Here is a 72,089-nt window from a genome sequence, read left to right on the forward strand (position 1 = left end):
CAGCTCTTTTTACAATGATCAGAATATTAACCAGATCGATGTGCCAATAGAGATGGTAGATAGATATCGCTTGTCATAAGTCTGTTAAGAATAAAAACAGCTGTCTTATTTATTGTGATTTATATTTGAACATGTTAGCCCACTCACATCTGAACATTTACATTGATTAGAATTCAAACAAGGTGTTAAGATTCTGAGACTGGGTGTTTAGAACTTGTTACATTCAAAGCAGAAAAAGATGATTAATAATCATAACATTGTATGCTTATAATGGACATGTTACATGCTCAATTACCAATAATTAGAAGTTTTAGGGTTCACTTATGACAATCAAGTTGGACCATGGATGGCAAAGTATGACCAATGTTAGATACAATTTTTCATTTTATCATTTGTAGTTTTTTGTTGAACTTCATGTTCATAATTATGTTTTATACTTAGCATTTGTCGAGAAATAATTAGCATACAACACCAATAATTGCTGCAAAGTTAAGTGAAATGTGGCATACATTGTTTTGGTAAATTCACACTGGAATACAAAAGTTACCATGACTCATGATAGGTAGGTGAAAGCCATCAGAACTGGCCTTGAGTATTTTTAGAATTCTTCTTACTGCTCTCATGTTTAGTCTTTTTTTCCCCTCTTAGATCAACAACACACTTCATTATCGTTCCACTGTATCCACTGCAGTGCCCATATCTTTGGAAGTCCCAGAAGAATATTCCTTTACTTAACATTTTCAAGTTCTTGATATTAAATTCACTGCACTGAAGGTATTAAGACAAGTTTAGAATCTGACTGCATCTGAAGGCTTTGTTGAATTTATCCAACACAGCATTTTTTTTACTGTTTTTTCCAAGCCTTCGCACATTCATATTTCTCCATAATTGGGAACCGATTTCTCAGTCAATATTTTTAAATCTCCAAATCTAGATTATACTCCCATTACATCGCTGAAATTTTTGTATGATGTTTACCAATTATATTCCACTTGCTAAATCTGTTGATGACTTTTTAGTACTGCTTGTTACTATTGACTACTTTCCTACCTGCCATTGACCTTTCTTTAATCTCTGTTTTCTTGTCTGTAAAGGATTGTTGCTAGTTTTAAAATAGTGTATAAGCATATTATACTTTTGGCTTCTAGGTTATATAGTTGTAGCACTCATGGAAATGTATTTAATTTTTTTTACATGGAGGATGCATTACAAATTTTATATATGGTATGAGGTAGGATCAAAATTTTTAAAATTACAGCTACCATAATATTAGATGTCACCCACTAAGCCAAGCATGGGAAGGAGAGATGGGGATGGAATGGTGTGGGTATTGGGTAGGAGCTAACTGGGCAATGTGTGTATGTATGTCTACACAAGTTTTTTATCCCATTATGATGTATGAATACAGTGCATCAATAAAAAAATTTTTAAATTTTAAAAATAAAAAATAAATAAAATTACAGCTACCATATTGTTCCACTACTTTGTGTTGAAAAATTATCCTTTCACCCACTGAATTGCTTTGGCATCTTTGTGAAAAATTAATTGACCATATAAATATGCTCTTTAGTTTTATTTATTTTTATTTTTATTTTATTTATTTATTTATTTTGGTGATACTGGGGTTCCTGGAAACCCTTCTACCTCTGGGCTACACTCTCAGACCTATTTTTATACTTTTTTATTTGGAAACAGGGTCTCTTAAGCCAGTGCGGCTGGCTTCGATCCTGCGCGATCCTCCTGTTTCCACCTCCAAGCGCGGGGTTTACAAGAGTGCGCCACCACGCCTGGCAAATATGCTCTTTATTACTGAATTATTTGTTTAGTTTTATTGGTCTACATGTCCAATTTGACATCAGTATTATGCAGTTTATTATTTTTGCCTATAACAAGTCTAAAAACTAGGTAGTATAAATATATGTTCATGTTTTTAAAAATATTTTTGGCTCTAATATTTTCTTCATATTTCCCTAAGACTTTTGAAACAATGTGTACATTTTAATGAAAATTCTGCTGAAATTTCAGTTGATATTATACTGAATCAGTTCATAGATCAATTTGAGCAGAATTAACATTTTACTAAAAGTATTTCTTTCCATAAATATAATATTCCAACCCATTTGTTTCATTCTAAGTCCCTCAACAGTGTTTTCCAGTTTTGAGGTGCAGTTCTTTTATATAGTTTGTTTATCTTATGCCTGGACATTTTATGGATTTCGCTAATATTGCAAATGGTATTTTATAATTTTGAATTTCCATTTGTTTTTGATAGCATATGCTCATATAAGTTATTTTATATGTTTTATATACTGTAAGTCTTGATAAATCACTTATTAATTCTTGTAATTCTCTTTGCTGATTCTCTAAAAATATGGTTCAATTATTTGTGAATAAAATTTAAGTCCTCTTTTATATATCTATATGTATTTTGTTTTTTGTGCCCTATTTTCTTTATTAGGACTCTTAGTACAATGTTAAATAGAAGGGGTGAGAATGGACATCATTTGTTCCTGATCTTAGTAGAAAACATTTAGTTTTTTTTAACCACAAAGTACATATGGACTGTAATATTTTATTTATTTAATTTTAGATGGTCTTTATCCAGTTAAATAATTTTCCTCTAGTTCTAGTTTACTTAAGGCATTAAAGGTTCAGTACTACACAATTAATTTCCCACATTTTAAAAAGGGGATTGACTATCTTCTTTTTTAAAAGACATTTTTATTGGTGTGTTGTGTAATTTCTATATTACCTCTGTCAAAAACAATCTCATTGGCTCTAGCATCAAAGCATGTTTTATTTTACTGTGGGTAAAAAACATACCTGTTTTTTCTGTCTAATAAAAAGAAATGATGAGAATTTTTACAAGCCCCATAGATTTGGGTTTCAAATATTACTTGTCTATATGCAGATCAGAATCTGGACTTACTCGTATACATGTAAACAAGGTTCTTCTTCTTTGTACTCTCTCTCTGGAAATGAAATAGAAATTGTTTTGCTATTAAATAATATTTCAGATGGCCAGTACATCCAAACAAAATAACAAACCTTGATAATATATTATCCTGCTTTCTCTGGATCTTATGAAAATAGGGCCTTTTCATTCCATTGCTATCTTTTCTATCTTTGGATACACCTCTGAAGAGAGTACAAAAGGCAGAAGGGGAAATACATGCCAGAAGAATAGAACTCTCTGTACAGAAATTAAACATGAGACAGTCTTCAAAGGAACGGCATGCGAGGCAGTTTTGGGTGACTTTACCCCAAACAAATGACAGTAAGGTAGAAATGTAAGTCACCAATAACATTTGGTGTTAGAAATGCCACATAAATGTAAAGTGTTGAAATGTCTTGAACTATATGATAGATTTATATTTGTCCAATATTTTTGAATGATACTGTAAGAGAACAGGAAGATATTTAGAGCTGTAGACTCAGTTAATTTTGAATTTTGGCTTCCCCACTTTACGATTGAGTTGTCTCACAAATGACCCATGTTCTCAGAAATACAATTTCCTCATAGGTAAAACAGATAGAAAAATACCTTACCTTCTCTATAAAGCCACTGTACAGAATCTATAAAGTAATAAGTACTCAGCAATCTGGACATGGTGACAAATGCCTGTGATCCTAGTACTCGGGAGGCTGAGACAGGAGGATTGCAGGTTTGTGGCTAGCCTCAGCAACTTAGCAAGGCCCTCTGCAACTCAGTGAGACCTTCATTCAAATTTGAAAATAAATTGAGGATGGGGTATGGCCCAGAGGCAGAATACCCCTGGGTTGAATCCCCAGTTCCACAATAAAATTAAATAATTAAAATCCAACATACTTTACTGGTAAATAAATGATTGTGAAGATTAGAATAACAAAAATTATAATGCACTGCAGCATAGATATATTAGTTGAATATGAGCAAAATACTTAGAAATTATTAACTGAAATGATTTAATATATGGCAAAACATATATACATATATATTTACGTTTGTACATATATACATATATGCAAAGAACGAAGAAAAACTTTTGGTAGCAATAAGTAACATGTTTTAACATACTTATATATGTTTTAAAATTAGTGTAATATTTGAATCTGTTTCTGCATTATACATTCCAGAAGGATAAGCAATATTCCTAGCACTGTATATTCAGAAAAACACATCTGCATGTACTTTGAGAATCCATCAGGGTGCTAGCCTCCCTGTAGTATAATCCTGTGAGTATAACATAGCCTGGAAATCTTTCAGGAATAGCGTCATAACACATCCCATGATTTCATGGATTGCATGGCTGGCATTGTTCCCAGCAGGGCAGAATAGATACACATATACTAAAATGGCTGTCGAAACAGGTTAAGATGAATCATCTGAAAATATTTTAAGAGTAGGATTAGTGAGGACAGCTTACCAATTTTTATTTAAGTATCTTATTACATCACTTGATATTAGACTGCCTGTTTAGGAACATGCCACCTGCACATTCCATTTCTTTATTAAATCAAAAAAAGTTTAGCTTTGGGATAGATGACAACAAGCTATGAGGGATGCAAAGAAATCTAGAAACTTGTAAAGAGTACATTTTAAATGAGATGACTTAAATTATCCAGAGAATAATTTTTATCATCAGTAAATATACTTTTCACCCTTTCCTCTTGAATCACATAAATTTAATAAAGAGAGTTTAAAAATGTGTGCTGGTCTGCATTTTATTATGTAATAACGTTTTCGTGGTACCGCTTTTCTGTTTCTCACTTCATCAGAACTGTTTTTCATTTGGTTGGACCTCCTCAGCTGTGACGGTGTTGGGAAAAAAAAGCATCTGTAGTTGTGCAATCATCCACTGAAAACTGCTCTGTCTCCATGTGACTATATGTCTCTTTGAGACCAAATGGGAGATACTTAATGTTAATAAATATGAAGTTTCTGCATAAATAAAGACCAGGCCCTGAAATATACAGACTTGATTAATTGTTTTTTCTGTGCCAAGCCAAATGGACTCATAAAACAAGCGATAAACCTGTGAATTGTACACTTAGTTACAAATGCATTCTGCATAAATATGGTTTCTATTTGTAAATACAAATATTATAGTGCTATGGGAATCAACCTTAATCCATTAGAGAAAATACAAATATATGATGCTTATGCATAAAACACTATTGTACCAAAGTACTGCAAAAACATAATAAGCTTGCCTTTGTTTTAGATGCCAAAAATGTGGTTCAAAGCCCTGGGCATGTGTCTGACTCACCTTCTTTCTAGCCTTCTTCTGCCTCCCCACATCAAATCTTTAATATCCAGTCTGACCAAGTAGGTACTTTACATGGTGACTTTATTATAACCACTGTGCATTTACATGCATTTTAAATACAGACTTCTATTAATTTAGAAACCAAAGACTTCCAGAAAGAAGTATCTGTGTTAGCTGTTATTTCCTATTACTATAATGTTAAGTTTGTTGTTTGAGTTATTTGTACAAATATACTTTCATTGCTAATTTCCTCGTTTCTATAAGATAATCATAACTGACCATAACAAGCCATGCTTGACCACACTGACCAATAGTTGCCCTGCATGGGATTTTGATATCACAAATTTACCATTTCAACTTTAGGTTAAAAACAATGGAGAACTCAAGCTAGGAAGAGGCAAAACCCTGTTTAAATACATAACTTTGGCAATTGTCTAGGATGGTGAAAAGAATTACAAAACAATTTGATACGTGCTATTTCTTTTACGGTGCTGGGGATGGAACCCAGGGGCATTCTACCTCTGAGCTACACCCCCAGCCCTGTTTTGTATTCTTTATTTTGAAACAGGGTCTTACTGAGTTGCAAAGGGCCTCACTAAGTAGCTGAGACTGTCCTCAAACCATGATCCTCTTGTCTCAGCTTCCCGAATCAGAAATTACAGGTGTGTGCCACCATGACCGCTGATACATGCTTCTTTGATAACAGAGTTCAAAGTTACTTCTGCATATTGCACTTTACAAAAAGAATATATAAACCACGATAGCTGATAATTCTTCCTACTTAACCAGAAAATCTCCTTTATAATGATAAGATTCTGGTAAACTGCTTCTTTTGAAATTAAACTAATTAAAATTAATATCTAATAAGATAATACCTTTTAATATTTTCAGTCTATATGAAAAAGTATTTTGAAATAGTCACTGATAGTTACCATTAAATATAATTTTTAAATTAAATAATCCACTAAGAAATATGAGACCCATTTTAAGAGGCCCCATGTGTCTTATGAAGTTTTGATAGACATTAAATTGTTCAATTGAGCCAGGCATGGTGGTGCATGCTTGAAATCCCAGCATTTGGGAGGCTGAGACAGGAAGATCATGGTTTTCAGTTAGCCTCAGCTACTTAGTGAGGCTCTTTGCAACTCAGTGAGACATTTTTTCAAAGTAAAGAATAAAAATAGGGCTGCGGTGTAGCTCGGAGGTAGAATGCCCCTGGGTTCTATCCCTAGCACCGCAATAAAGAAAGAAAGAGAGAGAGAAGAGAGAGAGAGAGAGAGAGAGAGAGAGAGAGAGAGAGAGAGAGAGAGAGAAATTGCTCAACTGGCAGTTACCCTCTATCTAGTCTAAAATAAAAATTTATTATATTTGACTATTTCTTTCAACCTGAATCCAGCGTCTATGTCCTTCTAACATATAAGTATAGATATATAAATACTCAAAAGTAGGATGATGTGCAGTCACATGCACCAATGCAAAATTTTATACCTAACTGGAAATTGAATTATATAAAATATAGCATTCAGAAGATATCAAATATACTCCCTAAATTGGCTATAGAATAAAAATCCAAACATATTATTCTTCTTCCTAATATGGCTCTTATCTATACATTTTTCATTTACCATTGATCATATGTGAAACTAAATTACCAGTTACCAACTCCATCTTGCTTTCTCATAAATGTACACTTTTCTACTTGATGTTTTCTCTACCAATAATGCCTGACTCTACTGAGATTACCTGGAAGCTCTAATCTATTCTTAGCCTCTTCTGTGAGGCTTTCTCCAATTTCCCAATCCTATTTCCACTTAGGTAAATTTAGATCTTTATTCTTTAATTCTATTACATCTTACATAAACACACACACACACACACACACACACACACACACACACAAACATATACACATGCTTCCATGAGAACCATGATAATATTTTAATCTATGTTCTTAGCTTTCTTGGTTTTCTTTTTTACTTGACCATAGACTACTTAAAAATATGGAACATATATTTTCATTTTAAAACTTTGTATATTTTGTAATTGAAAATATTGTTCTCATTAACTGTTAATTAATTTGAACTTGTTATATTGACCTTTATTCTCTCCAAAAGATCTACAAAAAACAGGACCATAAATCATTTAGTTGTCACAAAAATCACAAAATTGAAACGATATGCTTATTTTCCCCATGATACTATTTTTGCCATTGCTACTATCAATTCATTCTCTTGAATGATGTAGTGAAGCGTTTTATTTTTGTCTGCCTTCAGAATTATTGAAGCTACTTATAGTATTAATGGTATTATAGTTGCCATTAAAGTTTACTTTTTGTTTAAGTTTTAAAATTTTTTGGATCCCAAATACTATATGTATTTTTGAGAATTAAATAAGAGGCCATTCATTTTTTGAGTGAAAATGATAAAAAGTAACTCTCTAACATATGTAAAACATAAGATTACAGGAAAGATGGTGGAATGGACCACATAAAGAAAGATACTAGAAACCATGGCAGGCTTATGAATGTCAGACTCTACTTCTAATTTCTTTTTTTCCCCCCTAAGAGCCAGGAACATGGTTTCTGGAAGTTCTGGCAGTTTCCTCTGCTCAGGGAGGAATGAGAGTGTTATATCATTTTTATTTTGTTTGATTTTGTGGTACTGGGGATGGAACTCAGGGGCTTTCTACCTCTGAGCTATACTTGCAGACCTATTTTATATTTTATTTGGAAACAGGGTCTCACTAAGTTGTTGAAAGCCTCACTTAAGTAGCTAAGGCTAGCTTTGAACTTGCACAGTCTCCCTGTCTCAGCCTCCCAAGTACTGGTATTACATGCATGTGCCACCACGCCCAGCTTTCATTTTAGTAAAAAAAAAATTAAAAAATAAAAATAAAAATAAAATTCTAGGGAGCCAGGTATGGTGGCACATGCGTGTAATTCCAGCATTCGGGAGGTTGAGACAGGAGGATTGAGGTTCCCGGACAACCTCAGCTACTTAGGTCCTTTGCAACTCAGTGAGGCCCTGTTTCAAAATAAAGAATAAAAATAGGGTTTGGGGTATACCTCAGAAGTAGAATTCCTCTAGGTTCCATCCCCAGTACTGAAAAAACAAATCCTAGGAAAGAACCTTGCTTGATTCACCTTTAGTCATTTACTCAACTCTGGACAAATACTTATAGCAAGAAGTGATGTAAACCCAGATTGGTCCAACCTATGAATACACCTGTGGTTAGGATGTCAGGCTGTTTTTCAGAGCAGGATGACAAGGATACCCAACAAAAAAATGTCAACAATCATTACAAAGAAAAGCTAATTATTCTATTAATGCTGTATATCCCTTTCTCTAATGTTATAGAGAATATACAAAGATGATTTATATCAGTTGTTAAATATTTGTAATGCTATTGTTTAAAGATGGGCATATTTTCTCTGTATAGCATTTAAATATATTCTCTGGTTAGAGGTTATTATGAACTACCTCAAACTCTCCTTTTTTGAGGAGAGGGTCCTGGAGATGGAACCCAGGGCCATTCTGCCTCTAAGCTATATTCTCATTCCTATTTTAATTTTTTTATTTTGAAACAGGGTCTCTTAAGCTTCTGAAAACCTCATTAAATTGCTGAAGCTGGCCTTGGACCTGTAATACTTCTGTCTCAGTCCCAAGTCTTGAGATTACAAGTATTTGCCACAATGCCTTGCTTACCACAAACACTATTAGGATAACTATCAAAATGAAAATTTAATTGATATATTTAGACTGTAATGGGTTATAAAATTCTAAAGTAAGATACCAGACCAAGATGAAAAGTTTTTAAAGAAAATGTTTACAAATAGGCTTCTTGACTCTAAAACCTCTCTCATTTTGGAATAGAAATAGTGAATGCTGAAAAGCATGGAGAAAATTTTGTAAAGTTTTTTTTTAAAATAAAAAACCTACTTGTTAGCACCTCTTCATTTCAAATTAAGACAGAGTTTCTCTACCAGGATAATTCAGAGAGGCTGCGCCAAAGCCCCACTTATAGGGGCTGTGGTATATAGAAGATGAGATAGCGGAGAGTTGTGATGGGCATGGAATGAAGTTCCTCAATTCTGGTTGTCTTGCTGCCCTAGCTGTGAGCTCTGGGATGCCCGAGTGTGTATTGCATATCATATGTGGAGAGAGAGAGAGAGAGGGAGAGAGAGAGAGAGAGAGAGAGAGAGAGAGAGAGAGAGAGAGAGAGAGAGAGAGAGAGAGAGAGAGAGATTTGGCATAGATGTCTTATTAGCTACTGTGCAAGTCAATCCAAGGGAGGGTAAACAAACCTCAGGAGGAAAGTTTAGGGGTAGATCACCATATCTTTTGTGGCAGAGGAAGAAGAAAGAAACCACTGAAATGTGGTAAATTCAAGGGTACTGCAGGTCATGTACACTCTGAATGTCAGGGAAATAGGGTAGGGCATTTCTTTAAAATATTTATATGGTTAAAATATATATACATATACATTCATTCCTCAGAAGAGAAAGTATTGACTTACAACATTTGCCAGTCCTTGAAAAACAGGAAGCAACTTCAGACAGGGCCTCCCCTCTCTTTCTTCCTCTCATGTCGTCTCTAAGGGGAAGATTCACAACTGCTCCTGAAAAGATGAAAGGTGCACGGAAGATCTAAGAGGAAGAGAGAGACAGAGCATATAAAAAGGTCCCTTTTCTTTTTTTCCTTTCACTTACTTCTTATCTATGGCAGCGAGTTCTTAGGGAGCAGCACTAATTTCAGAGTTGGATCCTTTGACAATTACAGTCACTGACATTCAGAACTTTGAAAGCTTGAGTAATCATAGTGCTTTTATTATTTAAGGGGAAGAATGAGAACTAGGTATGGCAGCACACACCTGCAATCTCAGCTACTTGGAGGGCTGAGACAGGAGAAGTGCAAGTTCAAGGCCAGTCTGGGCAACTTCTCTGTGGATTGTAGCTCAGGTAGAATGTGCCTGGGCTCAATCACCAGCACCAAAAAATAAATAATAAAAGTGAGAAGAATTGTCATGGAGCTACCTGTGCTTTATGAAATAAGGGAAAATCTCAAAGGAAACAAAAGAAAGAACTCATACTGCTGAATAAATTTTAAAGGGAAAGTATGTGAAAGAAAAAAAGAGAATGTGTACTTTATGACTTCTGAGAAATCTGTTTCTCTTCTTTCTTTCTTTCTTTCTTTCTTTCTTTCTTTCTTTCTCTCTTTCTCTTTCTTTCTTTCTTTCTTTCTTTCTTTCTTTCTTTCTTTCTTTCTTTCTTTCTTTCTTTCTTTCTTTCTTTCTCTCATTTGCCTGTCTCAGAATCATTGAGAGTTCTTGGAGTATATCTAACTAGCATTTTTTTTTGGCCAAATGCTAGGAGATTTTGTCCTATTTTATCAGTCTGCGACAGAAATTTTTGTGTACTCTCTGATTTGTGTCTATGTACATCAATGTGTGTATATTTTATATTCTTTATTGTTTAATTGATCTGGTGCCTCAATATAATATCAATTATAGAAACAGCTTTATTGAACTTAAAAATTATTAGAGTCAGACTCATATTATAAAAGCAATAGAGAAAAGTCAACCACTAATTGGAACTTGCAAAATATATTTTTACAGATTAAAATGAAAAACAAAATGTCATTTAAATGTTTTAATTGGTTTCAGTTTTACAACTGCAAACCAGATGGTTTCTTTTCAAGTAGTTTACAATGCCTTTGCCGAATAACTGAATTACCAAAGCAGCTGTGATTATTAACATTTACCTAAACAGAAAAACATGTCTGCTATTTGTTTGCTCGAGTACCTGCTTTGCAGAAGTTTGGCAAAGAAATAAAAACTCTGATTGTTCTAGATAGCATAGTATTTTAATAAAATAGGGAGCTAAGTAAATATGAGACACATTAATCTATATCCTAAAGTGAATACTGACTTTGAAATTTTAGTTATTTCAGGTGTTAGAATCAAGCAATTTCTTTAGATTCCCTAAATCTTCTTTGTTTACAATAGTATACTTATATTTTTAATGTGAAGATACTGCTTTTAGGCCTCCTTAAACACTTGTTATTAATTATTTTAAACCTATGATTGGAATGTTATATTTTGGAGACGGTTCTTCTAGAAATTTGTTTCTGATGTGAGATGAGGTTTCTACTCTTTCTCCTCTTTGGCAAAGGTAAGTTTCTACATACTAACAGTAATGGGAGTATTGGATATAAATTTAGTTCTTGTTAGAGGCCCTTAAAAAAGGAAATATTTAAGGGGGAATGGTGGTAAGGAGTGCTATTACAGGTCTTCAAAACATACAAAAAATTTTTTTCACTACTGAGATTCTATAGCTCTTCATATTTTGTGGTTCTTGTTTCCATCTTTATATTCTGTTTATGGTTTTAAGAATCAGGGGCAGCTAGAGCTGTATCACTTACCTTTCTCTCCCTTACCAGGGGCACATACTGCTCTGAGGTTGGTATGTACCCTTCCAGTATGAGCTTATTATATATGTAAAACTACAGTGCTATTTTCCATTGGAAATTTTCACATACAAAGTCCATGTTATCTTACTTTGTACAAGTTTCAACAAATTTTCATTTTACCCAACATTATTTTTTGAGATTTATTCACGTTAAGGCTGTTTGACAGCTAAACAACATTATTCCAATGCATAAGAAAACCTGTTGATAGATTATTATATTTTTTATAATCTCTCCTTTTTCAATTTTATTTGATAGTTTTTATGTCACTATTCTAGGCTTAGGATTTTGTCTTATTTATTCTGTCTGAGATATACTATTTCTGGAAGTGAGATTTAATTCTGGAAAATTCTAGTCATATGTTTTTTAATATTTCTTGCCTTTCATTCTGTTTATTCTCTTCTGGAAGTTGTATTATTGTTTAAAATTTTTACTTAATCTTTTATATCACTTTATAATATTTTCAAATTTTTTTGGTGGTACTGGGGTTCCTGGAAGCCCTTCTACCTCCGGGCTACACTCCCAGACCTATTTTTACATTTTTATTTGGAAACAGGGTCTCCTAAGCCAGCGCGCGGCTGGCTTGGAACCTGCGCCATCCTCCTGTCTCTGCCTCCCAAGCGCGGGGATTACAAGCGTGCGCCACCAAGCCCGGCAATATTTTCAATTTTTAATTCACTATTTTTCTATTCTGTGGGCTTTAATATCTTGTATAACTAATTTAAATGCTTTTTAAATTTATTGATCTTTCACTTGGAGTTTAAAGATATGGTTGGCTTTATTTTTTGCAGTGAAGTGTTACTTTCTCATTTTTAAAAACTTAAACATTTATTTTGCATTCTATATTCAACCATTTCTTTATCTGATGTTCTTGTGGGTCTATTTCAAATGTCTATTATGTCTCTTGTAATTGCTTCTGATAATTTTTTATATTTTTTCTAATTTGCAATTTTTTATGTAAAGAGGAATATACATAAAGAGACTATGATCATCTTGGATTTGGGAGTATATTATAAAGATACCATTATCATAATCTGTTCTTCAGTCAAATGTGAAATTTTCCTCTTTTAGAAATGTATCTTCAGAATAAAACTGAAAGATGTAAAAAAAATGCATATTTAGTGGACATGCTGGCAGGGGGAGTACAGGTCCCAGAATAGCAATTTTGTGAGACCCTCAACACTTTATTTGAGACTCAGTTTCAAAACAAAACAAAAAAATAGGGCTGGGCTGTAGCTGAGACATAGAATGTCCCTGGGTTCAATCCTCAGTACTACAAATCTCTCCAAAGCCAAAAAACATATACCTCATATCTTTATCTTTGGATGCATGATTGTGATTAATAAATTAATCATAAAATTTAATGATGATTCTTGGTTGGAAAATATCTTAAAAAGCATAATAGCGCTGGGCGTTGTGGCGCACACTTGTAATCCCCACGCTTGGGAGGCGGAAACAGGAGGATTGTGAGGGTTCGAAGCCAGCCTTGCTGCCTTAAGAGACCCTGTTTCCAAATAAAAGTATAAAATAGGTCTGGGAGGGTAGCCTGGAGGTAGAAGGGTTCCATCCCCAGTACCACCAAAAAAAAAAAAAAAAAAAAAAGCATAATATCAAATCATAATGACAATACTTGACAAAAATAGATAATTGCATGTGATAGTTTTATAATACCCAATGATTGTTTCCTTCCAAAATAGGCAAGAGGTTTCTATCTGGGAAATATAAACTATAGTTTTAGTATTAAATATTTTTATTCTGACCTTTTTATATCATAGTTCATTTTTAGAGATCAAGGGACCAACCCAGGGCATATAGGTAATAAGTGATAGAACTATACTCAGGCCCCAAAAAAATCCATCTTAGTTTTTATTCATAGTGACTTCCAGTAAAACCTCCCGTGGCAGAGCGAGCCTGCTCACTATTCCATATCTCTTGGTTTTCAGCCAGGAACACATGTGCTGATGCGGTGTGTGCCAATTCCTAAAACTGACCTTACAAAGAGGCATGTGCTTCCCTTCCGCTTTCTCTGTGGGCTTGCTGGAACACAGATGTGTTTACAGATCAAGTTTAAGGATGTGCCTGTGTTAAAAAATTAGCTTTTAATAAGAATTAAGACAATTTATTGTTGCTAGGATTACAATATTAAAAATTAAGTTAAAGAAAAATTTTAAATATAAGCAACTTGACTAGGTTTGATCAAAACATTCACCAGTGTCTTTTTCCCCTTTTATTATGAGTTTCTTTTCCATTTGAGGACAATTACCACATTAAATAAGCAGGAAACTAGAGAGAAAATAATTGCTTTAAAATTAACACTTTTTATAATATTTTTTCATTCATATTTTGTGATTTGTCTTTTAGCCATTTCTTCTACTCATTATTTTACATTTACTATACTAATTTTTTGCATATTACCATAAATATTTTCATTTACCATACTAATCTACATTTTTACATATTCCTATCTGATGAGTGAAATTATTATTATAAGTGAGTACATGGCACTCCACAGAGAGATTATATTTTTCATCTGAATTAGTTTTTGATATTCCCAAAGTTTGGCTGTGATAAATCTTGTGTGACTTTTAAAAAGCTACTTCTGAATTTCTTCTTCCTTTGTAAAATGGAAATAAAAAGTGCTCAATCTCTACGGTTATACAGAAGGAAAGAAATGCTTGTGTTTGTGCATGCAAATGTGATGTGTGTCTGTATGAGGTGCGTCCATATGTGCACATTCCTGGGTGCACACATGTATTTGGAAATAAGAACAGCTCTTGGAACATTGCCAACACTCCCAAAATATCTAGTTTTTTTTGTTGTTGTTGTTGTTTTGTGGTACTGAGGATGGAACCCAAGGGCTTTCTACCTCCGGGCTATACTCCCAGACCTATTTTCTATTTTATTTGGAAACAGGGTCTCACTAAGTTGCTGAGAGCCTCACTAAGTAGCTGAGGCTGGCTTCGAACCTGTGCAATCCTCCTGTCTCAGCCTCCCAAGTGTGGGCATTACAAGGGTGTGCCATCACGCCTGGCTAATATCTAGTTATTTTTAATGACAATTTTTCTAAAAACCTGACTTTATCAAGTGAGCCAAACTTAATGCTTTGGAAGCACAAATTAACTTGATTTTTTCCCTCCTTTCTTTTTTAAAGTGTGTTATGTGGATAAGCACTTTTTTCTGTCTTAGATGTCAGTCTCAGGATTTTATGATCTCTCTTATGTAGTAAACAAAAGGGCCCTCTATTCTATGGTAAAACGTCTAGTTCAGTCTAGTAATTGTGTCATTTCAGTTCAGAATTGAAAAGTAAATTAAAACTGCAAATTCTCAATTGAAACTTCTTTCTCCCTATCCTTGCACTTGACTCATCCTGGGAAGCCTAGAGTAGGAGAATGAAGGTAGGTTTTCCCTTCACTGTATCTTATTTTTTTCTCCTCTCATATTTTCTAATCAAAGTTGCTGAATAATAATATAAATTTCAGAAACTTCCCCATTTGTTTAAAAATTCTGATTTTTTCCTCAAAAATATTGTATTTTAAAAATATAAGAAAATGTTTTACTTTGCAAAAAAATCGTTAGTTTCCTCTTCTTTCTTGATAATTTCCAATTGTATTATTCTGTTTTCTTATGGAATACTCAAGGATTTGCTCATAGAAAGCAATATCAAATTTAAAACTCCCTAGAGTCACTAAAATTTTGGTTATTTTGCTTCTTTTTTAATAATTCATGATGATTTGTTATAGGCCCCTCATCAACAGGGTAAAATCTAACAACTTCAGCATTTTATTATTCTTTTGCGCAATTTTATTTCACATACTATTTTAGCACCATTTGTTCTTTGTCTAAACTGATGTTGAGATGTTACAGAAAAATTGCTAGCAGTGTAGTTTTTACTCTGTTATTGTTTTTATTTCTACTTCATACTGTTAGCATTGTCCACTTCTTTTGGATTACTATGTCCTATTTCAAAGGCATCTTTTAGTTTAAAAAATACATAAAAAGTCTAAGGTTTTTGGCATTCTTAACAAGAATTTGTTTCAAAACCATTATCTCTCATCAACACTGGAAAACAGATTTGTGTCCCTGTAATCACTTCATGTTCACTCTGAAAAAATGGGATGGGAGGGGAAGGTGATAAGAAGAGCTACACTTGGCTGAGATAAAAGACTTGAATTATGAATATTAACTAAGAGGCCACACAAGTAAGGTAGAATTTTCCAAAGTTTCTGGGGGTAATGTTCTTATAAACAATTGGACGGCAAAAATGAAAGAGAATAGGTTCCAAAATTTTGTGTGAAAATTTGTATCTCATAAATGATGAATAAAACCATAACAGAGACATTATAAAGTTATAAAATATTTTGGCAATTGGGCTGTATTCGTAAAACCATTATAACCAATATAATTTTTACTCCCTAATAGAACAAGGTTTCAATAACTTTGCAAAATACAAGATTCTCAAAGTATTAATTATTATCCCTTTTTATAATGTTTTGCTAACAAGTACAAAAAAACAAGTTAGAAACAATCTTCCAAGCTACTAATTATGTTTAAAATGATTCAAAAATTTTAATTAACAGGAACATATTACCTAGTAACATATTCCATATATGAGTATTATTATAACAATTAAAGAAAAGCAAAATCAAATTATTTTCCACAATTGCATCAAATACCAGAGTGTATTACTAATATTCTGTTCTTAATGTACATAATTTTCTTATGGAAATTTTTATTTAATTTCTAATATTTTTTGTGGTACTGAGAAAGGAACCCAGAGGCATTCTACCTCTAAGCTACACCCCAGCTCTATTTTTTTTTTATTTTGAAACAAGGTCTCACTGAGTTGCAAAGGACATTTTTAAGTAGCTGAGGCTAGCCATAAACGACTATCCTCCTGTCTCAGCCTCCCAAATGCTGGGATTACAAGTGTGTGCCACCACACCCAGCTTATATATTTTTTTCTTTTTATTGGTGCATTATAGTCATACATCCTGAGTACAAGATGAGAGAGGTATACATACATGCATACATCACTTATTCAGTCCTTATTCAATTCTCACCCTATTACCTCCCCTTCCTACTTCTCATGTTTGGCTTACTGATTGACTTTGATATGTTTGTGAATGTACATCATGTTCATTAGGGAATTTCCCTTATTTACCCTCCCATCCTCCTCAGTTGAGTTGCCTTTGCTCAACTATAGTTTCTCCTTCTTCATCTAGAGTTCCTCCTGTGACCCACTTTCTCCCTTGCTTCTGCATATTAGGGAGAACATCCAATTTTTTATTTTTTGTGAGTGACTAATATCACTTAGCATAATGTTCTCCAGTTCCATTTATTTCTCTGTAAATAATATAATTGTGTTCCTCTTTGTTGCTGTGTAATATTCCAATGTGTACATAATCCATAGTTTTGTAATCCATTCATCTGTTGATGGACATCTGGGCTGGTTCCATAGTTTGGAAATTGGTAATTGTGCACCTATGAATATAGATACACATGTATTAGTTTGGTAGTTTGGTTTCCATTCTTTTGGGTAGGTACTCAGAAGTGGATTGCTGGATCATATGATAGGTTCATTCCCATTCTTCTGAGGATCCTCCATACTGTTTTCTAAAGTGGTTGCATAATTTGCAATCCCACCAACAATGTATTAGAGTTCCCACTTCTTCAAATCCTCACCAGCATTTGATGTTGTTTGTTTTTTGAATGATTGCCATTCTAGTTGGAGCTAGGTGAAATCTCAGGGCAGTTTTGATTTGCATCTCTCTGATTACAAATTATGTCGAACATTTCATGCATTTATTGGCCATTTGAATTTCTTTTTTGTGAAGTGTCTATTTAGTTCCCTTGCCCATTTTTTGATCGGGTTATTTGTTTTCTTAGTGGTGAGTTTTTTTTAGTTCTTTGTGTATTCTAGATATTAGTCCTGTATCGGAGGGGTAGGTGGCAAAAGTCTTCTCCCATTCTGTTGGCTCTCGGTTGAAGTTCTTGATAGTTTGCTTTATAGAAGCTCTTTAGTTTAATGCCATCCCATGTAGTGATCTGCTTTTTAGTTTCTTGTGCCTTTGTTGAGAAAGTTTTTATCTGTGCCTATGTGTTGCAGTGTTGGGCCTATGCCCTCTTCAGTAAATATTGTAAACTACATACATCAGTTAGCAAAACTGTAAAATATATCATAACTTTTAAAATTATGCTTTTTTCAGAGAATGTGGACATCATTGGAAATAATTTAAAAATATATACATATTTTATGGAACCAACCCAGGTCTCCATCAACAGATGAATGGATTGCAAAACTCTAGGTAATACACACTTGATTAATGAGGGTTCCCTTTCCCCTCCCAACAATGATTGTCCCGGGTAACCATGCCATATTCATAAGAATACTGAGCATACTTCATGTGGATGCGGACCCTCATTAATCAAGATCAGTCTTCCTCCTCCCCTATCTTTCCATTCAAGCTTTGCTGGTATTTCCCCTCCATTACCTGGAGTACCACTGGTATCCTCTGCGTTCCCTAGTTTGGGCATATTAGAGGAAACATATGTACCTTCTCCTTCTGTGCTTGGCTAATCTCACTTAACATAATGCTCTACAGGACTTTCCATCTTCTTGCAAATGATATTATTTTGTTCTTCTTTATGGCTGAGTAGAATTCCATTGTGTGTATTACCTAGAGTTTTGCAATCCATTCATCTGTTGATGGAGACCTGGGTTGGTTCCATAAAATATGGACATATTTTTAAATTATTTCCAATGATGTCCACATTCTCTGAAAAAAGCATAATTTTAAAAGTTATGATATATTTTATATTTTTGCTAACCGATATATGTAGTTTACAATATTTACTGAAGAGGGCATAGGCCCAACACTGCAACACATAGGCACAGATAAAAACTTATCTTATGATCATTGTCTATTTAGTTTTGTATACATGTATTTTTTCTGTCACTTGGCATTAATGTGGATTTCTTACTAGGATCTCAGCTTTCACAAACATTATTTTATAGTCATAATGATAGCTAACATAGAGTTCTTTTTTTCAAATATTTCATTAGCTTTAAATCTCTGTGCATAACATGTAATTTGTATTTTGGATAATTTCCTTAGGTTGTATTCTGAAAAACAAATGTGATACTATTAAAACATAATTTAAGCCAGGTGTGGTGGTGAAGGCTTGTAATTCCAGCATTTGGGAGGCTGAGACGGGAGAATCATGGTTCCTGAACAGCCTCAGCTACTTAGTGAGGCCCTTTGAACTCAGTGAGACCTTGTTTCAAAACAAAGAATAAAATATAGGGATAGAGGTGTAGCTCAAAGGTAGAATGCTCCTGGGTTCCATCCCCAGTACCACAAACAAATAATAATAATAATAATAATAATAATAATAATAATAATAAAAAATGATAATAATAATTTAGTAGACAGAGTACAATAAAACATAAATTCCAATAGTTTAATGTACATGTAATTGTTTCTTATATATCCCTAAAGTAGTGTGAGAGGAGAAAAAGAGATCTTTCAAGAATTGTCCTTGAACAAATTTACTTTTTCATTTTCACAGTAAGTAGCACAGTCAAAGCTACCTTTTCCTTTACAAATCAGGGCAAACCTTGTACTAAAGGAAGAAATGAACTGGATAAAGGGAAATATTTGTCCTTCTCGTATCAGTGCCACTCCCATCCAGACGCTTTCCTTTTTCTCTGGACTGCCTTTCCCTTCCTTGGCTTTGAGGTTGAGGATTGTTAAGCACATCACTCACTTCCAATTCTAGTGGGAGCTTCTAGTTGTGCAGGCAAAACTAGGCTCAAAATCTTGTGATTTTTGAGCTTTTTAATTAAAGGAACTTGAATTAGGCAAAATGATGAATGAAAAGGAGAGTATATTGAAAATTTAGATAGTCATGCATAATCCCAATGTTTTAATCTGGAACTCCCTAACAAATTGGGGTGGAAGTCTATAAATAATATAGTTTTTAAAGGAAAGTATATAGATGTTTCTCTTACTTAAAATCAGCATAACATATTTGAAACTTAAAATATTTGAGTTAATGCATTCAAATTTTCACTTAAATCTGGACATTTCATTTTGTGTACAATAGAAATTAGATCATTCATTTCAGCTCTACCAATATTGTAGTTTTGCTAAAATATAATGCATTTTATTGCATAGGTAAATAAAATTATTATTTTTATGCCTATTTATAATATAGTTAGGTACATAAAATTATAAAATCCATAAGTCTAGTTTTCATTATAAAAAGGTATTAAAAATTCAAGCCAATTCAAAGTAGTCTTTGAATCCTGCTTCCTGCCCTCTATTCACCTGCAAAATTTTAGAGAGTATTTGTTGGGATCACCTATTAATTTGCTGGAGCTGCCTGGTTCAATGTAACAATGTAACAACTACTAGCTACATGTACTATTTAATGTAGGTGTGAATTAATTATACTTAAATATAATTAGTATCGTTAGTCATACTAGCCATATTTCTTCTTTTTTTCTTTTTGTAGTATTAGGGATTGAACCCAGGGGCATTTTACCTCCGAGCTCTATTTTTGTATTTTGTGTTTTTTGAAACAGGGACTCACTGAGTTGCGAGGGGCCTTGCTAAGTAGCTGAGGCTGTCCATGAACCAACCTGATCCTCTGGTCTCCGCCTCCCCAATGCTGGGATTGCAGGTGTGGGCCACCTCTACCAGCATACTAGCCATGTTTCAAATGTTCCACCCACTACATATTGCTACTGTATTAAAGAAAGCAGATCTCTTATCATTGAAGAAACTTCCATGGAACAAGACTGCTCTGGAATCAAGTGCTGGAAGAGAGCATTTGGTAAGTTGAATCTTGCCCCACCAGGATATCCATCCATGTCCTTCTCACTCTTCAGAACCTGAAGTGATACTTTCCCTTGCAAAAGGTTTAAATTAAGGATCTCGAGATGGGAATATCCTGTGGAATTGAGTGTGCAAGTTTGAAATATAGGGGAGAAAATCAGCAGGAGATGTAAGCAGCGTTTTAAAAGCCATGCTGTGGAAGATCACGTACAGAATAAAAGTAGATATAGAACAAATGTGAGGACTGAAACCTGGGGTACTTTAAAATTTGAGATGAAGGAGACAAGGAAGATCTATGAAAGGAGACCAATGGGCTTTCTTTTCAGATAGGAAAACCCTAAGAGAATTATGTCCAATTAAGGAAAATATTTTCTTAGAGGAAAGGATCATAAAACCTATCAAATATTCCTGGTTGCTCAACTGAAGCCTAAAACTTGATCATTGGATTTAAAAGTGTTGAATCAGACATTTTGTTCAAAACAGTTTTGGTGAAGAGAGATGTACAAAAGTCTGACTGCAATGGCTTAAAGAAAGGAGAGAATAGTAATTAGTGACCCCAAATTCTGTAAAAGGGCAAGAGCTGAAAAATTGTCACATGGGGGTTTTCAAAAGACTGGCGATATTGCATGTGGTATGTGTGCTAATGGAAAACAATCCAGTAAGGCAGGAAAATTCATGAAGCAGCAGGTAGAAGAGAAGTGTTAGAGAAATAACCTTAAAAAGGGGAGAGGGCAGTAATCCAGGGCACAAGTGGAGTGGTTAGCATTCATTCATGGAAGTAAATGGAGATTAGGCAGGTAGAAGTGGCTGTGACAACATGAAGATACTCACTAGGAGTTGTTTGATTTTGTCAGTGAAACAATGTCATTATCTAAGAATGGAGTAAGGTAGGAAGTGCAGGGAGGTTTGAAGAGGAAAGGCATGCCATAGTGATTTAAGAGGATGGATGAATAAAATGCCTTAAAAATTGTGGCAGTACTTAGCCCACTTGAGTGGTCAGGAATTCAAATTGAAATGAGATACAGAACTGTGTATGTGGTTTTCTTATGCCAATATTAGTTCATAGATACACGCTTAGAAGTGACTGAGACTTTAACATGGGCAGGGCTGGCGTTTGGCAGGTAAATCTGAGGAAATGTGAATGGCTAGAGTGCTGAGGAGAAACGCAAGGACGCACTCTGATGATGTACAGCCAACTAAAGGAGGGAAGAGAGGCAGAGCGTGGGGCTGGGACTCCGCGGGAACGGAGAGCAGAGAGGGCAGCGATCCTGGCCGCAGCTAAGCATCGTTGCAGTTGGGACACTGAAGGGAGAAGTTAAAAAGCTAAGAGATGGGATTGAAGAGTGAGACAAGTGCACTGAGAATAAAGTATTTGGTCACAATAAGGACTAGTGTTATGACCCTAGGCATGAGTAGCCTCCCTGGCAAGCAGGCACTTCTGGAACTGAGAGGCCAGAGAAGCAGATCACCTGCGTACATATGTAGATCACAATAATTACTATAGCACTAGTGTTAGAAATAATTACAATCATGTGGGAGGTCATGATTATATCATGAATATCAACACCGCCTGAGTACTTGTTAGAAATGCTAAAGTACAATCAGATGTTGAGAATCTGAATATCTGGTGTTAGGGCACCTTGCAGTGTTGCAACAAGCCTCCCTAGATACTTCTGATGCAGAATGAAGTTTGAGAAATACTTTTCTGGTAGTACTGAAGATGGAAGAAGTTAAATGCTCGAAAAGTAGCAAAGACTTCAGTGAATTAATATGTAGACTACACCTGAAAAGTTGTTAAGAGCAGCATTTATAAAGAAAAGCTAGAAACATCAAACTAGCCAAGGTGAAATGAAATTATGTAAAAGTGCAAATACCTGTCAATTTCAGAAAACCAGTCCTTGCTAGTAAGGCATTGGCACTTAAGAAATCCTGATAAGAATAGCAAACTTTTTTCTATTCATCTACTTTTTTAGTCCATTGACATTTAGCCTCAATATTAGAGGGCCTGAAGAACCAGGGTAGCTGCCTTGGCATAAGAACTAATCAAAATTTCTCTGCGGAGTTCAAGGAGAAATAACAGTTCCACAACTCAGTACTGATACAGACTGGAATTAAAAGACATCTTTGCCCTCTAACACTTCCCCGAGCGCCCGGGCCCCGCCCAGCGGGGCGTTTCCCCCAATAGTCAGGCGCTTCCGGTGGCCGCGTGTGACGTCACTGCCGAGCGCCGGCGCGCTCCGTGGGCGGCAGATTCAAAAGTTCCCGACAGTTTCGGGGATTGAAGCTTGAGAGGGCTCGAGTCCCGGGGTTCCTGCGCGCCTTTCTGATCCAGAGGCCCTCGGAAGCGGAGCGAGAGGATGGCGTCCTCGACCACAGTCTCCCAGAAGAAGCAGATAAAGCGGAAGGCTCCTCGCGGCTTCCTGAGGCGCGTCTTCAAGCAACAGAAGCCCCATCTTCGTCTGGATACCCGGGGAGATTTGCTGGTGAGTTTCCGACCTGCTCGTTTGGGAGTGGGCAGGGAGGTCCAGGAAAACCTCCCCAGCCTTTATTTCTTCACCCTCAGGCTCCTTTAAGGCATTTCCAGCAATGGCGAGGTAGCTTTGCCCCCAGCCTGATGTCAGTTCTTATTCCTGGCGCTTAGTTTTACCGGGACCTGGTGAAAGGTCGAGATGTAGAGCTTTGTAAAGGAAGGCTGTTAACATCAGCTCAAGGAGAACAATAAAGTAAAATTCCTGCTTCTGGCACTTATATATTTTGTATTGTGGTAGTGGGAATTGAACCTAGGGACAGTCTACCTCCAAGTTACATCTTTAGCCCTTTTTATTTTTTGTTTTGAAACGAGGTCTCCTTCGGTTGCTGACAGCCTCGCTGTTTCTCTGGAGCTGTCTGTCCTTGAACCTGAGGTCCTCCTGTCTCAGCCGACCAAGTACTGGGATTATAGGCGTGCACCACCATGCCCGGCTTGCTGTTTATGGCTTTTAAACATAGATTTTTCAAGAATATAATCTGGCATTCTGGTTAGTTTGCTTGTGAAGGGTATGCAAGATAAAACTTTTTTTTTTTTTTTTGTCGTTTTTCTGGGTAGTGGGCCCAGGGTCATCCTACCTTGCAGCTACACTCTCAGTCCTTTCTTTTTAAAATTTGAAACAATCTCACTGAGTTCCCGAGGTTGGCACTGAACTGTAGTCTTTCTGTTTCAGCCTCCCAAGTACTGGGATTAGAGGTGTGCAAACACCACTCTGGTTTAAAATACACCCATTTAAAAATGAATTTGAGAAGTCAGGCTGGGTCATTTTTATGTAACTATCTTAAAAGGTATTGTTAAGATGCTCCCTTTTTGTTAACCAAACTTCCCCCCGCCTTTTTACCTTGTTAGCCAAACTGTTTCCTTTACATTAAGCAGTTTCCTTAAGAATTCTGGTCCAAAAGTGTACTCATCTGTGAATTTATTTTCCTAGACAAATAATAGAACATCTGTTCAGTTTTTAAGCCAAACCACTAAATCCTGTTTGACTCAGGCCACCTGAAGCATGATACTTTCCTAATAACTGTAACCAAACCAGTATATAATAATGTTTCTGTCTTGAAGTAAATTCAAAATTTGTGTGTTGAATTCTTGGAACACATATTCCTCTAGTGGAATGAACACTATTTCTCCAGGGTTGAACCATGGGGGCACTTCCTGTGGCTTGTCATAAGAGCTCTTTGAGTAAAGGAGCCATTTTAAGTGGACATCTAATTTCCAGGAAATAAAGTCAACAATGTGGATAACAAAAGCATACTGCATAGATAATCTTAGGTATACATCATTCCAATTGTTCTTAAACTATGCAAACTTTTATTTCTTTTTTTCTCTAGCCTTTTGGAGTTCTCTGTTTTCCAATCTGTTGCCTTTTTACAGGGTTTTTCTTTTTCTTAGGCTAATAGAGCATAGTCTTCACGTTTTTCTTGTTACTTTCTTTCTCGTGTTGTATAAGAAAAGGCAATATATGCTATTGTACTCTTATCCCTACCCTTTATTGGTGGTAAAGGTGGCACAAATGAGCTGAATTAAGGTTAAATTAACTTTTAATGCATTTTTATGTAACTTATTCTAGAGTGTTTTTTTTTTTTTTTTGCTGGAGCTTTTACTATTTAATTTTTTTTTGTGTGTGGTACTAGGGGTGGAACCCAGAGGCTTTCTACCTCCAGGCTATACTCCCAGACCTATTTTATATTTTATTTGGAAACAGGGTCTCACTAAGTTGCTGAGAGCCTCACTAAGTAGCTGAGGCTGGCTTTGAACCTGTGCGATCCTCCTGTCTCAGCCTCCCAAGTGCTGGGATTACAGGCGTGTGCCACCATGCCCAGCTACTTGCTGGAGCTTTTAAGAGGAGGGGACGAAAGTGACTTCATCAAGGATATTTAGGAATCCACCAGCAGGTGGTTTGAGAGAGATTTCTTGCATAGTCATCTTTCTCTCAATATCCACCTTTCCTGCCTTAAAATGACCCATTAATAAATAGGTGGGTTCCATCGTGGGGTGGGATCTGGGTGGCAAGGAAAAGCAGGGGGGTTGAAATTCCAAGCCTACTCAAGGGTGAGGAAATGAAGTTCTTTTGGCCACTAGCTATTCTTATGTGGTATGTTTGTCTTTGATTACACAGTTTTCCTTGTCTTGTATATGCTCAACCTGGTTTCTCTCTTTGTGGTTTTCAGCTCAACATTGACACTTCATAATCTTACCCTGCAGGTGTCTCATATTATCTTTAAGTTTTCTACTATTAAGGTAGTCTGTTTTTGTCTCTTCTAAACTTGAAAAGCAGTTAAGATTACACATCATATAGTTTATCTATTGGGACTCTTTTGAAGTTTCATATGTTATTGTTTCCCAGTGTAGTGTGCAGTTCTTGGGGTGAAGGAATCAAATTTCTTTTTCTGTTCCCCCTTTTTTTTTAAACACAAAACTAATCTACTCTTATGCTGTCTTTTTTATGATATTTAGTTTGCTTGAAGATGTCTTCACTTGGAAACTACTATAGTTCTTTCCAAATCCATTTTAAATGCTACTTCTTCAGTGTTCAGTATCCATCCCTTATGTACATTAAGAAGAGGGAAGTATATTCATAAAGTCTCAAAATAGTGTGTTTTAACATGTTTTTTTCTTTTGGGCATATATACATATGATGTATTTATTAGGAAATCATATATATGTATACTTATATTACATAATGTATATGTGTGTTTTTTGTTTTTGCCTTGCATATAGACTGTATATATTAGGAAATGACATGTATAAATATTTATACAATAATTATTATCAATTATTATTTGAAATGTATGTTATTTATACATAGAGATTGTTTTTATAAGAGTATGTAAGAAATTGGCAATCATGAGTGATGGGGACGATATGGTAGAAGGACTTATTTTTTTTTTTAGTCTACCCTTTTATAGTTGTTTTATTTTATATTTTTACTTAGAAATAATTATAAACTCACAAAAAGTTGCAAAAATAGTAGAGTCCTCTGTATCCTTTTACTCAGCTTTCTACAATGCTAATATCTTACGTAATTAGAGTACTTCATAAGTACTTGTACTGTTTATATTATCTATTAAATAATTTTCACAGAGTCTTAAAACAATAATGCAGGTGTGGTGGTACATACCTCTAATCCCAGTACTGGGGAGGCTAAAACAGGAGAATCACAGGTTTGAAGCCAACCTGAGCAACTTAGCAAGACCTTGTTTCCAGATTACAAATAAAACTGATCTGAGAGTATGGCTTCAGAGGTAGAATACCTCTGGCTTCAGTATCTAGCATCACATATACAAAAATATTATTGATAGTGGATAAGATTATTTTATGATATTCATAGATGACATATGTTTTGGGATTCAGCAGTCTTTAAAAATTTAATTATAAATATGCTTTTGAGTAGATTTTTTAGGTTAAATATTTGTCTAAAAATCTTTATAGACATAGATTGTAGAATAAGAGTTTCAATATATTTTGATTTACATTTTATGAAAATTTAAATTACATTATAGAACCTGGCATGGTGGTGCACACTTATAAGCTTGTAATCACAGCATTCAGGAAGCTGAGACAGGAGGATCGCAGTTCATGGCCAGCCTCAGCTACTTAGTGAAGCCCTTTGCAATTCAGTTAGACCATTTCAAAATAAAGAATAAAAAATAGGGCTGAGGGTATAGCTTGGAGGTAGAATGCCCCCCACTGGGTTCCATCCCCAGTACCACACATACAAAAATTCCATTATAAATTTAAATTTATTTGGAATGAGAAGCAGGAATACTTGCTTAAGTTTTAATACATAGTTATGCTTTACAAAAGTTACAATATTTGACTTACCTTACATAGTATTGTTTCATGTATTGTAATGACTAAGTCTCTTTGTATAGAATCTAAAATTGACCGGTGATAAGCTGAATTCTATGTAACTTCAAAAGTTATTTCAAAACAGTGTTTGACTTTAGAAATCTATTTGTATTTTCTCTTTTAAAGGTCCATTTGAACTGCTTACTCTTTATTCATCGATTAGCAGAAGAGTCTAGGACAAATGCCTGTGAAGATAAGTGCAGAGTCATTAATAAGGATCATGTACTGGCTGCAGCTAAGGTAAAATCTGAATTTCTTTTCTTGAGCAAGAATTAACCTTCAAAATACCACCTGGTCATTACTTCTACCTGACTGAGACACTCATTAGCTTTGTTGATTGGTTGAGTTTCATATTGATGGGTTTAATTATGAAGTTAGAATTTTTCCCCTATATATGTATAATTGAGTTCTGATGGTAAGATTAATGGCCACTGTTTCATCAATATATAGGGGAAAGTTTATGTTTGATTATTAACCTGGAATAAACAGAAAAATCTGAATTTTAAGCTGAGCTTGAAATTTGTCAATTTTTTTATGACTATTTTGTTACCAAAATTATTTTCTAGCTTTGTTTTGAATGACTTGGTAATCATATCTTTCATAAAAGAAGATTGCATTTTACTGACATTTTAGTATACTTTAAGAATGTAATGCCTAGGGCACAGATTTTCAAATATGTTCCTGAAACATTCCCTCTAAAAGTTATGACCCACCTCAAAGGGTTCTATGCTTAGATTAGTGTTAATAGTCAAACATTGTGCCTTCTTGATTAGTTGCAACGTTACTACCTATGTGTAGAGCTTGTTTCTATAAAAAATGTGCAAAAAACTGGCAACAATAGTTAGTGGAGGTTGGTATGATGTAGGAGAGTAACTTATTTTTGAAAGTCTACTTTTTGTTTGACTTTTTGAAGACTTATATTTGAAATAATTATAGACTAACAAGGTGAAAAAATCAAAATTCCCATGTATTCTTTATCACCTATAATAATATAGGCAATGGGACAAACAACTTTTTGTTGTTGTTGTTGTTGTTGTTGTTGTTGTTGTTTGTGGTTGCTGGGAATTGAACCCAGGAGCATTCTACCTCTTCACTACATTCCCAGACCCATTTTATTTTTTATTTTGAAACAGGGTGTCACTAAGTTACTGGGGGCTGGCCTTGAATCTACAGTCCTCTTGTTTTAGCCTCCCAAGTACTGAGATTACAGCATGCATAACCATGCCCAGCTTATTTCTAATATCATACATAACTATCACGTAAAACTGTGAAAGGTTATGGAAGACATGAAAATAAACTACTTTTCTTTTTGGTTGTGAAAAATCCATACATACTTTACTCCCTTTTAAATGATCTGATCTAAAGCTTAATGACTTTCTCAAGTATATATAACAGCTTTCATTATTCTTAAATTCTATTCTAAAGTAATTTTAGCTTATAAAAATTATTCTACAAAGACTCAAAACTTTCTGTTTACAATGTTCAAGGAAATGCTAGCTACCAATAAATAGCAATTATCTCAAGAATGATTACATTTCTAACCTCTTTTACAAAGTTTAATTACTCAGCAGGGCTTCAGGGTCTAAGGTAACTTAAGTTACCTATTGATTGTAACAAACCATCCAAAAATTAAATTAAGAATTTATAAAGGTATTCTTAAGAAAAAAACTGGCTAGCAGTTTGGCTTCAGCCTTTTAAAATTAAGTAAATTTAATGTTCATGTTTACCCAATATTTTTCAAGCCCATATTATTCGAGTTTATATAGATAATTGCAATAACCAATTTCAGTTTTTAGCCTGATTTGATACCTGGATGTATACAGTTAGTCATTAAATTAGTATAATTAAAAGCTTAGTTGAATATACAATAGGCAAAGCTTTCTTTAAAATTAAGTGTTTAAGAAGCCAGTTTTGTTATTACTGGTAGTATCATCAGGCAGGATAGCATTAAACATGGCATAGCACAAAAAATTGTTAAATTTTTTAAATTAGGTAATTTAAAAACCCAGCATAAATACTTTGAGATTAAAAGGTATCAGATTCAGGTTTTTAATAAACATGTAAAGGTCTGCTCTATATAAAAGTCCCAGTAAGTCATTTGTGCCTCTATAAAACATATAGCAATAGGATTTGAGAACAATTTGCAATTCTAAAAGATATATGAAAGAAAGTTCCCATGAAATTTGATCCAGTTTAACTATTTGTGTTTAGTACCAAAGAGTGTTTAAATTGACAAGTTTTCATAAATTTTGGGTGTTTTTAGTTTATATTAATATTACTAGTTTTATTAAATATTTTATATACGGATGCAGAAATATTTTCTAATTATTACCTAGTAATAAAGTGGTTAGTTATTGGTCACTGGGTAATTTGCTGTTAGTTTTTTTCTGCCATTTTTTGTTGGTGAATTATATCTTGTACTGCTTGCTGCATTTTTTTCCAGTTTTTCCAGAGTCAGATATTTTAGGGGTAAAAGTTTGGGTTTACACAGCACCGTTGTTGTTATATCTTCCACAGACAGTTGCCCTTGTTTTGGAAGTCTTCCCCAGAACACTGACTTGACTTCTACCATTCCTGAATTGTTGGACACAGTAAATTTTTTCCTGAAAGTTCTGGTCTTTTATTTGTAGCATTAGGCATCCAGTCTGGTATTATCAAAAGGACTGAGAGTTCTTGAGAAGCATACAGAAAGAACTCACTCTGCAAGCCAGCCAAGAATAGGCACCCCCAGGGGCGCACTTGGAAGACTATTCCCAGCTCCCTGGCATGACCCTATACCTCAAGAAACTAAATGAACTCTCTTTCAAACTGCAGCATTTTGTAAATTTATTTAAATACATAATAACATTTTGTAAGTTTGAATATACAACACTTTCTTTTGAAGTACCCATATTAATATCTTATAGAATAGAGAAGTACTGGCCTAGAGTATAAACTTATTTGATGGCATCTGGAAGACAAGGAGTGTGCATGTCTTAGAGATTTTTAGGTGCTTCTGAGTTCTCTTGTGATCCCCAAAATTCCAATTATTAATGAAAATATTTTCTCTGAGAATAAAGCAAGAATTATGTGCTTGAAAAGTATGTGTATTTTCTGAGCTGGGCGTGGTGGCGCACGTTTGTAATCCCTGCGCTTGGGAGGCTGAGACAGGAGGATCACACAGGTTCGAAGCCAGCCTCAGCTACTGAGTGAGGCTCTCAGCAACTTAGTGAGACCCTGCTTCTAAATAAAATATAAAATAAGTCTGGGAGTGTAGCCCGGAGGTAGAAAGCCCCTGTGTTCTACCCCTAGTACCACCGAAAAAAAAAAAAAGAAAAGTATGTGTATTTTGTATTTAAAAATTATCTATTAAACAAGCTGTTCAGCATAAGATGGCCACTCTTGGCTTCCAACTGATATACTTCTAGCCCAGATCCAAGGAATTTTATGTTACAGTAGATGTGTACAACTTCATAGTTCTGAAATGCCTGATTTTTAATAGACTTTTCAAAATTTAGAATATTCTTTAACTCAATATATCACTAAATTGTTTAAAAGCCTCAAAATCGAAACCATTAATTTGAAAACCTTAGCAATACAATTGAAGAGATTAATAGAGATAACTTTGAATCTAGGCTTTGGGAATTGAAGCATGTTTCACATTGAGAAAAGTATAGACTAGAGAAATCTAAGATCATTTATAAAGCAAAAGGATTTCTTGATCACCTTCTAAATTGTCTTTTATAAATTCAGAGGCTTTCATATTATGTACACATAGCTATGAGGAATTATGTTTTATTTTCAACAGTTATAATACACATTTTCATTTTCTTCCCCTCACAGGTAATTCTAAAGAAGAGCAGAGGTTAAGTCAAAGAACACGCTCTTGAAAATTCCATGATGTGTTAGTTTTAGGTGGTAACAGGTCATAAAAGCACTTTTTATGTACTAATTTATACTGTGGATTATTAAAATACTGGCCTGATGAGAAGTGTGTATTTGTATATTTTTTGCTGACACTGAAGTATCCCATAGTAATACTTGTGCAAATAAACACATAAAATTATTTTACTCTTTTTAAGGAATTATGTCATATCCATTTTAAATGACCCTTAGTTTACTTGTTTTGTTGTCACTGCAAACCTTTTTAAATATAAAAAATGAAATCTTGTAGCTTGAAAGGACATTTTAGAAATAAGTTTATATTTTTAGATTTAGTCATAATTATGCAACAAATATAATTCCTGAAGAAACACATGTCAAATACAGGTGCTTTTTTTTTTTTTTCTTTTGCAGATCTGGGCTGGAACCCAAGGGTATTCTACCTCCAAGCTATACCTCAGCCCCCCCTTTTTTTTTCTGCTACTGGGGGTGGAACCCAGGGGCTTTCTACCTCCGGGCTATACTCCCGACCTATTTTATATTTTATTTAGAAGCAGTGTCTTACTAAGTTGCTGAGAGCCTCACTCAGTAGCTGAGGCTGGCTTTGAACCTGTTCAGTCCTGTCTCAGCCTCCCAAGCATGGGGATTACAAGTATACACCACCATTCCCGGCCCCAGCCCTATTTTTTATTCTTTATTTTGAAACAGGGTCTCACTGAGTTGCAAAGGGCCTCACTAAGTAGCTGAGGCTGTTTGCAAACTGCGATCCTCCTGTCTCAGTCTCCCAAATGCTGAGATTACAAGTGTGCGCCACCATGCTCAGCTTTCCAGGTGTGTTTAAAACATGTTAAGTTTTTAACATTTTTACAAAGCAGTATAGTGTGTTTTTACATTATTTCAATAACAACAGTATGTCGTTTCTTATCTGGAAGATTGTAAACATCAGCTATGCTTTTCAAAAACTTCAGTCTCCAAACCAAAAAAATAAATAGAAATTCTGTATCCAACTGACCTATTTTCTTCAAATCTTGTGTATTTAATATATGGAATCCTCACCTTCTTCCAAGGAATCATTTAAAAGTTAATTTGCATATTATCCTGTTATCCAATAGTTAATTTTTAAAAACCTTTTTAAGATAGTTATATATTACCAACACGAAGTTGCAAAGATAGTGCAAAGGTCCCATGTACTATACACCTAATTTTCCCTAGTGGTTATTTCTTACATATTTATAGTGGAATATGTCAAGACTAGGAATTTGTTACAGGTATAGTGTGTATGTGATTACATGCTGTTTTATCACGAGTAGTTTCATGTAACTAATGCCTATAATCAGTACATAGGACTATTTCATTACCCTAAGGAATTCTCTAATGCTATCCTTTTATAGTTATGCCTACCTCATCATGTCCCCCATTCTGACCATCATCCCTAATTTCTGTCAACTATCAACTGTTGTTCATATCTACAACTTTATTATTTTGAGAGTGCCATATACTGGAATCATATAAGAAATGACTTTTGCCAGGCGTGGTGCACGCTTGTAATCCCTGCGCTTGGGAGGCAGAGACAGGAGGATCACGCAGGTTCGAAGCCAGCCTCTCTGGCTTAAGAGACCCTGTTTCCAAATAAAAATATAAAATAGGTCTGGGAGTGTACCCCGGAGGTAGAAAGGTTTCCAGAAACCCTAGTATCACACACACACAAAAAAGACTTTTTGGAGGTGTTTTTCTTTCTTTTTTTCCTTTTTCTTTTTTCGGTACTGGGGATGGAACCCCAGGAGCATTTTACCTCCGAGCTACGCCCTAAGTTTTAGTCTCTTTACTTTTGAAACAGGGTCTCATTAGTTGAGAAGGGCCTCACTAAGTAGCTGAAGCTGTCCATGGACCGTGATCTTCCCGTCTCTGCCTCCCAAATGCTGGGATTGCGCCACCACCCCTAGTCCTGGAGATTTTTTAACTGAAGTTATTATCCTTGTGATCATTTAAGCCGTTTCATGTATCAGCAGTTCCTTTTTATTGCCATGTGGTGTTCCATGGTCTAGATGTATCACAGCTTGTCTAAATGTTCACTTTCTTATTGATGGAAATTTTTTTTCCCGGTTTCAAATAAATTTTTATGAACAATTGTGTTCTAGTTTTTAAACATATGTTTTCATTTCTTTGAGATAAATGCCTGGGAGTTTGATTGTCAGGTTGACAGGTAAGTATATGTTTAACTTTAAAAAGTAACAACAATATTTTCTGGAGTGGCTGTACCATTTTGTATTTTCATCAACATATAAAAGATTACATTCTCAAAGCATTTGGTATTTTTTTAGTTCAGATAAGGTTATGTTTCCCTTTAATTTGCATTTTTGCAATGGCTTATGTAAGTAAAGGTCTTGGTGTTCCTTAGAGTATGCTAATCTCCATTTTGAGGTCTCTCCCCTCATAACCCAGTTATCTCCCCAGTGGTATTTCCCAATATCATCATGTTGGAGGTTAGGTTTTAATGTATATCTTGGAACCATAAACATTCAGGGTATAGTAGCTAATAGTGTTAATATATTTTAAATTCTTATTTGCCATCTGTGTATCTACTTTGTTTTTGATGTCTTTTGCCTGTTTTCTATTTGAGTGGCTTGTTTTTCCAGCATTTAAGTATGTGGCTTGAACATATTTATACTCTAATCTTAAGAATCTTAACAGATTATAAGTTTTTCAATTTAAAAACGTTCAGTTACTGTTCCCCCCCCCCCTTTTAAGCATTGTGTTATCAGTATCATATTTAAGAACTCAGGTCCTAGGTCCTAAAGATTTTAGGCCCTGAAGATTTTCTCCTATGTTATCTTTTGAAAGTATAGTTTTAAGTTTTACATTTAAATCTTGGATCTAATTTTGGTTAATTTATCAGTCAGGTGTGAGATTTAGGTCTAGGTGCATTTCTGTCTATCTATGGGTGTCTTAACAATTCCAGCACCAAAAATTGAAAAAAAAAAAAAACTTTATTCAGTTTCTGTTGCATCTTCGTCAAGTTGTTGGCCATGCTTGTGTGGGCTATTCCTGAAATTTGTATTCTTCCATAAATAATCTGTTATCACCATAGCTGTATGATCAGTTTTTAGTGATTCCTCTTGATTATTTTTCAGAATTGTTTTAGCTATTCTAATTCCTTTGCCTTTCCATGTAAATTTTGGAATAATTGTGCCTGTAGTACAAAAATATTGCTGGAATTTTGGTAGGAATTTCATTAAATCTGTGTATCAGTTTGGAGATAACTAAATCTACCATATTGAGTCTTCTAATCCATGAATTGAGTGTTTTGATTTCTTAATTATTTTAAATTTTTATATTTTTCTGTTTAGAGAACTTCTTTCAGTTATTCTTTTACGATAGGACTTACATGATGTTGACAGTGTTTCAGTTCTTCAGTTTTTTTCATGTAAGATTATTTTGATTTCTCTTTTGTTTCTGAAATATCTTCACTGGATATAAAATTCTGGGTTGACAATTCTTTTAGCACTTGAAAAGTATCTCACTTCCTTCTGGCCTCCATGCTTTGGGATGAAAAAAAAAATCTGCTAGAATTCAAAATGTTTTCCCCCTAACAGTAATGCATTATTTGTCTATATGCTTTTATTATTTTTCCTTTTTTTTTTTTTTCTAGAAATTTGATTCTGGTGGATTTCTTTTGGTAATATGTGCAGTCAGGGTGAATCTTTGTATTATTGTTTTGCCAAATTTGGGGAAAGTTTAGCCTTTAAAAATGTTAGCCTCATTCTTTTTCTCTCTGGGACTCTCATTATTACAAATATTAGACCTTTTGATATAGTTGCATAAGTTCTTTGGTGTTTTACTTTTTCACGTTTTTCAGATTGAGTAATTTCTGTGTTCTGTTTTTTAATTTACTGATTTTTTTCCCCTCTACCTCCTTCTGCTGTTGTTGATCCACTGGAAGCTCCTCCCCACCTTTGGCAGTTTTTATTGTATATTTTAAGTTAAAAGGTTCCATTCGTTCTGTATATCTTTTTTTTTTTTTCTGTCTTTACCGAGACTTTACATTTTTCTCATTTGTTTTCAAGTGTTTTTAATTACCTATGGAAGCATTTTTATAGTGGCTGCTTTGAAATCCTTGTCTGATAATGCCAACATCTGTGTTATCTTAGTGTTGACATTTGTTGAGTCTTGTACTGTTTTGGAATTTGAACTCTTACTTATTTTGGGTATTATGATTGAGGATTTTTTTTACAGAAAGTTGGACATTTTGGGTATTATAAGACTCTGAGTCTTAATCTTGAGTTCCAACTGGCCTCTTCTTACTTGTATGATCAATGGATATGGAAGTTAAAATCTTCTATTAGCCTCTCTTGATAATTGGTGATGGTTAGAAGGGGTTCTCCTTTTACTGCTGGATAGAGGTGGTAGCTTGGACTTCATGTGAGACTTTTGCTGATACCACCCTGGATGAGGGGTTGGAGTACATTGTTAGATCACCTTTTTTTCTAGCGCTGTGGGAAGGCAAAACAGCTGTTGTCTTGTTACTAATCAGTGGTGAAAAGTCCTGACTTTATTAGTTTTCTGATAACACTAAGGGAAGAAATTCCTTGTTAACATACATGAAGGTTGAATATTGGGTCCCTTATGTGGTATTCGCTGGCCCTGTGAGGAGTTAGCTTCCTTATGGCCAAGTGGTAAAATCCTACCTCTGCAGTAAGCTTAATACTTCCCAGCAAGGAAGGGATGGCATACTGTTTTACTGACCAGTTACTGCCAAGTGTGGATAAAATTACCCTCTACACTTTGCCTTCTATCACTGCGTGAGGGGAGATGTGTGAGGTACTTCATTAAGTCTGGTGAGAATAGAAGTGTATATTTAGACTTTGTTGACACGAGTGGGAGTTAGTGTTTTTCTATTATGTTTGGCTGTACTAGAGTAATAAATGTCTAAAAGTTCTCTTGTCTTGCTAGGATGTGCCCTTATACTCCAGTTAGAGAGAATGGGCTTTTCTTGGGGCTTTTTTTGTATATGCTTTATTTTCTTTGTGTCCATTGATTCTTCTAAGTTACCAGCTTCTCCTTTGTTCAGTCTGAGATGTAACTATTAAGAAAACCCAACTAACTCAGCACTAGTTACTTGGTCCTAAGTTTCTAGCCAGTGTGCCTCATTCAACTTTTCAGTCTTCTAGTGTGTGTGTGTGTCTGTGTGTGTGTGTGTGTGTGTGTGTGTGTGTGTGTGTGTGTGTATTTCTATGTATGTTGTATTTGTGTATGTCTGTTTATATAATCTCCATGATTTTTAGATGAAATTAGCAGACTTAATAGGGAAAAGTATATATGCTCAATTTTCTTAAAAGTGGAAGTCTCATTAGTTATTTAAAAAATGAAAAAAACATTTAATGGAAATTGACAATAACTAAATGACAATAACTAAATGAAGTAACAATTTTTAATGAATGTGGGCTGAGGTTGTAGCTCAATGGTAGATTGTTTGCCTAGGATGAATGAAACCCTAGATTCAGTCCTAAAAAGATTTAATAAATATTAGGAAGTAGAAGAAATGTATCTGTTCAATAATTCTGTTACATAACAAAGTGATCTCAGTGTCCACAGTGCTAGTTTATCTGGTAGATTCTTTCATCTCCCCGCCTCTTCTTATTTTGAGATAGGGTTTTTCTGTTTTCCAAGCTGCTCTTGGACTCCTGGGCTCAACAATTCTACCTCAGCCTTTCAACTAGTTGGGACTATCGATGCACATGGTCTTGCCTAACAAATAGAAGTTTATAGGACCTTTGGCCTTAACAAATGCAAAACTGTCCAGATAAACTGCTTTTGTGGTTGGTAGATTTGAGAACTTAAAGACACAAATCTGTTTAGATTATTTTGCTGTAATTCTAGAATTTTAGCTTTGGAACAGATGATTCTTACTATCATTTCCATTGAGCTCATTAGGAGAATAACCAGAATTTTGTCCTGGTTAACACTTGATTTTAGAAGTATCTGAAAATCCTTCACACAGAATTGGCTCTCCATTTGTTTTATTTAATGATGGTCTGTTGAATAAAATTTTTTTCCCCTGCTTACTGAAATTCTCTAATTATGGTTGTTTAGCACAAGTTGGAAACAAAAGAGTTCTAGGACATTCTGTAAGGAAGAAATCTATACTCCTGATATGTACTTAAAAATTAATTTTCCTGGAAAGAGACTTTAAGAAGATGGTAGGCTAGGAGGTCTCAGTGCTCATCTATTCTCCACAAAACCAAAGGACAAATACTATTGAAAATATCTTGGGGAGAGCATCAATGTATAGTGAGGAACCTTCAACAACTCAGAACAAAAACAAATGTTTTAAACTTTAATCTGGTTGTTTTAATGATGGAGTTTGTATCCCATGTACATTTAATGTAAAACTACTACAGTTTGGTTGATATTTATTATTTTGCCATTTGTTTTCTCTGTGACCCAGATGCTCTAATTATCTTTTCTTTTTAAATTTTTATTTACAGCTTTGTTTTATTCTTTATTTTGAAACAGGGTCTCACTTGTGGAGGGCCTCACTAAGTGGCTGATGCTGTCTGTGATCCTACAGTCCTGTCTCAGCTTCACATGTACTGGGATTACTAGCATGTACCACCATACCCGGGTCTCCCAACCCTATTTTATTATTATTTTTTAAACAGTCTCACTAGGTTGATGAGCAATTTTCTTAGTGCTTGCTGAAGCTGTCCTTGAACCTGTAACCCTCCTGTCTCAGCCTACCAAATACTGGGATTGCAGGCATGCAGCACTATGTTGACTAATTAAAAAATTTTAAACCAATTTATCAAATATTTATTTAAGTCATACAAGCTGAAAAAGTGTTCAGGTTAATCTAAGCAGTTTTAATTCATGTGATCACTCTTATGTATAAGCCAATTTGAATAGAATTCCTTCAGGAATTTTGCCAGGTAGATACAACATATGATATGCACACTCAGTTTATAAATGTAGTTTATAAAAATTGTCCTCATAGGTAGTTTGAAAATTATGTCCCAAATTTCAGGGATTCTAGTTCCCATAGCAGCTTAACACCCCCCCCCCCCCAGTACTGGGGATTGAACCCAGGGGCATTCTACCTCCAATCTACAACCCCACCTCTATTTTTAATTCTTTATTTTGAAACAGGGTCTCACTAAATTGTGTAGGCCTCACTAAGTAGTTGAGGCTGGGTGTGAACCTGCGACCCTCTTGTCTCAGCCTCCTAAGTACTGGGATTAGAAGCCTGCACCGCCACACTCAGCTAGTAGCATAGTTTTAAAGTCTTCAGCAGAGCATGATGGCAGGAACCCATAATCCCAGTACTTGGGAGGCTGAGACAGGAGAATCACAGGTTTGAGACCAGTCTCAACAACTTAAGGACTACCAGCAAACCTAACAAGACCTTGTTTCAAAACAAAAAATGGTTTAGGGTGTAGCTCAGAGGTAGGATGCCCTGGGTTCAATCTTCAGTACCACACACAAAAATCTACTCCCTCCAACTCCTCTTTATCAATGTGAAATGAGTTTGAGTTAACTCTTAGATATTTACTTTTTATTTAGGACTAGATAGAATAACCTATTGAATTTAATAACATTTACCTTTCTTTTGTTTGCTGGTTTGGTTTGCTTGACTAATCAATGAGGGTGAAATCATTTTTAGAAGGTTATTTGCAGAGTTTTTTTTTTGTTTGTTTTTTGTTTGTTTTTGTTTTTTTTTTACTTTTCCTTTGCCATATGAAAGACATGGCAGTTGCTTTTTGGCCTGATACAAAATATTTTACTGCTCTCAGTTAAAGATTTTGATCAATGTAATAAGGGTGTTTACAAAAAGAAAGGGATAGAATTATTTCATGACCCCAAGCTACTGTCAGTCAAGCAAACCTGAATTTTCATTTCCAAAAGGGATGACTTTTAGGTATCTTAAGTTTCTACATAGCTGCTGTAACTTGCAGACCATTAGTTGAAACCTCTTTTTTCTATACTTGGCTGAAATACCATAAGAAAACTTTTAGTTTTACCATATTTTCAGTTTTGTATTAATGTGAACAAAAAATCAGATTCAAAATAGGCAGAGAAAAAATACAGCTAAAACCTTTACATGTTAACCCTAAAGTTCTAATTAGTAATATCCTTCCCTATTAAAAAGAGAACATGTATGAGAATAGATGATAAATATAGCCAATTGGAGTTCCTAAAGAGGTGGATTTTGAATGTTTATAATTTGGATGCTGCATTTTGTTTCTTATTATCTTGGTAGCAATACAAGTTCTATAAGTTCTGTTGGAATTTTAAGGGTTTTGGACAAAAAATTTTGCTTTTCCAAATGCACCTGGTATAGAATTCTTCTTTTACTTGGCAGATAGCCTGTTTGATAGTTTGGCCTGTGACCGAGGCTTCCCTAGGTGCACCGATATTGTCTTGTGCCTAGTAGATGCCCTGGTGGTAATTTTGTCTGTGATCAGGTAAACGACATATAAGAGATTTATCTTTGGAGATTGGAATCCCTCAGAGCCTATTGCCTTGGTGGCTTTTATTTGGCCATCATTCTTTCTCAAAAGAAGTTTGGAAATGAGATAAATAAAGGAGCCAATAATACAAGAAGGTAGCCAAACCAAAACAAAAAAAAAAAGGAGGTTGCTAAAATATAAATTTAGGCTTGCATAGAAACAAAATATTAAACTAGGCTCACAAACCCATATGAGGTTCCCACAGGGTGTATGTTCGGTGTAAATCTGAGTACCTAAACCAAAAGGACAGTGTATTTGTACCATAAAGTGTTTATCAGAAAAGACAAAAGACTGATAGTCCCCCCTCCCAAGGGATATGAGATCTCTTACTGAAGGTTGAGACAGTTTTGGCTTATATACTTAAATTTTATCTTAAAAACTTTTCTACTTAACATAGTAATATACTTTGAAATAAAAATGGTCTAAGTTTGTTAAGCCTCAGTTTGAGGATTCTTGTTAGACTCAGAGCTGCTAAGATCTGTATTTTAGTGAACAGCAGCACTACCTAGATACAGTATACTGCCAAGTGGGGAAAATTTGTGATTTGTATATTGAGTTAATGACAGCAAATAGAACAGCTTTGGAAAATGGCTTGTGTTCAAATTGGAAGAATCTCATCAACTGGTTATTTGTAATGTGATTTGTGGAAGAAGAGGAGAGCATAAATTGGCAGTCCAGGTACTATATTTTGCCTGAAGGTAAATTTTATTTAGTCCAAATAGAGAATTTTTTTAACGAATTAGTTGATTACATTTCAAAATTAAATTTTACATACACACAATTTCTGGCTTCACTTGAAAAATTGGACAAAATGGTAATATATCCATAATTAGTTGGACCTGAATTGTAGTTTTTTTCCTTTAGAATGTATTCTTTGATTTACTCTACTTAGGTCTACTTTACTTGTGTTTAAATGCAGCACTTCTCTAGGTACTTGATTCCATTTGAAAATTTAAAATATGGTATTTCTCTTTAATGGCATGTTCTAGGTATGGTTACGTTTTCTTTTTCAGTATGTTTTTAAACATTTTTCTCATATTTCTAGTTGCAATTAGCATATACTTTTGCCTCCTAGCTTGCTCAGTTTTGATTTCAAGAGCAGTAGCTAGGTCCTTAAAGAATGTGCACTGAGGCAAGAGAGTAGTGCAAAGTGTTTGAACTAATTCAAGATTATCTCTTATTCACCTCTTCTCTCCCATTTAAAAAATTACCCAAATTTGTTAAGATTTTCTGCATCTTTGTTAGATGAAAATTAATGTTCAATTTGCAAATTCTCATGAGAGTTTCTTGGACTTTCTGATTTTAATGCACAGTAAGTAGTACATAGGATTTGTTTTTTTGTATATTCAGCACAAAATGGACCAGCTCAAATTATACTTACCTTGACAATATCTCTTTTTCTTTCACCATGTTGTTCCAGGAACCATGATAGCACATGGTTATTTGACCTGTACTCACTCCATTGCTTCTTAATGCCAAGAGATGGACAGGCATCGTAAAACATGTTAGACTTAGTTCTGGGGTGGCGATTTACTCTGAGAGGTATCTGGCACTAACTTAATTTTTGGAATTCTGGATGATGACCCTGCCAAATGTACTATAGTGCCTTCATTAATGAAACACTCATCTACATATTTGTTAAATATCCAACTTATGCAAATTACTTAATACCCATTCTGTTTTGGCTTTGTCTTTCTTCTGTGTCACATTTTAAGAAACAGCCATCTTCAAATTTTTTTGACTATTTTGAGTAATATATCTAGATTTTCTTAAAGACATAGTTGGAGTTTTATATAGCATATCACATAGAAAACTTCCAAGGGTTTTCTTCAAATAAGTTTCCCTTCCCCAAAGTTTCTTATTTATGAAATCTGCAAAAAACTTCTAATTATCCTACTCTCTCCAGAGGACTGTCACCACTATTTTTTAATAGCTCTTCCTCTTTTCTGCACCAAACTTTCATCTATTCTGATGTGTTAGGACCATGTACCTCCCCCCGTGTGTGATATTTTTACCTTTTTATCCATTCTAAATGTAACTTTCCTATCAAAGTTATTTTTTCTCACATAAAATAGCTTTCTTGTGAATGAATTTGCATTTACAACTATCTTGTATATACAAAGAAAACTTGAATAAAAAAAATTCAGTGTTTTTAACTTGTTCTTCTCTAAATCTATCTACACATCTAGGATTGAGCAACATGAAGAGTAATTACTAGAATAGTGTGCATTATGTAAAGCAAATTTAATACCAGGTGCTTCCTATTTTGGGGGTCTTTAATGTCCCCAAGGCCCATATGTTGAAGGCTTGTTTCTGAACATTTAGGAGGTAGGAGGTCCTGCCTCCTAGTAGAAGGAAGTTTGGTTGTTGGAGACAGGCCTTTGGGGTATTAAGATCCTGGTCACTCCGATTCCTCTCTTTGCTTCTTGGCTGCCATGAGGTGAACAGGTTTCCTCCAACATATGCTTTCACCATGATACAGTGTGCTACCACAGGCACAAAACAGTTGGGCCAAATGACTTTGGACAGAAACCATGAGCCAAAATAAACCTTTCCTCCTTGTAAGCTGATTTTCTCAGGTATTTTCACATAGTAATGGAAAGCTGATTATCACACTAGGCAGTTATGATGTAGTAAAAGCCTCTCAGAAAGAAGCCCGTCTCTTATGGTTGAACTATATACTCCTCATTAGAGGATATTATTCACAATTATGTACATAGTCATAAATCAATAAAGATTTAAAAAGAAGTAACTTGACATTGAAAGTTCCTGGCACAGGCAATTTTCATATAGACAAACAGGATTATGACAATAGTCTTGATGAGTCTTGAGATCTAGGTGATGTCAAATAATTGGTAATTCTTAATATTTAGATAGAATGATATACTATTGGCATGATAGTTACTTTAAATATTGTAAATGTAGGGGTCAGAAATCATTAATATAGAATGTGACCTAATTATGAATTTTATGAATTTGTGAATTGGGATTAAACCATAACTATGACAATCCTAATATAAAAAGTTATATTAAATGTGTAAAATATATGAATTTATGCTGGGCGTGGTAATCCCCACACTTGGGAGGTGGAGACAGGATCGTGCAGGTTTGATGCCAGCCTCGCTGGCTTAAGACACCCTGTTTCCAAATAAAAAATATAAAATAGGTCTGGGAGTGTAGCCTGGAGGTAGAAGGGTTCTATCCCCAGTACCACACACACACACACACACACACACACACACACACACACACACACACAATATATATACATATATATATACATATATATATACACATATATATACATATATATATATATATACATATATATATGATATAAAAAGGGCTTTCTAAAGTTTGATTTAGGAATTTCAGATAAGCAAGACAAACACATGTCTGCGTTTGTTCTCTGATTCAAGGCATTAGATGAAAATGAACATTGTGATTTTTTTTAGAGCATATTAGTTTTTCTTCCATGTTTTGTGGGTGATGAAACAATTGGGAATCCAGATTTTTGATTAAGCAATTTATTCTCAGTGGGCTTTTAAATCAAATCTTATCTTAGAATTTTGAGTTAAAGCTGCCAAAATTTAAATGAAAAAGAAAAACATTTTATCTATTGGCATTAAAGATTAAAACTTTGTAGTTGTAAAACAGATTGTTAATATTTTCAATTTGAAAATAGTGTTGAGATGAATTTTGCTATAATTTTCTTTACATTTACTATGCAGGAAAAATATTGGACTTTAGTATATATATACTATAGTTATGATTTATAAATTTGTTAGAGTTTAAAAATAATTTTTATTTTATAAAATTTTTGTCAGTTATTTTTAAAAATTACCTCACTCATAAATAGAAAGATGCCTTTCATTTCCTCCTGTGTAAAAAGGGTTTGGTTAATGAAATAGTAGCAAATTTTAAGAATATAGAAATTTTCAGTGAGTTTAGAAAATTTATTAAAATTTTAGTCATAAATTAAACCATTAAAATATCTTTTAAAATTGTCATATAGTTTTTAAATATACTATTAGCAATAAATTTTCAGTGATATATGCATTTTTGGTCAACCTAGGTTTCAAGTGAATCTTAAATTATTAATGAATCATACTTGAGTAGATAACCTTTGAGATCTAATAATACCTTATTGGTGCCATCTTGTGAATAGTTTCTGAATTTCTAAATGTATATTATGTACTCATTTTTATTTAGTTCTAACTATATTCTAAGCACTGAAGTAGAGTGAAAAATATATATACTCTGAAGATCAACTTATAAAAAATATTTTGTAAATATGAAATTAAACGTTAAATTTTTAAAAAATATTCAAAATTGTGAAGGTTTTTTTCTAATACCACACATGGTTTCAAGTGAAGATAAGCACTCAAATTAACTAAATGACCATAATACTTATAACAACTCTGTAATGAGAAATAAATGTGGCCGGATAGATTATGGGGTATATATAGTAGACTTTGTTAAACAAATGAAGTTTTTTTTTTTTTTTTTTTTAGATACTGGGAATGGAACCCAGGGGCATTCTACCTCCAAGCTACACCCCTAGCTCTATTATTTATTTATTTTTATTTTGAAACAGGGTCTCACTGAATTGTAAAGACCTCACTAAGTAGCTGAGGCTGTCTGTGAACTGCGGTCCTTCTGTGTCAGTCTCCCAAAATGCTGGGATAACAAGCATGTGCCACCACACCCAGCCAAATGGTGTGTTCTTTAGGTGTAAAGTTGTATGACAAAGATATTTAGTCAATGAGATCATTGAATCAGTGAAATATTCTTGAAAGTTTTAAGAGTGAGACCCTGAAGGTATGTAGTTATTTGAAATATCTTTTGGATAGGCCTCTAGTGATGTAGAATAACTTAAAATGTCTAGCCAAAAAACTGAATCACTGAAGTACAGAAGGAACCAGTAATAAACTTGCTAAGTATCCTCTCTGGAAATGCAATCATTTCATTGATTCTCACATAAGTATTCTAAAGTGCTCTGGGACATTACCAGTAATATAGATTCTATGCTCTTGAGTAAAAAAATGTTACTCTTACTCACTTGGAATTTTAAATGCTACTTTTTTTCTAGATGCAGCTGAGTCCTTTTCCTACTTGGTTTTTATCTCTGTCAACATCCTCACTATTAATAATCCAAGACAACTGACCACACAACTTAGAGGAAAGATGAATTATTTGCTCGTAGTTTTTTGGAGATATTGGAGTTTCAGTTCAGGTCAGAATAGGTTATATCTGCAGATCTCAGGGCGTGGTGAAAGGAAGCACAGAGAGGAAGAACATGAGTTTTGTTCTCACATCACAGATGTCTGTAGCAAGAGAGCGCACAGGCAAGAGGAGTCAAAGATAAAAGCAACAACCTGCCTGCCTCGGTTATCACCCAATAAATCCATTACAGTGTATTTATCCCCTGGTGAGTTAGAGCCCTAATGACTTAGTTATGCCAGCCTTGAACATTAATAAATGAGCTCTTAGGGGACATTCTGTGTCTAACCATACTGACTTTCTAAGAGAGACCTCAAATATTATTATGGTTGAATAACTATATAACTATTCCTTCATATATGAAAGATAATAAAGATAGACGATAATATCAAAATAATGTTTCGGGTTTTGATATTAGTGATTTAGTCCTTTACTATAAAGCTTTTGAGAGCCAAAATAAGTTAGGTGGACCCCTAAAGAATTTAGCATATGGACAAGATAATTACTATTCCACAACCTACTATTAAGACACTGCTTAAGGTTGACTGTCTTATAACAAAACATATTCTTGCTAGGCATGGTGGTACATGCTTGTAATCTCAGTACTTGGGAGGTTGAGACAATAGGATTGCAGATTTGTGGCCAGCCTCAGCTACTTAGTGAAGCCCTTCACAACTTAGACCCTGTTTCAAAATAAAGAATAAAAAATAGGGCTGGGGACATAGCTCAGATGTAGAATACCCTTGGATTCAGTCCTCAGCACAAAAAACAAAAAATAAACTCCGACCCCACCCCCACATTTCTTAAGGAGTTTATAGTCTGAAAAAAAAATAGAAAAATAACTGAAAATACAGGACAGTTTGCTAATATTTAAAGCCATTCTAACTATAAAGCTGTGCTTCTAACATGATTGTTTATTTTGGTTATTTATTACAGCATAATAAACTCTCCTAAAATTTAGTGGCTTAAGACAAAACATTTTATTATTTCCCATGCTTCTGTGGGTTGGCTGGGGCTCCGCTGGGCAGTTCTGCTGATCTTATTTGAAATCTCTTATATCATTGCTGTCAAATGATAAATAGTCTGGGATGTCCAAGAAAACTTCACTTATAAGAGGCCTCAGGACTCCTCCATGTGGACTCATTCTGCCAGTGACATCTTTAAAACCTCTTCATGTGGTCTTTTTTACCAGTGTGGTTGTCTGACTTCATATACCATGGTTTAGGCCTCTAAGAATCAGAAAGTAAAGTCTTTTTAGTACTTTTAAACCCTGTGTTTGAAAACCCAGAATGTTCAGTTTTCACCACACTCTATTGATCAAAGCAGTCAGAACAACCCTCATTCAAGGAGGGTGAGGTGGATAATAAGCTCCACATCTTTATGTGGAAAATAGCAAACCGATATTGAAGACATTTCTGGAGGCCTCTTAGGAGCATAGTTGCAAGATGCCTGAGTAGGAACAACTGACTCCTAATGCTTTGAATTTGTATGACAGAAGCTGTCTTCAAAGATTATCTAAGGCTTTTATTAATATATAAATCATAATAACAATGTAGAGGAAACAGCAAGGATGGGGGTGGGGGAGAACTATGAGGTCCTCTGTAAGAAGAAAAGCATGTGCAAGATATACAGGTGGGAAAGCAATGCCACTGGATTGACGATTATAATACTTAAAATCTGTCTCAAAGTAATAGCTGTTAGAGCTAGTACTACTGTTTTCAAATAAGGAAAAAAGGAGAAATAAAAATGCATAGCAAGTAGATGTTTCCAAAGAAAGGAGAAACAATGCATAGCAAGTAGATGCTTCTAAATTGGGAGCATGATCTTAATAGCAAAGTCGGTGGCTTTTTAAGAATGAACCATGAGTTTAGGGATGGGATGGTGAAAGTGATTTCGAAGATTTTTCTGTTGGTTCTCATCAGACTTAAGTTTTTTTTTTCTTCTCACAGAAAATGCTAGACTAGTGCAGTATGTCATTTGAATATAAGAGAAATAAGAAAAGATGGGGGAAATTTTGTTTCCTAGGTAATTAAGTTTGGTAGAATGCAGGTTCATGGCAACTGAGATCCATAAACACTAGAATTGAGGTGAGAGCTGACAGGGAGTTACAATACATACTTTCTGTGAACAAGTAAGTTTTAAGTTTATGATACTGATAGTGTAAAAATCAAAAGTGAGGTGTGTGTGTGTGTGTGTGTGTGTGTGTGTGTGTATTACTGGGGATTGAACCTATCGACATTCTGCCTCTAAAGCACACTCCAGCACTATTTTAGTTTTTATTTTGAAACAGGTCTTGCTAAGTTGCTGAGAGCCTTGCTAAGGGCCTTACCAAGGCTGGCCTGGAACATGTGATCCCCTGGTCTTAGCCTCCCAAGTATTGGAATTACTTGGTGTATGTCACCACATGTGGCACCCTTTTGAGCTAATGTTTATTGGGTTCTACTGATGAGCTAGTTCCTGTTAAAATAACTTCTAAACTAGGATCTCCAATGTGAGAAGTCAATCTTGAGAAGATCTGGCAGGAATTCAAAGTCCAATAGTGACTACAAAGATCCTGAAGGGAAAATGAACCTAAAGTATCCGAGGAACAAAAAGAAAGTCAGCCTTGTGGTAGCATGCTAAGGAAGAAGAGAGGCCACATAAGAAGTGAGTTAGGCTCCAAAATTGTTATAAGGACTTTGAATTTACTTCTGGGTGGAAAGGGAGGCATTAAAACACTTTTGGTGTGGGATTGAAATGACCATGAGGATTATTTCAGATTCTGGGTAGGGAAAATAAATTACAGAGGAGCAGAAGTTAGGGAGATTTCAGGTAATTACTGCAATAGTCTATAGTGGTGATGATAGCACCATGGATTAGGGTGTGAGGGTAGGGCTGGGAGAGGGTTGATGGTGTCTGTGAGGACCCTTTAGTCTTTTTTCCCCCATCCCATCCCATCCCATCCCATCCCATCCCATCCCATCCCATCCCATCCCATCCCATCCCATCCCATCCCATCCCATCCCATCTTTATTCTCTAGACCCTCTCCTTTTTTTTTTTCTTTCTAAATTCAATGTGACTGTTTTGCTCTCTAGGATCTCACAGCTCTTCACCTATCTTTAGTCTCTAGTCCCCCTTTTTCTCTTCCTCTACTTTCTCATTAATTGCTTCTTACCAACTTTTCAATTTTCTTTTCTACCCCATTCTTTTCTACCATTACCCTTTTCTTTCTCACTGTATTTCTTTGCAGTTAGGCCTTATTCATTTATTTCATCTTTTTCTGTTCACTGGATGTTATCGTTTGGATAAAAACTATGTCCAGAAAAGCTCATGTGTTAGCAATACAGAAATGTTCAGAGGCAAATAATTAAGTTTTTAATCCCAGCAGTGGGTAAATCCAGTGGCATATTAATAATTTAAAGGAACATACTGGTTAGTAACTGTACGTAGATAGGGTATGGTCAGCCTTTGGGAGTATGGCCTTGGGGACCATATCTACCCTTGGTCCCCTTTCCCTTTCTCTCTCTATGCTTCCTAGCTGCCAGGAGCTAAGCAGTCATATTCTCCAGTATCCTGCCAACATGATGTTTCTGCCTTGGCGCCAACCAAACATGGACAGATCCTCTGAGATCAAATAACTTTTAGTCCAAATCAACTTTTCCTCCTTTTGATATTTTCCTCCTCAGATATTTTGGTCACAGTGACAAAAAACAAACTAATATATTGATAAACCTGAATTTCTAATCCTTTACTCTGCTGAGGAAGAGGCCAGTGTGCAGCCTAGGAAGTTAAATAATGTTCTGCTAGGTTCTTTCATGTTTAGAGGCCCCTAGAACTTGTTCTCATTGTAGGTTTGGCTGACAATAGAAAGGTATCAAAATGGCTTGTCAAAGGAAGCTACCAATAGATATGGATGTCATGAAGATTTAACTGATTGAAATATTAACCCACTTTTTATTTAGTTGTGCTTACAGTCTTGCTTGATGCCAAAAATGAATGAAAGAATAGAGATACAAACGATAGAAAAGAAAGGATATTTTGGTCTACATGAGCTGATAATCATCTATCTCTGTGTGTTCATAGCACAGAAATTTTACACTTTTCTAGTAGCTTCATATGTCAGAGTGATGCTTGGAACCTAGATGAAAGTATGCCAGGTAGCCTACCATCCTTATAGATGGGTTTATCTTTTTAAGATAAACATTTTCCTGACTTGGGATTCAAACTGTCTTTAGTCTTGTACTGTTTTAAGGAGATAGTGCTAACAAAGAATTACTTGTAGCACCATTAGTAACAATACTAATTCCTCTCAATCATTATGTTTAGAAGTAGCAACTCAGGAGCCAGCTGATCCCTAATAACAGTAACAGGGTGGAGAGTACAGAAATTAAGGTTACCTGGGGGAGCAGAACCAGAGGAGGGGATGCAGCTGAGGTCCTAGACTGGGCATTCCTTAGGAATGCACATTTGTCAGAATTTCTGTGGCTATGTTTGTCACAAAAATCATGTTGTACCTATATTATTGCAATATTTAATTTTTTCCTAGGAGCAAACTGAAGGACACACAATACTTTGCATTAGTCATAGTATTTGCAGCAGAAGAGTGTTCTGCATAGTGAGTAATGTGCCGTTCATTGAAAAAAGGAGAGAAAAGCATATAAGTGCCTTGTGGTAATGGGAATAGCCTACGGCAGGACTGTGTGGGCCCATTGGTTCTCATTTTGACAGAGCCACCATAAGAGGGGTTCAGCCTGAGTGCACGCATCTTTAGTTAGGGTAATGTTCTATTTTTTTTTTTTTTACCATTTTGATGAAACAATTCAATGGTACACCAATTAAATTATTAATTAAATTTTATTTTTAGATCTTGGGGGTTAGGGAGAGAGACTAAAAGAATGCAGTGTCTCCCCAAAAGGTATGTGGAGAGTGGAGGATATGCAAATTGGGAAGAAAAGAGGAGCTTTTTGGTCTATTTTCAGAGGACATTAAATTTATATCGCTGTTTGTCAAGTAGAATTGTATAGATGGGTACTCATGACCTAAGGGAAAATGTATATCCTTTGTTTTGAAATTTTGCATCCCTTAATTATCTTTTGTGATTTATATACTTTACTAATATATGTAGTTGAGTTAATCACTGAGAAATTGAGCTAAATTTGTGTTGCTGCTATTCAGAAACTATTTTATGCCTTGGTAAAATGTAGCAGCATGGTACCACTGTCAACTTAATTTTCAAAATGCGATTCATAATAAATTATGCTTTTGTAATGTATGTGAGGGAGCAAGAGAAACAGTTTCTTCAGCATTTCTAAACTCACCAGATTACACAAAGAGTTACGCGCCTTGCTAGATGTTTTAGCCAGCATAATTCTGCTGTACCACATTGGGCTGTTAAGGGTTTTTCTCCAAACACTCAGAATTTTAAGAAATATATTTTAAAGCCATCGTTTGACTTGTTTTGCACAAGTAAACCACATGCTAACACACCACTCACTTTGAGAGCACTATCCAAACATCACAAAGTCTGTTCCAAAGTCCAGACAATTTCCAGTCCCTCTGTCAGAGAGCAAATAACAACAAAAGACTTATTCCAAATACAAGTCAACCAGAAACTTGGAGAACCTTCACAGTAACTTGCTTTGCACAACATCTAGAGGAAATTTTGTGAATAACCCTTGGTGGGGAGCACACAACCCCTTAATACTCAGAACATATTACCCAAGTTACACATGATGACAAGGTAAACATTTGCTTAAGAACTCCTTTAAAAGAGGAAGTGGTATGAAATTACCAGGGGAAGCTCTCCCATCTTTAAAAATCCAAATTAGCTACAGCTTGGCTCTACCCAGTGCCTCGAGGGTCTGAGTGCTACAAATTATCTCATCTTTTGGTTTAAAGAAAACAAAAACTTAGCTTTTCCACCAAAATATCTAATTGTTGGCCTGGCAGAATGAGGTAGGAATGGGTATGCGTGGATGATAGTTGCTATTATTTCTGGTTGTTTTGTGCTTTTTGCAACTCAAGCATCTGTCATTTTTCTCCTAATGACTCCATGTGTAGATACAACTATTCATATTCACTTAGTACTTTTCTGCTGAAGATTATGTTTGCCCCTTTGTAGAGTTTTTCAGTATGAATTCAATTCCTAGTTAATGATTACAGTACCATAAAAGTACACCAATTCCATGTTTGTACTTTTATACTTGGCTATAACCCCGTATTAAGTGTTATTAAGGTTAAAATGCCCCTAGAGTTTCTTTTCAGTATTAACTTTATTTCAGCCACTGTGGGTCACAACAAATCACAATGCAATGTACCGGCCTTAAGCACTTATTCCTGAATAGAAGGTAAAGGTATAATGGTGATATATTTTATTTACGTCTTCAGAACTCATTCTTGCTGTGATAAAGTATTTAGTAAAATATATTGTTCAGTACAGAGAAAGGCAATTAATCCTTCATTGAAGGTATGGACCTACAGTCCAGAGGAGGACAATAAAATCTATAGAATGTCAGAGATGCTTATGGGACAATTAAAAATATTATTCCTGACTCCCATAGATGCACTCTTTAGAGAAAAGGGAAATCCACATTATATCCTTTATGAATAAAGGTCACATATAAATAAACCTGAATAAAATAGAAGCAGGAAGTTTAGTTTCTAGCATTGTAAGTGGAATGCATTGCATGTGCGTAGAAACTTAAAATTTAACCTTATATTGCATGTGAAAAAATAAAAATTTTATTTTACTACATTATATTGATATCTATCAGTCAACTATTTTTATTTGCAGGTAAATAATTGGCACTTCAGTATCTCAAATTCATATGCCAGTTACAAAACCTGTTGACTCTTATTGAGATTAATTTTTTTTTTTTTTTGGTGGTACTGGGGTTCCTGGAAGCCCTTCTACCTCCGGGCTACACTCCCAGACCTATTTTTGCATTTTTATTTGGAAACAGGGTCTCCTAAGCCAGCACGCGGAACCTGCGCGATCCTCCTGTCTCTGCCTCCCAAGCGCGGGGATTACAAGCGTGCGCCACCACGCCCGGCTGAGATTAATTTTTTTAATTAATGCTAAAGATAAATCATCTATGTTAATTAATCCACTCAATAAACAAAAGTCAGAGCATCAGAGCATCTCTCTCCTCTTTGGGAGAGACGTGGATTTTGCTGTGAGAGACTGTTTTTGTCTTTAAGGAGTCTAAACTCACATTGGGATTTTCCAGAATCTTAGGAAGTAATGGTTTTGTTTGTTGAAAGTTTTAAGGTTAAATTTTAAAATATGAACTTGAACTACCTTTTTCTCTTTATAAAGTGTTTATTGATAGAAAGTGATTAAGTTTATCACAAAACAATAGAATTTTACTAGGACTTGAGTTTGACATTTATATTATATGTGCTTTGGGACCAAAGAAAGCTATTGTTTTCCAGTATTATCAAACTTGCTCTTCAAATAGTTATCCTAGATGTGCATAGCACACATACACAATTTATTAAAGTACATGTGGGCACTGCTGTGCCAGTGCTCCAGTGTCTAGCCCTTATAGTTCAGCTAGTGGCCTTCAACACCTTGAACAGCTGCTCCAAGAGTAACATAGGTCAGGTCCTGGGAAAATTCTTTTCCACTTTTTTTTTGCTCTGTATTCTTGAAACAAAATCAGCCCTATCCATTAGGTTAATGTGAGTTGTGCTATGGTTCTTTGGAGATGGATACTCTTTCAGGGTGTGGGAAAGATTTGAGTGAAAGGAGCATTTGAGATGTTATACTAGTTTGTCAAATTAGCATGAATGCAGCAAATTCTTGTTATTTATCAGAACTGTCTAACATCCTTTTAAATATTTTTTCCAATTTATGATTCTGAAAGTACTCACAAATTAGCACAGTATTTACATTTGCCTGGGCCACCTGAAAAATATTTTTAAATATTTAATAATTTGTATTTCACTTAAATTTGTACATATGTAGATACACACATGTAATATGCCTAAAACATGATATCATTTGATAACTAGAATAATACTGAATATTAGAATTACTATTGGTTTATTTTTATTAAAATAATAAATTTCATTAAATTAAAATAAATTTTCATTATTATTTAAATTATTCTTAAAATATTTAGTGAAATAATGTATTTCTTTGCCCTTAACTTCCAATAGTTAATTTTGAATATTTTATTAGATATTTTAAAAAATATTTATGCATGTAAAATAGCTTCAATGTTTTCATTTTTGAAATTATCTTAATTTATATTTTACTAAAAGTCATATATTATATACATTTATAACTATATTTTATTTAAAATTCTTAAGTGATTGTTTTCCAAATAGCACAGACTATATGCAAATCTGGACTATAGCAATATAATAAGCAATTTGATGAAATTATGGTAGGAAACATTTAAAACAGAATTAAGCCACAGTGCATTAATAGATCACTTACACCAGCATAATACTTATTAAATTTAGTTGTCTCTGATTTTGCTGACTTTTAGCCATATGTAAAAGACAGAGCTTTATGGATTTTCTTTTGTTATGAAGTTATATTTGTCAAACCAGGAGGATAGAATATATTTTATTTAAAAGTAGTTGCCTTGATTTCTAATTTTAAATACATAGAGTAAATACAGTATGATGGTTCAATTTGTGTTCTTGTTTTGGACTCTAGGGTTCACCAGGATGCTGGTTAGTAGGTAATAGGCTTCACAATGTTTCTAACTTTTTTTCACAAATCATTACAAAATTGAAATGATTTTTATACTTTTATTGGTGCATGATAGTTTCACATCATAATGTATTTCACAGTTATAATGACATAAGAGCTGACTTTAGTATTCCTGCTGTAGTCTAGGTCTGCCAGGCAGCGGGCCATCTCTGTAGGCTATTTGTTTAGCAAGAGCTATGCTTGAGTTGTCAGAGGGTTATTTTTGGTATAGAACTGCTTCCATCGCTGCTTCCCACTCCCTTTACTTCTTTTTTCCTCCCCTTTATTTGTAATCTTTTCTCTTGACTGGGCTTCTCAGGCTCTATTCTGTTGATTTTGCAGTAGAATCTTTTCCTTTGATTTGTCCTTGTTGATGATGTCTGGGCAGTTTGCCATGTTTTAAATAGTAGCATTTTCTCAAAATGCTGCCTTTGACACCATGTAGTTCATGCTCCTCTACTTGCTCATCTTGCTAGTCCCCAGGAGCCATTCTTCCTCCTTAGCTCCTTGTATCTTTCTTGTTCACACTATTAAAGATATTCATGTAAGTTCCCACCCTCCAAACAGATTAATGTCTCTGAAATACTCTGTCCTGCTTGGGGGTCTTGCTTGTCTAAAAGGAGAATCTGATTATTTGAGATTATGTTAATGATTGATTTAGTTAACATTTTAAAAATTAGTATTAATATCATCATTATTGTCATATTCATTTCAGGCTTGCCACAACTAATATGATTTTCTACAGGATTTAAAAGTTTTGTTTCTGGCCATAGATATAATACATATTAATTACAGATCATTTAGAAAAATCAAAATAGCACTTAATATTTCCAGGTACATTCTAAGTTCTTTGTATATTCTTAAATTTTTATATATAAATTTATGATATAAAAGTTTACAATATAAATATATAAATATATGATGTAAATATATGATATATAAATATGGATACAAATATATTTATACATAAACATATGAATATATATTCAGTTTTTAAATTGACTTTCACAGCAGCCTTGTGAACTAAATATTATTAGTACCTCTGTTTCACAGACGAGAAAACATAGACACAGAAATTTTGAGTAACAGGTAGTGCTGTGAGATGATCACAGAAGGCATGACTCCAAAGTATGTGATTTTTGTAAATGTGCTGCTCTTTAAAATTAGAAAAACCTGGAATATAAATTATAGATAATTCATAATTTATAACTAATCACCTTATATTAAATTTTATCTAATTTATTTATTTATGTATTTTTAAATTTATTTTATTGTAATCATACATCACATTGGAATATAAGACTTGAGAGGATATACAAGCACACATCATCCAATTAGCCCTCATCCAGTCCCCATCCCATTCCCTCCCCCTCCCTCGATCCCATGCTTGTTTGGTGATTAACTTTGATACATATGTTTATGTACCTACTGCTTTTTAAAGAGGCTCCATCCTCCCCTATTCCATACCCTCTGATTGGTCACCTTAATTACTTCACTGTAGGGCCCTTTCTATAGTTCAACCACTTCCTGTTGCCCCTTTCCTCCTAGTTATTGCTGATTACGGGGAGCATCTGGTTTTAATTTTCTGCGATATTTCTTTGTGTATGCTGTGTTGCAAATACCGATCCCACTCTTGACAGCCCCAGTTGTGGCCTGGCTACCCGGTGGACTGATCCAGACCTCGCTGGCTCAAGCAGCGGCCTTGCCTCATGGGAGGCCCTGGATCTGGCCTCGTTGGCCCCGACACTGGCCTAACCCCTTAGCTGGCTCCTATCCTGAACTCAGAGGCCCCAGCACCGGCCTTCCTCATGGCAGGCTCCAATGTTAGCCGATGCCCCTGGCATCGGCCTAACCCCTCGACAGGCTCCGATCCAGGCCTCGGAGGCCTCAGTAGCGGCCTTGCCTCTCGGAAGGCTCTGATGCCGGCCAGTGGCCCCAGCACTGGCTTAACCCCTCGGCAGGCTCCGATCCCAGCCTTGGAGGCCTCAATAACGGCCTTGCCTCACGAAAGGCTCCGATGCCGGCCATTGGCCCCAGCACCGGTCTAACCCCTCGGCAGGCTCCGATCCCGGCCTCGGAGGCCCCAGCATTGGCCTTGCCTCACGGCAGGCTCCGATCCCAGACACGCTGGTCCTGGTACCAGCCTGACCCCTCGGCAGGCTCCAATCCCGGCCTCAGAGGCCCCAGCACCGGCCTTGCCTCACGGCATACTCTAATCCCGGCCTCGCTGGCCCCGGCACTGGCCTAACCCCTTGGCAGGTTCTGATCCCGGCCTCAGAGGCCTCAATAGTGGCCCTGCCTCACGGAAGGCTCCGATGCTGGCCAGTGGCCCTGGCACAGACCTAACCCCTCAGCATGCTCTGATCCCGGCCTCAGAGGCCCCAGCACTGGCCTTGCCTCACGGCAGGCTCCGATCCCAGCTTTGCTGTGTCCATCTCCGGCCTCACCCCTCGGCAGGCTCTAATCCGAGCACCCTCTTTGCCCAACTATTTGTCCCACGTTCTCGAGGGTGAGTGGTGGTGGTAGCATTCTGCCTCTGGGGTCATTACTTCAAAGGTTCCAGGTGTAATGCATCAGATCTCTGCCTACCCTGAGTACTGGCCACTGCCATTGCCACTGCCTCCACCATTTCAAATCTTTCCCAAGCTCTTTTTCCACTCTGAATGTTGTCCAGTTTTCCTAAGCATGCGCGATGGTAGCATTCAACCTTTGGTGTAATTCCCCCCCCCCCAAAAAAAATAAGGTTGGTAGGCTCCGATTTCTGCTTCTCCTGAATAAGTCTCCACCGCCAAAGCGGAGACCGCTTTCAGCACCGCCTTTCTCCTTGGTCTCCGCTAAAGTCTCTCTCCTTACATGTGATGTCCAAGATTCTTAACAATGTAGAGAAGCAGTGCTCCTTAGCGGGGAATTTTTCCAATAATTCCAGTTCATTTGGATAAGTTTTGTCTGCATCTCCATTATCCTTGCATCCGCCATGGCCTCCTTGACCCCTCTCCGATATTTTCAGAGAGGGGTTCGCCTAGGAGTGCCCCGCCAGTGCCTGCCCACCCGCCCAGGGTTGGGGCCAGGGGGCCCGGACCACAGTGTCCTTCCGGGTGGAGGGGGGCTCGCCTAGGGGCGCCCCGCCAGCGCCAGCCCACCTGCCCAGGGTCAGGGCCAGGGAGCCCTGACCACGGGGTCCCACTAATTTAATTTTATATAAAATTTTTTTCAACAGAATGCATCATTCTCTGTTTATTTTTATTCAGGCCAATATTTATGGCTGTTTATTTTTTATTTTTATGTGGAAAATATTGAAAATGGCATACATTCAGACTATGCCTCCCTCCTTTCCCTTCCTCCCTTCTCAACAATGAGTGTCCAGGTTAACCATACTATATTTATATTTTTACACAAATTCAAATGTAGCTCCTTTTTTTTTTTTTTGGTGGTACTGGGGTTCTTGGAAGCCCTTCTACCTCTGGGCTATACTCCCAGACCTATTTTTACATTTTTATTTGGAAACAGGGTCTCCTAAGCCAGCACGCGCGGCTGGCTTCAAACTTGCGTGGTCCTTCTGCCTCTGCCTCCCAAGCGTGGGGATTACAAGCGTGTGCCGCCATGCCTGGCTGCTCCTTATTTTAACTATAGCTCATAAACAACAATGGGATTGGAAATATGGAGGGTAAAAGTAATATACTGAATGGAGAATTTGGAAAAATATACTGTAAATACAAAATTAAAAAGGCAATTTTAAGTACTAGGAAAAATAGAAATGATGTATAATAAAGGCAAAAGACACTGCTACTTACTGGGCTCTGTAGTGAATAATATTCACATAGTCATAATATAAAATCATTCATTTTCAACTTTTAGAATCATATTACAGGCAAAGCATGAGAGAATTAACATTAAAAAAGAATAGATGCTTATAAACTTAAAAATGTAAAAGTGTAGTGACAAATATTTGAGCTAGAGGAAACAAGAGAGGGAAGGAATAGTTTAGAGGAAATAATGTTATAATTTTGAGATTTGAGGGATTTTTTTGGTTGTAACAAAAATAAAAAATATTACTTAAAATGTACAGAAGAACTAAAATATACACATGATATACATTAAGTCCAATTAATCTTTTTGGCCCTCTATCATTCAAGAACTAAAATTCAATTTATGTGGTCAGGTAGGAAACAAAGATCAACTTCTTTTTGGATCAGACCATCTTATTGTCTCTCAGTTATAAAACAAATTCCTCATAAATATGAATGGAAAGAGAAAATCTACTAGGGCAATGTTGTCACTGTACTGCCATGGCCTATTATCTTCCCAAACTAACAGTTTCTGAGCTACCACTTAGGCAACAAAGCACTGTATTAAACATGCCCTGTACCATTCCATTCGTCAATTTCCACAGCTTTCTGGATCCATTATTAGCATATTCCTGTGGATTTTTTTGTGCCATTTTAATGGGCTTATGTTTTATAAATAGGAACAGATTAGAGTTTATATCTTTTTTGTTGTTGTTGTTGTTGTGCTGGGGATTCAAACCAAGGGCATTCTACCTCCAAACTATACCTCTAGCCCAATTATATTTTATTTTATTTTTTTAAATTTGGAAATAGGTGCTTACTGAGTTGGTAAAATCCTTGATAAGTTGCTAATGTTGGCTTCAAACCTGTGGTCCTCCTGTTTCAGCTTCCCAAGTACTGGGATTACAGGCATGTATCATGAAGTCCCACATCCAGCAGGTATATAGCTTTAAAGAGTTATAGTTTTTAGAGCACAAAGACAAATAAGAGCTTGATAATGGAAGAATTCATAGTCTAGTTATAGAAATTAAACTCCATTTTGAGAAGCACTAGGGTTGGCTATAAAGTAGCATAGGAATGCAAAGGTCAGAAGAAAGGTAATTAAACATGATGTCATGCACTTGAATGAAGCAGGTTTTTTGGAATTTAATCCATGTAGTAATGCCATTAAACTTGATCATTATTTTTTTCTTTTACAGTACTGGGGATTGAATCCAGTGACATCTACCTCTGAGCTACACCCTCAGCCCTATTTTTTATTTTGAAACAGAGTCTCACTAAGTTGTGGAGGGCCTCAGTAAGTAGCTGAGGCAGGCCATGAACCTGCAATTTTTTCTCAGCCTCCTAAGTACTGGATTACAAGTGTGCACCACCATACCTGGCTTGATCATTAATTTAAAATAATTTACTACATGTAAATCATATATTTAATGACTGATTTATTTAGAGATAAATTGAGAAATTTAGTGTTTAATGAAAATAAATCTAGAGTGTAAATTTTTAATATAGATTATATAATAACTAATAAAGTGATATTTTAGTTTTTTTCCATGTAAATTTCAATTCTTTCTACTTTTCACTGATAACTTATCCTAATTTTTTTGTGTGCACGTGTGTGTGTGTATGTATGTTTTTTGCTCACAGTTAACACTACTGTAGTCTGTTTTTTATTTTTTATATTTTTAATTTTTATGTGGAGCATATTGAAAATGGCATATATTCAGACTGTGCTTGGTGCCCTCTCCCACCCCACCTTCCCCTACCCCCTCCCAACAATGAGTGTCCAGGTCAATCATGCTGTATTTATATTTTTACATGAATTCGGATGTAGATCCTTAATTAATCAACCTCAGACTTCTTCCTCTCCCATCCTTCCATTCTAGTTTTGGTGAAGTTTCTCCTCCATTGTCTGGAGTCTCTCTGGTATCCCTAATACTCCCTAGTTTGGGCATATTAGAGGAAACATTTGTCCCTTCTCTTTCTATGCTTGGCTGATCTCACTAAACATAATGTTCTCCAGGTCTTTCCGTCTTCTTACAAATGACATGATTTTGTTCTTCTTTATAGCTGAGTAGACTTCCATTGTGTGTATTTCCCATAATTTTGCAATCCATTCTTCTGTTGATGGAGACCTGGGTTGGTTCCATGTTTTGGCCATTACGAATTATGCTGAATGTGGGTATGCAGATGTTACTGTAGTTCTCTGATTTTAATCCGTTTGAACAAATACCCAGGAGAGGTATAGCTGGATCATATGATGGATCTATTCCCAGTTTTTTTTTTAAGGAATCTCCACACTGATCTCCATAGTGGCTGAACTGTTTGCACTCCCACCAACAGTGTAAGAGTTCCTCTTTCCCCAAATCCTCGCCAGTATTTATTGTTTGTAGCCTGTTTTGAATATAAAAATCTATGTGTCCCCAGACTAAGTCACATCTGGCTAGTCTCCAAAAAAGAAAAAAAAATCAGTGATTAGTGAAAAATATGAATTCTAAAATATGAAAAAGGATAGTTTGAAGAATAAATAAATATAAATTTGGTGTTTTATATCTAGGATACTTTGATTTTGGAGATTATAATGCAAATTCTATTGAGGATAGTTGCTATTTTTGTCTTTGCTTTCTAATTGACATTTAAAAAGGTTATCAAAACAATTTTGTCATTTTTACTATTTATTTGTTTATTTATTTATTTATTTATTTATTTATTTATTTATTTATTTATTTGTTGGTGGTACAGGGGTTCCTGGAAGCTCGTCTACCTCCGGGCTACACTCCCAGACCTATTTTTACATTTTTATTTGGAAACAGGGTCTCCTAAACCAGCGCACGGCTGGCTTGGAACCTGCGCGATCCTCCTGTCTCTACCTCCCAAGCGCGGGGATTACAAGCGTGCGCCACCATGCCCGGCCCTCATTTTTACTATTTAAATAATATATTAAGACCTTTCTGAGACAAATGATGTTCTCATCCTTTCCTGAATAAGCAGATGAGGAGAGAAAGCAAAGAAGATCTTTACCATAGAATTTTAAGCCTAAAAGCACTATTGTGTAGATGGATGCTAAGAAGACATGAATTAGTCAATATAATTATTTGTTCAAATCGGGGGTTGTTTTCCTAAACCAATAGCCAAAAACTTCTTTTTTTTGAGTTCATATAAACTGTTTTGAGGCTGCTGATTGTTAAGATATGTTCTTGTCAAAATACTCAGTTTGTTTTTCAAGGGTAGACTTGATCTTGAATGCTAGTGAGTATATAATTCAGAAGGGCCAGCAAGACTTCCTATGTTCAGTTTCACATGTATCAACTGCCTGTTTCTCCGGTACTACTCAAATGTAAGTCTGAATTCTAGACATTTTAAAACACATTAGCCAGACCCTTATTGACCTATTAAACAGAATTGAGTGCAAATAATATTTATGACTTTGTAGATTACTTGGCTGAATCTACCTTGAAAGATAGTTTCATTCTGCTTGTATAGCAATGTTTCACCAGTAACAGTAGCATGTCTGTGCATGCCTGTGTGCGCGCACACTTGCACCAAGCCAAAAGAAGAGAAGAAAATGCAATTCACCAAGGAAAGAAATGTATCAAGGAAGGTGACTAAACTGAGACTTCATACAACTGTTTATTTGTCATAAAACTAGCCATGAGCTAACATATAAGCATAAGCATTAAGTGAATGACAGTTGTTTTATTGTGTTTTCAACATTTTTAGTTGTATCTTAAAAAATACCAGATGCTGTCCACATGATGCCAAACATATGGCTTTTGGCCGTGCTCTTGTGATCTGTGGTAGATTGCTATAATGTACAGGGAAGGGAAAAAAAGCGATTTACAGATAGCCCTGGCCTGAGTTCTTCACAGCTGGATCTAATTTTACCGAACTGACAGTCTCTTCCCTTCAGCACCTTTTATTTTATCAAATGCCACATATTATTTTTTGAAGTGGTTCTTGTTGTCATAGTGAATACCACAGATGGATAACATACAGGACATTTGGTTGTCTGTTTTCTGACTAAGGTCAAGACCTACTGTTGTTCATGTTTGGGTGGAGGACGTTATTTCATGGGACTGCCCAAGAAAACTAATGACTTTCAGCTGTCTGAGAGATAATGTATAAGACATTGCTCACTTGGTTGACCCACTTGGAGTCCATTATAGTCATTTGGGTTTTTAGGCACTAATGTGGTGCCTCCCAAGTGTGTCTTTTCTTTGAATCAGTTACTAAGCTGACATATCATCTGGAAAAAAGATGAAAATGGTAAGAAAGAGAATGAAAAAGGGCTAATAATTACCTGATTGTATTGTGACTACCTATCTGCCTTTTTGCCTCTCCTTACTAGATTTTATGCTTCTTGAGGGCAGAAAATATGTCTTGTTCAACATCAAATAGCCTGCACATAGTCTATAGACTGGTATATTACAGATAATTTTCCCCCAAAGTCTTGTAGTTTTAAGATTCATCTTTGTTGCTCTTTGAAACAATCTGTTTCTTCTAACTGTAGCATAATACTCTGTATGTTTGCAAAGTTTTACCTATCACTTCCGAACTGATGGATGCCAAGACTGCCGGTATCTCTCAATACATAATAACTTCCAGCCATCTCTACTGCAGCCATGACATTGAGATGTGGAACAATATGGGAAACAATTGCTATTCATAGTTCCTGAAGGAACTGGCCAAGTTTAAATTTTACTGAAGCCATCTCCCTCCTTTTTTAATGGAAGAGTTTTGCATGTAGTTTCTATCTCCTTAGGCTTCACTTAGGAAGCCAGGTACAGGTTTACCCAAAAATGTCTAGGGAATCTATTGTTTACAACTACCCGTACTAGTTATATTACTAGAGAAAATAATACTTTTTTGTTTCTTTTAATTCCCCTCCTCCTTTAAATTTTTTTCTTTTTATAAAATTTCTTTAAGTGGGAGAAAAAAATCATGGAGTAAGGAACCAGAAATTATGTAAAGTACAGTTAAGATAACTGAAGTTTATTTCTGTCATACATATACTATCTAATTTGATCTACATAAAGATATAGCTTTTGGAATATGAAACTCGGGTATCTTAAATAATGCTCCCATGTGAAATCTCATGTTAATAAAAGAGAAATTTTAGTTAATGTTTGACCTCTAAATTTAGTACACTGTTTCAATACTGGTTTGCAAATCAAATTCTGCTGCCACAAATTCACTTGATCACTGGACACATACTGGCCTGGTGGCCACATTTTCTCACAGGAATCATTCTGTTTTGAGAATTCCCAATAAATGACCACATGTAATTTTTGCATAAGTCAGAAGGCTGCTTTCTAATACTGACTCATCAGTCTTCACAATCTATATTTAGTCAATCATCAAACTCTAATTATATCTCAGATCTGTCATCTTCTCTCCATCTGTACTGCAAACCTGACTAAAATCATGCCAATATCCTCTCTCCTGACTCTTGCAATGTCTTTGTAACTGGGGTTCCCACATTTATTCTTGTCTTATGACCAATTATCCACAAGCCATCTAGATTTTTCTTATACAAATATGTACTCACATCACTCTAATATTCAAAGCCGTTCAAAGCTATTTCCCATTGCTTGTGACCTTCTCCCTCCTCCATCATCAAAATCATCTATTTTCATTTTCACTCTGCACTTGAGTATCAATTGGCCTTGGTTCAGTTCCTACAACTTGCCATTCTCCTTGTCAACTCAACTTGTTCATATGACGTTCCCTTTATTTGGTCTGCTCTTACCTTGGTTTATCTCAGTAATTGCTACACTTTTGCAGAGCTGATCTAAAACATTATTTTCTCAAGACCTGTTTTGGTGACTCATAAACTAGGTCTTGTTCATTAATGCCAGCTTGTTATCCTATAAACTGTTTATGTTCCCATCATTGTCTTCCAATCCTGGCTTATTCCTCTTGTGCAGGTATGACTATTAACAGCAACATATTTGTGCCCAATAATTTTAATATTGGGATGGCAAATGATATATTTTTCCTATGTGTGTCTCCTTGATTTACATTTAGAATTATGATTAAATGATTATATAATCAGTTTTAAAATGTATATCCTACTGAAATTTAAGATTCAAAGACAATTATCTCTCTTCATCCTGTTCATAGAGACATCTTGATACCTAGCATTGTGCCTAGTGCTTTCTAGGTGCCACAAAAAGGTTGTTTAGGAACAATTTGTGAATTAAGTATTGCTCTGAATTAAATGTCAAACAAGTTAGAAAAAGTAGTTGAAGGAGATGGTACTTACACAAAAGCAGAGTAGTAGTTGGCAGATAATGTTTTACAAGATATTGATGGAAAAATTAGTCTAGGCATGGTGGTGCATGCTTGCAATCCCAGCATTGGGGAGGCTGAGACAGGAGGATCATGGTTCACTAATAGACTCAGCTACTTATTGAGGTCCTTTGCAACTCAGTGAGACCCTATTTCAAAATAAAGAATAAAAAATAGAGCTGGAGGTGTAGCTCGGAGGTAGAATGTCCTTGGGTTCCATCCCCAGTACCGCAAAAAAAAAGGAAAATTATAAAAATTGTATTATTGTTGATTTTTTAGGGTTGAGAGTTGATCCCAGAGCCTTGTGCATGCCATACAAGCATTCTACACTGAATTATACCCTAAAGCCCCAATAATAAATTTAATTTTTAAATTAAATTTATTTTAAATTAAATTTTAAATTTTAAATATAAAAAATATAAATTTTAAATATAAATATATATATAAATTTTGAATATAAAAAATCTACTTTGAGAAGACTATTTGGTGCTCATTAATATGGTCATCTTATATCAATGATTCTTATTTTAACACTCTAAACATACAATTTTTATTTGTTAATTATATTTCAAAGATGTTAAAACTATCGCAATATGACTTTTATGAGATTTTATTCTAGGTTTTAATGCCAAGAGTATATGATTGGGATTTAATTTATATAAAGTAAAATTAATAAATTTTAGTATATATTTCAATCAATTTTGACCCAGGTAGCCATCAGTTTGATCCTGACTACTTTTGTCTTCCTACTTAGTAAATATCTCTGTACCCCTTTCTAGTTTTTGAGTACAGTTTTTTTTCTTTTCTTGAAATTCATATAAGTAGAATGATGGAGTATTACTATTAGATTCAACTTCTTTGGCTCAAAATAATGTTTCTGTTTTTAATTCTCATGGTAGTGTGTATACATTCTTTTTTATTGCTGAAAATATGCTACAGATTTTCTGTTTTAATGTTGATAGATATTTGGATTATTACAAATTTGGGACTCTTGTAGTTAAAACTACTAGCAATATTCCTGAAAAAGTCTTTTGTATGATAGATACGTTCCTATCTTTTGGCAATACTGTAAAAAGGAGAAATACTTGGTCACAGTATAAATTAAAGTTTAACTTGGAGAATGATAAAGATTTCTCGAAAAGCAGTATTGTTTTACATTCCTATAAGCATTGTTTGAGGATTTCAATTGCTCCACTTCTACAATAGCAGGCTTCTTAATTTTAATGATTCTAATATCTCATCATGGTTTTAATGTGCATTTCCTTGATAATTGATGATGTTAAGCTGTTTTTATATGCTATTTGTCAATCATTTATATTTTGTGTAGTACTTATTTAAGTCATATATCTATTTTTAAAAATTAGTGCATTATAGTTACACATTTTAGTGAGATTCAGTGATTCATTCATATATGTACCCAGTATCTCTTGGTGTGTTTCCCTCCCCCTGCATGCTAGTGTGATCAGTAATGACACATTCATAGCCAAACATAACATTATTTGGTCTGTTTCCTAATTAAGCCTCCTTTTCTCCTCCCTTGTTTCTTCCACCAATTACTTTCCACTATTTTTCTGGTCTTGCTCATTTTCATTAAGTTTCTTTCTTTCCTGTTTTCTTTCTAGTTTCCACACATAAGAGAAAAAAATGTGTTCCTTGATTTTCTGACTTTGGCTGTTTCACTAAGCATTATGTTTTCTAATGCCATTAATTTTCCTATACATGACATAATTTTGTCCTTTTTCATAGATGAGTAAAACTCCATGGTGTATGTATGTATATATGTATATATGCACACATACCACATTTTCTTTAGTCATTCATCTTTTGATGTACACCTACATTGAATTCTTTTTTTTTGGGGGGGTGGTAGTGGGGAAGGAACCCAGGGGCCTTTTGCCTCCGGGCTACACTCCCAGACCTATTTTATATTTTATTTGGAAACAGGGTCTCTTAAGCCAGCTGAGGCTGGCTTCGAACCTGCACGATCCTCCTGTCTCAGCCTCCCAAGTGGAGGGATTACAAGCATGCACCACCATGCCAGGCTTGATGTATACCTGCAGTGGTTCTATAAATATTAAATATTTTGAATTGTGCTACTCTAAACATGGGTACACATATCTTACTATAGAATAACTTTAATTCTTTTGGAAAGATACTAAAGAGTAGCATATCTGGATCATATAATGGTTCCATTCCTAGTCTTTTGAGGAAACTCCATACTAATTTCTATAGTATTTGTACTAATTTACAATTTCACCAACAGTGTATAAGTATTTATTTTTCTCCACATTCTCACCTGCATTTATTATTGTTTATGTTCTTGATGATTGCCATTATAACTAGAGTTAGATGGAATTTCAATATAGGTTTGAATTGCATTTCTCTAATTGCTAATAATGTTAAACATTTTTATGTATTTACTGACTTTTTGTATTTGTTCTTTTAATAATTCTATTCATTTTACTTGTTCATTTTTTATTCTATTACTTCTTTTTTAGTGTTAATTTTTTTGAGTTCTTCATATATTATAGATAATAATCCTCTATGACAAAAGGAGCTGACAAAGACTTTTTCTCATCTTGTCAGTTTTCTATGCTTTTTTTTTTTTGCTGTGCATAAGTTTTTTAATTTGATGCCATCCCATTTACTGATTTTTCAGTTTTATTTCCTGAACTTTAGAGGTATTATTGAGGAAGTCTATGCTAGTGCATATATGTTGGAGAGTTGGTTCTGAGTTTTCCTCTGGAAGTTTCAATGTTTCTTATCTAATTTCTAGGTCTTTGATGTATCTTGAGTTGACTTTACTGCAGGATGAAAAATAGGGATTTAATTTTATCCTTCTAAATAAGGATATCCAGTTTTCTAAGCACTGTTTGTTAAAAAGGCCATCTTTTCTCTAATGTATATATTTGACACCACTGTCAAAAATCAGTTGGCTATAGCCATGTGAAGTTGTCTCTTTATGTTCTGTTCTGTTCCATTGGTTTCATACATCCTTTTTAATACCAGTAACATGTTTTTTTAAATTATAGAATAATTTGCTGTTTTACTAACATAGTATGATTTGAAATCAGGTATTGTTATACCTCCAGCATGGTTCTTATTTCTCAAGATTTCCTTGGTTATTATGAGATTTTGTTCTTCCATATGAATTTTAGGATCCTCTTTAGGTCACATCATAGTTAAAATGACTAGCACCAAGGGCAAGAATAGAACCATAAAAACATCAAGAGAAAAAGGGCACACTCAGAGATAACCAGTAAGAATTACTTTGTGTTTTTCAACCAAAACTCTAAAGGTCTGAGGGCTTGGAGTACAGCATTCCAGGCTCTAGAAAAAAATAACTTTCAACCAAGATTGCTATATCCACTAAAGCTATCCTTCAAAATTTATGATAAAACAAAAATCTTCAAAGATAAGCATAAACTCAAAATATTCATGACTATAGAAAATACTTAAAGAAAAAAACACACATAGAATAAATAATATTAAAATTCAGAGATAGAGAAGGACTGACTTTTATTCAAAATGCTACTAAGTAAAGGAGAATTAAAACATGATCAAACAAGCCAGGTGTGGTGGCACACACTTGTAATGCCCATACTTGGGAGGTGGAGACAGGAGGATCATACAGGTTCCAAGCCAGCGCACTGGCTTAAGAGACCCTGTTTCCAAATAAAAGAAGTATAAAATAGGTCTGGGAGTGTAGCCCAGAGGTAGAAGGGCTTCCAGGAACCCCAGTACCACCAAAACTACAAGAACAACAAGAACAAGAACAAGAACAACAACAACAACAACAACACCCATAATCAAACAGACATAAATAAAAACAATAGGAAATAATAAACATCTATCTATAAAAAAACAAATATGAATTGTTTCAAATCTCCAATTAAAAGACATAAGTTAAAGACATAAGTTAGCTTGTGGTGCACAATTTTAATCCTAGTACCTGAGACACTGAGACAGGAGGATCATGGTTTGTGGAGATTCTCAGCTACTCAGTGAGGCCCTTTCCAACTCAGTGAGATCCTGTTTCAAAAATAAATAATAAAAAATAGGGCTGAGCTGGGAGGTAGAATGCTCCTGGGTTACATCCCCAGTATTGCAATAAATAGATAAATATAATTTTTTCTTAGGTCTGTGAACAATGCCATTGGTATTTTGATAGGGATTGCATTGACTCTGTAGATCACTTTTGATGGAATGGTAATTATGACAAAATTTATTGTGCTTATCCAAGAGTAGTGAAGAGAGATTTTTATATTCCTGGAAGATATTTTAATCTCTCTTGCCATGTTTCTTGTTTCCAATATTTTTATTTTAGTATTTCTAATTATTATTTTATTTTTTATTTCAAAATTTAGTATTTTATTATTTTATTTTAGAATTTTATTATTTTAGTATTTCTAATTATTTTAGTATTTCTAATTTTCAGCTAAGTTTTTGTTAAAATAATTATTCCAGTTGTAAAGTTGTTATTCATTTTAGAGCTTTCTTTTTTCTTATTACAAGCATTTATCATTTTAAATTTTTTATTAGTGCATTGTGGTTATACATCTTAATGGAGTACAAGATGGTAGAGGCTCCCATACACACATTTAGCTCTTCCGTAATTTCTGCCCTATTCTCTCCCCCTCCCTCCTTCTTATGTTTGGCTTACTGATTGACCTTGATATGTTTGTGAAATTAGGGAATTTTTCCCTTCCTCCTCCTCCCATCTTTCTCAGTTATATCACCTTATTTGCTCATCTGTAGTTTATTTTTCTTCATGTAGAATTTCTCCTATTATTTTTCTCTTTTTAACTTCCACATATGAAGGAGAGCATCCAATTTTTTACTTTTTGTGACTGACTAAACTCACTTAGCATAATGTTTCCAGTTCTATCCATTTCTCTGTAAATGACATAAATTTGTTCTTTATGGCTGAGTAAAATTTCATTGTGTACTTATCCCATACATTTGTAATCCATTCATCTGTTGATAGACATCTGGGCTGGTTCTGTAGTTTAGAAATTGTGAATTATTTGGCTATGAACATAGACATGCATGTATTAGTTTGGTTTTAATTCTTTTGGGTAGGTACCCAAAAGTAGTATTGCCGGAACATATGATAAGTTCATTCCCATTCTTCTGAGGATACTCCATACTATTTTTCAAAGTGGTTGAAACTAATTTGCAACAATATATTAGAGTTCTCATTTCTCTACATCCTCACCAGCATTTGTTATTGTTTGTGTTTTTAATGATTCCCATTCTAGTTGGAGTTCGGTGAAGTCTCAGGGAAGTTTTGATTTGCATGTCTCTGATTACTAATGATGTTGAAAATTTTTTCATTTATTTATTAGTCATTTGAATTTCTTCTTTTGTGAAGTGTCTATTTAGTTTACTTGCCCATTTTTATTGTGTTATTTGTTTTCTTAGCATTGAGTTTCTTGAGTTCTCTGTATATTCTAGATATTAGTTCTCTATTAAAGGAGTAATTTGAAAAATTTTTCTCCCATTCTGTCGGCTCTCTGTTAAGGTTCTTGATATTTTCCTTTGCTGTTCAGAAACTATTCAGTTTACACAGTTCCACATATTGATCCTCCTTTTAATTTTTTGTGCTTTTGGGGTCTTGTTTAGAACATTTTTACTTGTGCCTATGTGTTAAAGTGTTGGACCTATGCCCTTCTCAAGTAGCTGCAAGGTCTCTGGTCTGATTTTCAAGTCTTTGATCCATTTTTTTTTTTTTTTTTTTTTTTTGTGGTACTGGGGTTCCTGGAAACCACCTCCAGGCTACACTCCCAGACCTATTTTTATACTTTTTTTTTATTTGGAAACAGGGTCTCTTAAGCCAGCATGGCTGGCTTCGAACCTGCACAGTCCTCCTGTCTCTGCCTCTCAAGAGTGGGGATTACAAGCATGCGCCACCACGCCCAGCCTTTTTCTATTTTAAATTGACTTTTGTTCAGGGTAAGGAAGTGAGGTTTATTTCCTTTGTTTTTTTACATATAGTTAAGGTGGGGTAGAAAATTTGGGGCTACAATTTTTCTTTCAGAGTTTGCAATATGTTGCCTCAGGCCCTCCTGGCTTTCATGACTTGGTTTGGGAAGTCTAGAGTGATTTAATTGGTTTGCCTCAGCATGGTCTTTTGTTTTTGTTGCCTTTAAGATTCTCTTCTTGGCCTCTATTTTAGTCAGTTTGACTCTAACGTGGTGTGGTGGACATTTTCTCTGATCTTGTCTAAAAGGGATTCTTTAAATTTTCTGTACCTGTGCATTGACCTCTTTTTCTATATTTGAAAATTTTTCTGATATTACTTCTTTGAAAAGATTGTTGAGCCATTTGGTTTCATATGCTATGCCTATTATTCTTAGGTTAGCTCTTTTAAGATGGGTCCATATCTCTTCAATGCCCAATTCATACTGCCAAATTGTTTTTTCTAAATCACATACTATACATTCATTTTTGTAGTGGTCATTTTCTAAGAGCAAGATTCTATTTTCCATGTGGTCTAATCTACTCTTTATAGTTTGTATTGATGCCTTCATTTCAATGATTGCATCCTTCACTTCCTTCAGAGCTTTTTTCTGATTCCTATTTAGGGTGTTAGATTCTTTGTTTCTTTATTTCTTTCAGCTTTCTCTAAGATCTTTTCAGAAATCCTGTATCACTTCTAATATTAAAGTTCTTATTTATTCTTCTGGCAGTCTGCAATTCTGTGCCTTCTATTATTGTGGGATTGTGGGAGCTCATTGCTTTCTTGCTATTCCTTGTTCTCATGATTTTGTGTTTCTTAAGTTTGTATCTTTGTTGCTTTTGATAGCTTCCTCTCACTCTGTAAGTGTCAGCTGGTATATACAAGGGCAAGTCATGCTATATTCATTGGTAAAGGTTGGGTGAGGAGGAAGGTGATAAAGTACTTAATGCAAGAATAGGGTAAAGTAGAAGATAGAATTGAATAGAATGATAATTTGAGTTTAGTAATATATTAGATATTAAAGATAGTGAATATGTAGGAGGATTCTAAGAACCAATGTAGAGTATCTAGTATAGTGTTATAAAGTGGATTTAATAAAAGACAAAGAAAAGCAAAGAAAATGGACAGAGAAAAGAGAGTAGATATGAATGAGAGGAGTTTGTAAAAGCAGTAGGGAAGAGAGCAAACAAACAAGCACATACACACATGCACACACACACACAAACACAAATTACAAAAAACAAATCAAAGCAACAAAATAAAACAACCCTAAAAATATATGAATACTGAGCAAACTTGGCCTTTGTAGTCAGTCTGAGTCTGTGTGGATTCTTTTAGCTGTTTATGGTTTACATTCTATAGTTGGTTCTTGAGCTTGTTCCAAGTACTCTCATTTGCTTTGTAACCTATAGTAATGATATCAGTTTATAGTTCCACTTTTTGGTCTCCTTCACTGATTGGGATCCTGGCCTGATATTTCTCTTTGTGCAACCAGAATATGCGATGCAAACCTGGGTTTCTGAGCTCTCAAAAAGGACAGACTCTGAAATGCTTATCAGTCTACATAGGTAGCCAGGATCACTAAGGCTGGATCTAGTGTTAAGCACAGATCTTCACACTTTCCACAGACCTAGAGCCTGTGTCTTTCCCTGCCTGTGTAGGTAGCACTTGCCACAGGGACCAAACTCAGTGTATACATAGAAGTTTGCATTCTCCACAGATAGAGTTGGATTGGTCTGATTTCTCTGCAGTCACCATGATTGGGTGGTTTGTGGCAATCTTAGGAAGCCCTATTAGGGCTTTGTGCCCTGTGGACTATAGGCCTTTTTGCCTGATTGGCCCTGGAGGCTATCTGCTAATCTGTGCCTCTGCTGTGTCCAACATCAGACTCTACCCTACCTTCATTAGGTTGAACCACAAAGTCTCAGACCCTGGGAGTCTATTGCTTGTTGCGTGAATTAGTGTGGCCACAGGAAGGCTGGTTCACTTATGGTGTTGTTGAGCGTTGCTCTTGATCTCTGGCGGACACAGTGAGCTCAACTACTGCTGCAGATTGTAGCTAGAGTTCAGGCAGGAGGAGTTGACCGCTTACAATTCTGATGAGCTGCAGCTGCTTACTTTGCTTCAAGGCACTGGCTTTTTTTGTTGGTGGTATCTGGAAGCTGCAGTGCTAGCAGTCCTGGTGGTTAGGCAAAAAGTCACCACTGTGGCCACTCCAGGCCCTGAGGCTGCAGCCATTCCCTAGAGAAGGTGGGTGGGTTCCTTTTCTATCCTCTGTTCTGAATTGTAGCTTTGTTTCTGGCATTTTTAATCTTCCTCGCTCTGTTCAATTTTATGCTGGTTTATTTCTCTTGTTATGGTGCTGTTTTTATGGCAATAGAAATCAAGTGTCAGCAGGATGGAGATGTTCTGCTTCCTTCAGTCACCGTCTTCTTAGAAGTCTGTTGGCATTTATTATAAATTTTTCTCTCAGTCTGCTTTTGCAGCATCCTGTAAGCACAATGTGTTTAATTTCCATTTTAATTTGTTTCACAATATTTTCTATTTTCTCTAATTTCTTATTTAATCAACTGATAATTCAAGAATGTGTCCACTTGTTGCTGTACCATAGTCCTATAAATGATCTACACTCTTTTAAACTTTAAAAAATATTTTTCCTCTTGGGTAATTTCAAATAATCTGTTCTCAACCTCATTGATTTTTCTGCTTGATTTTGTCTGCTGCCAAAGTTCTTTTTCAGCTTATTTATTTATTCTTTAGCTTCATAATTTTTATTTTAGTCTTTTTAATATTTTCTTTATTTTATTTAGATATTTTTAAGTGTTTTGTTTTTCTGATGTCATTAGC

General features: G+C 35.2%; 1 protein-coding gene and 1 pseudogene across 2 annotated transcripts; one reads left to right on the top strand and one right to left on the bottom strand.

Moving 5' to 3' along the window:
• Window positions 1-22,910: 22,910 nt before the first annotated feature.
• Window positions 22,911-30,781, top strand: CENPW (centromere protein W; the record flags this gene model as incomplete). Its single annotated transcript, XM_080700334.1, has 3 exons — window positions 22,911-23,036; window positions 27,059-27,172; window positions 30,755-30,781. 3 exons carry the CDS (start codon window positions 22,911-22,913, stop codon window positions 30,779-30,781), a joined length of 267 nt encoding a protein of 88 aa, XP_080556460.1.
• On the bottom strand, window positions 29,309-29,504 carry LOC308266371 (BBSome-interacting protein 1-like; annotated as a pseudogene). The gene has a single exon. The product of its transcript is annotated as a BBSome-interacting protein 1-like (transcript).
• Window positions 30,782-72,089: the final 41,308 nt, after the last annotated feature.

Source organism: Muscardinus avellanarius (assembly GCF_963383645.1).
Source record: "Muscardinus avellanarius genome assembly, chromosome: 8".
Classification (NCBI taxonomy): domain Eukaryota; kingdom Metazoa; phylum Chordata; class Mammalia; order Rodentia; family Gliridae; genus Muscardinus; species Muscardinus avellanarius.